This window comes from Dioscorea cayenensis, chromosome 10 (assembly GCF_009730915.1).
Source record: "Dioscorea cayenensis subsp. rotundata cultivar TDr96_F1 chromosome 10, TDr96_F1_v2_PseudoChromosome.rev07_lg8_w22 25.fasta, whole genome shotgun sequence".
Taxonomy (NCBI): domain Eukaryota; kingdom Viridiplantae; phylum Streptophyta; class Magnoliopsida; order Dioscoreales; family Dioscoreaceae; genus Dioscorea; species Dioscorea cayenensis.
This window is the reverse complement of record NC_052480.1, coordinates 4,361,075-4,428,721: the sequence shown is the minus strand read 5'-3', so window position 1 is coordinate 4,428,721 and position 67,647 is coordinate 4,361,075. Positions and strand designations below refer to the sequence as shown.

General features: G+C 35.4%; 2 protein-coding genes across 2 annotated transcripts; one reads left to right on the top strand and one right to left on the bottom strand.

Moving 5' to 3' along the window:
* Positions 1-23,970: 23,970 nt before the first annotated feature.
* On the bottom strand, positions 23,971-30,413 carry LOC120270014 (2-dehydro-3-deoxyphosphooctonate aldolase). Its single transcript, XM_039277022.1, has 14 exons — positions 30,277-30,413; positions 30,086-30,143; positions 29,106-29,203; positions 28,911-29,007; positions 28,760-28,825; positions 28,267-28,326; positions 28,065-28,139; positions 27,602-27,686; positions 27,346-27,404; positions 26,285-26,329; positions 25,218-25,316; positions 24,557-24,604; positions 24,366-24,413; positions 23,971-24,227 (listed from the first exon to the last, which is right to left on the bottom strand). The coding sequence occupies exons 2-14, from the start codon at positions 30,119-30,121 to the stop codon at positions 24,171-24,173; spliced, it is 873 nt and encodes a 290-aa protein (XP_039132956.1). The 5' UTR covers positions 30,122-30,143; positions 30,277-30,413; the 3' UTR covers positions 23,971-24,170.
* A 9,012-nt stretch (positions 30,414-39,425) lies between these two features.
* Positions 39,426-42,584, top strand: LOC120270905 (RAP domain-containing protein, chloroplastic). Its single transcript, XM_039277979.1, has 3 exons — positions 39,426-41,246; positions 41,348-41,430; positions 42,277-42,584. The coding sequence occupies exons 1-3, from the start codon at positions 39,446-39,448 to the stop codon at positions 42,370-42,372; spliced, it is 1,980 nt and encodes a 659-aa protein (XP_039133913.1). The 5' UTR covers positions 39,426-39,445; the 3' UTR covers positions 42,373-42,584.
* The last annotated feature ends 25,063 nt before the right edge of the window (positions 42,585-67,647 follow it).

The window sequence follows — 67,647 nt, the reverse complement described above, 5'->3', positions numbered from 1 at the left end:
GGGTGGGTATTTCCGTGTCGAGGGTGAAGTTTATCACACCCGATGGACATAAAAGCAGTATGTCCTCGTATAAAAGCGAGGTTGACTTCCGGCGCGTGTGTCGCGTGCGCTCCATCTTGAATGTTAGTTGTTGATCTTGTTGTTGGGGGCGGATGATGTGGCATCGTATCCTCGACAGCAGAGTTCTTCTCGTTGTGAAGTTTCTTCGCGTTATGTTTATATAGTTGTGAGAAGTTAATTATTGTTTATTATCCACCTTCACTTTGTTTACATTTATCAAGTTTCCATTAACTTATTAACATTGTAACTTTTTGTTTGTTTTTACGTTTAAGATTTATGTTTTGATCGTTTAAATATTTTTGTGTCTACAGTTTTAAATATTGATCGTGTTGCGTTTAAACTAAAGTGTTGGCGAGGATTGAGTAAATGCCCGCTTGACATCATCGTGTAGACTTTGAGGGTGTGGCATGCCTTCACTTCCTCGTCCGATCAAAAGTGAAGTGTTGTCGTTGGATGTTGAGACTGATGTTTTGAAGCGTTGAACATTTCGAGAGCGGCCTAGGAATTTTCTGATCAAAAGAATTTTGACTTCAAATTCTTGAAGAGCGAAAACAGGGTGTTGTGGAAGGAAGCTTCGACTTCAAAAATGGCGTATAGAAGCTATATTCCCGTACGGACGATGACGAGCCGATGGATGAAAATCGCATGACTGCGTTTTGCGACGCACTTTGTGACGAAAGGCAGCTTTGGGTGTCCTGAGGCGAAAGAGGATCGAGTCGATGGCGTCAAAGGTCCATGAAGTTCGTTGCAACCGTTGCCTGCGTTTGTCGATCGCGGATCGTGGAATACTGAATACATTTGACGACTAGGCATTGTGTATATACTTCTTATTATTGTTTAAATATTGAACTTTTATATTTAAATATAATCTCTTCGTTTTAAATATTTTTATTCTCTGTTTAAGCTGTTATTTTTATCGTTTAAAAATAAATTTTGTATCAAACGCTTAAAATGTCTGCGGGATGGTGCTAGCGGTTCCCCAGCGTTCCGCTCCGTCGCACATAAAACATCGGGAACATTACGATTCACTCTATAAAGTTATTAAGTAATAAGGATATTTTTAAGCAGAGAAAATATTAAGTATATTTTTGTTGTAATTACATTGATATTATTAAATAATAAGGATATTTTTAAGCGAGGAAAATATTGAAATTTAAGCAGAGAAACCTAAACTTAAGCAGAGAGAAAGCGAAAGTTAAAAAGGCGAAAAGTTATCATTATCTGAGTTAAAATGAATGTTGATATTAGCCGATAATGAAAATGAAAATGAAACGAGAACCCTACACGATTAATGTACCTTGCAGTGACTATATCATCCAACAAAACGAGAACACTCAAAAGCAAAGCGAGAATGAATTTAATTGAATTTTAGATACATGTAGCATTCGTTGACAAAATTTGTCAGTGTTCATTACGATGAATTAATTTTAAAAAGCTGGTTTACATTTGAAACTAATTACACCTATACTGATGACTATGGCCAAAGACCCGCTTGACGTAACTCCCCTACGGTTCGTTTTACGGTAAAGCGGGTTTTAGCTAATTACGTTGATATTTCTGCTGATGAACTATATGCTTAAACAAGAAGTGTATGTTAACCAATGAATCGGATTGACTAAAGAAAGAATCGTGTATGCTGAAATATAGAAAGAATGACGTAGGCAGCTGCGATCGACAGCTTCCTTTTTACAATAGGTGGGGCTTCGATGTATCGTGAACAGCGGGTACTGCGTGCGCGACATGCGCCAACTCCGTAGTCGATCTGGATGTCGAATAGGATTCGATGTCGAGATATCTGAAGTTCGTATTAGAATGCGATTATTCTCGGGAACACTATTACACAAACACAGAGTGTGTAAAAGCACTTACCATTTCTGGCAGCGTCATTGTTCTTCGCTTTGGCGTGAAGAATAATGCACTGTATTCTTGTTTTTCATTGTATCGAGGGGCGACGGCGTGGCGCTCACGCTCAGCCGTCTTTTTGCAAGATGTCTGTCTGAATCGTCCATCGCATCAGTCCGTGACCATCTCGTTCCCCTCGAGCGGTCGAATAGATTGGCGAGTGTGGTCTTGTGAGTCGTTCTTCCACGATAGCCGAGTCTGCGTGGTTGAGCGAGAACTGAAAGGCAGTATAGACAATGTTGTGAGTATAAAATTAAACGTTAAAGTATAAACTTTAAATTCTATATTGAATGTTTTAAGCGGTAGCAGTAATATTTAAAAGGGTATCACTTATAAGTTAAATGTTATCACGTAAATTTTAAGCGTTAACGCTCCTACTTAAATGGTAACTAAAAGCAGTTTAAACAATATCATAAAAACTTCAAACTTACTTGTCCATAGAGGCGGTTGAGGAAGATCCTTATCAACTCTGCTCAGTGCTTATTGAGGCGGGATTGGCAGCGTATTTTTTCTTCGAATGAAGACTTTCCGAAGTTCTTCTACTTTTATTGGCTTCCTTTAATGGACGCGACTGGCGGCATCAGCGGGAGGCACTACTTTACATGCTTCTTGTTCTTGTGGGATTGTGTACGCGCCCGATGCGTGCGCGGTCGATGAGATTGAGTTTCCGCAGTGAATTACGCTCGTTGAGGATAGACTCGACGACCTTCTCAACAAAGTGAGTTCCGGCGGCGGCATCGATGGGAGATCGTCGACATAATCAGCGATCCGATTAGGGGCAAAGCCCGGGAAGGTATTTGGGAAGAGGATTGTACCGGTAGGTACCATTGAGTGGTTTGTAAAATTCTCCTCTTACCCTCGTACGACGAGTTCTTTGAAGAGGTGCTCGATGGAGCTCTGTGTCTCTCGTCGTCTTCGATAAATACCTCTCTTGATGACCGTGTTTTCTTCTTACGCAGCTACAGTTGCCTCCCCATGCTAGCAGCGAGCGAAACGATTGCCAGCATCTTGGTCTGAAAGTCGGCGTACTTTCCCCGATCTGAATTTATTGAGTGCGGTTATGCGTATCTACTGCAGCGGAGAGTCGAAGGGCCGCTCTTGGTATCTGACTTCTAACTCGATGCGTCTTTGTAGCGGTGTCCGCCGGATGATCTCCGATGTCGAGGATCGTGTGAACTTTCGATTCGACCCGCGGTCTCGTCTGGGTGTAGTCGAGTAGCATCGCCCGTTAACTAGATTGACCGCCAGTAATCCAGCAAACTGCGGCAATAATAGCACGTTGTTAAGCGGAAATGTAATTTGTTAAGCGGTAAACACTTTTCGGTTCTTAAACATGATATCTATTTTTAAGCGTTGGCGTATCTATTAAAGCGAGATATGCAAATAATTAAGCGGAGGCGAGACTAACCCTAAGCGAGTAAAGCTCATTGTTTAAAGCGGAGACCTCGTTTTTACGCGCAACCATATCAGCGAGCAGATGGCGTAGATTATAAACAGTTACACAAAGCACAACAATCGGAAAACCATTTTCGATCGTATACATGAGCGAAAATGTAAAACAAAGACAAAACCTAGCGAGACATCTCCATGCGGACTAACAAAAACCCCAGCGACCGATTAATCCCCACGAAAGCTTGATGTATTTCGACAAAAACAAAATCACAAACCAAAACCGAAAAATGTCTCTTAATATGGAATAGTTAACAAAAACCATAATGAATACCTTAGATACAGTGACAATCTCACGATACTTACTGGGACTTCTTCTTGAGCGCACGGTGGAAAGGGAAGAGTGCGGTGGGAAGAGAATAGCCCCGAGAGGCCTTGAGGTTGAGGCTTTGGAGTCGCGAGTTGAGAGAGACAAGCATGTTGTAATGCTTAAGAAAAACCCACCTGTACTCTCGCACGCCGAAATGGAGTGCGACCCAGCGACTTCGTACTGAGCGCATTTTAAGTCCATAAGGTCAAATACACTCCGTTTAATGCCGTTCATTAGCTGTGGGGTTTTAAAAATCATGGAGTTGAAAAAGGAAGGGGTTTTTGGTGTCTCGAAACTATGGGGTTTGTTTGGCAATTTAACAGATTGTGAGGGTTTTTGGCGATTTCCACTAAAATAATGATAATAAATTTTTACTATTTTATTTTTAATTGCAGATTAAAAAAATTCTTTTCATAAAACGATTTGGCTCATCCTTTAGAAAAATGTTCTTATGTTAATAAAAAGATTCAAAATATAGTAAGAGCAACAGATAAAATATATATAACGATAAAATATGGGAAAATTATTACATTCACCCTTACGTAATTTTCAAAAACTTTCACAAACCCTCCTACTTTTACACACACACTGACCTTAGTACTTTAACATTTAACTTCCCTTCTACCCCCTATTCGCTTTGAATGGGCCCACTAGTTGCTGAAATCCCATTTTTGGCCCTGAAAAATGGTGGGAAAAGGAAGCGCGAATCACATCGTGTTACTTTTTGAAGGGCTACGCTCTGGTTTCGATAAGACGATGCCAGGAGTTGCGATTACATCTTGTTGTTCTCCTCGTTACTCATACCCGAAATATATCAAATCGGTTTCTCGAGCGATGAAATTAGATTTCCATCGATTGTGGTGAAGTGCACTCATCTTCAAATGAGACATGTAGTCGATTTTATTGTCGAGGGCAGTATGCCATTGTCGTCTCCTCGTTTATGGTTGTAAAGTTGTATTCACGACGAGAAGAGCGATAATTCTGACCGAGTTCGTCGTTATGTAAAGTTTCTCTCGTTTATGGTTATCTATTTGTATATTTTAAATAATGTTTAACTATTTGCTATTATCCGTTTAAATATTTTTACTAATATGTTTTAATAATTGTCATCTCAGTTTTAATACTTCCCCATCTCCGTTTAACATTATCTTTACATGTATAACTATTCATAAACGTGTAAAATTCTCAAAGTCTTCTACAGAAGCATGGTGATCTTTTTCGTTTGATCCCGGGATTGTTGGCGTATGGCGCGTGAGCGGTGTGAGGTTATGGTATCCACGTGCGTAAGTTAATGATGGCGTTAGATTCTTATGCTGCGGTAACATAAATTTCGAACACCGTTAGATTCTCATCGATCGATGCCCTGAAGCCCTTTGTGCGTTTAACTTTTTCTCTGGGATCTGAAGAGTCGACTGCTTGTGGACTTCACGCGTAAATAACCGGGAAGAACCACTCCCCATGGACAACCACTCCTCAAATGGGTCCTCATCATCCTCCATCCTCCTCTTCCCTCCTCCTTCCAGCTGGACAACCACTCTATCACGAAAAGGATGTTTCGTGAGCCTTCTTCCTTATCTTGAGAATCGATTAGCCGTAATCATACGAACTAGTTAAACTATGCTTTTTCACCTGATCGAAATCCTCTCATAATTGCACGAATCGCAGGAGGATCTCCAGTGGATGGATGGGGAAAGCAATTAAGAGGCATTTCGACTTGGGTAAGAAAAGAAAGTTTTCATGCATGTGCGTGATTGCGGAGGATTCTCTAGAGGAGGAGATCATGAAACATCCTTTAAAGCCGGGGTTGACGATTTTACCACTCGAGACTTCGTTAGCGTTTAAGAAAATGGCGTCGATTAGTACAACTGTTACGTTCTGTGTTTAACTATCAGGATCATCGTTTAAGTCCTACCATGACACATTGATTAATAGTCGTTTTCATGAATGTGTGTTGTTTAACCTTTTTAATGTTGTATACGTTTTGCGAGGTTCAAGTTGATACGCTTGTTATGCAACGGCCATTGTGAGCGTTCGAATGTACTGGACAGCTTGTTTTAGATTATCTGAGGGTCGAGTCGTGAGTGTCCAAACAGTCCCAGGCGGACGTTGTAAATGTTGTAAATGTTGTAAATCTTTGTAAATGTTGTAAATGTTGTAAATCTTTTTATAAATAAAACGAAAACAATCAGTATTTGAGTGCTGAACTTACGAAATTTAAAAAGAGGACCTAGTAAAAACAATGTGGGAAAACAGCGTCATTGTAAACAATAGAAAAAGTTAAACAATACTCGAGTTACTCTTTTAAACAATGACAACGGTGTTTAAGAAAATACGTAAATATGTTTAAAGCAGTGACCCGGAGGTACCCATCTAGCATAGCTGATGTCGATGAAAAGCATTCAATTTAAACGATAACATATTATTTACATGATATAGACTTTAGTTAAGCACGGTTAACCCGTTATTTTAAACGCACTATATGTATCTGTTTAAACATAAAAAGCTAGACGTTTCACGAGACTCATGTTGAGTTGAGAACTTTCATTCGAGCGATGTACAATATGTCTTCCTCGCGACAATGACATATATTTCCCTTTTTGCCCCTTGGGATGGAGGAAAAATACCGCCCGATCATCGCGTCTAGTCTAACCTCTATGTACACTGGCTAATCTGCACTTTTTGTTTGCTGCTGATTCTGCTGTTTGTTCTTTCACATCTTCTACTTCTTCTTCGTCGTCTTACGTTTTGTTCTTTATTTCATTTGGTTTATCGATTTGGTTTTCGACCCGATATATTATGGAGAGTTTTGTGGTATCAAGCATTTGACTGGGGAGGGAAGAGTGCTAATGTTCACGGCTCAGACTTCTTGGGAATTGGTGTTAGGTGAGATATGTGAGCGATGGGGTCTCGAAGTTTCTCTTGTCGAGTTAAGTTCAAATCACCCGGATGGATATAAAACGGTTTTGCCAATAGAAAAACGATGTTGACTTCCGGCCGGATGTCGCGATCCACTCCATCTCTGAAATGTCTCTGTAGTTGATCTTGTCGTCGGGAGCAGTATGTGCCATCCCGAATCCTAATGAAAGCGAGGTTTACTCGTTGTAAGTTCCTTTTTCTTTTAATTATTCGGTTATGCAGGGTCGTTATTGTTTAAATATGTCCGTCATCTGGTTAACGTATTGTGCACTAGTCCTTTACGTTATTAGTTAATTGTTTAAGTATTTAATTTAACGTTTAACTATTGTCATTATCGCTAAACATTATATTCTCACAGCTTAACATATCGATCTTTTCATTTGAGCGAAGTGTTGGCGGGAATCGGATTCTCGCAGTGCTCCCCATTCATCCCCATGGTGACCACGGTCGGATGGGGATGTCTTCCTTCCTCGTCGGATCATTCGAGTCATGTCGTTGGATATTGGTCAGCGTTTTGACTGTCGAACATTTTGAGGATGTACTTGAAATCATGCACGATCAAAAGGAATTTTGACTTGATTCACAAGAACGAAAAACATCGGGTGAGCGTGGAATCAGCTTTGCCGAGTGGTTGTCGTTGGCGCCTTCATGCATCGAAAAGAGTATAACAAAAATACTTTGAATCAAGACAGATCAACCCGTCACACACTTGCGGTGGTGGCGTAGGTTGGCGTCACATCCGAAAGCGTCAAAAATGGGTTAGCGCACGAGTGATTCGAAGCTCAGGACCGTCCCATATACGAGGCCATCGACATTCGAGGAAGGACATGTTGCGGGAACATGGTGTCCACATACCACACTGGCGAGCTTGGTTGGGAAAAGAGCAGCGTGCGGGTGGTCCTCGACGGCGGTGACATCTCCGGCTATGATTTGTTTTGCTTTGGTATGTGGATAAAGATGGCGAGACAAATCCGGCGGCGTGCGATCGTGGAGAGAGCGGTGATCATTTTAAAGCGTGCATTCTTTTCTTTCGTAGCGTGTATTGTGCAGGATTCAAGAGGGCTCTGCAGTCGGCCGTCGTTTCTCGATGGTACCCACCTCCTTGGAAAATATCGAAGGTACACTCTGGGTGCCACGGAAAGATAGTAACAATGGTTTTTCACGTCGCCTTCGGTATAGTCGACACGAGACCCGATGCAATTGGACTTGGTTCATATCTAAGTTGGGCGATGCCTTATACGAGGGGTGGAGATTATCATGAGATAATTGACCTTGTAGCGCAATTGCGAGAGTCTTCCCTTCTTCGCCACACATGCATGCGTCTTCGACATTTGGAGGCCAATTTTACGAAAGCCAATGTCCGGACTTGGGAAGGCATCGAGGGAGGAGTCTCGGTCTATATAGCTTCCGCGTTGCGTGGGCATCCACGCTAAGATTTCGATGATACCGTAAATGAGCTGCAGGCCATATCACCCCGAAGCTCATCACGGGTTGATTAATAAATCGGATATGGACATTGGTCGAATTATCTGTTCGGGAGGTGATCGGGTTGGGGTGAGATGTATTCGAGCGTCGGCGGAGTCGCTTGATGCTTGGATCAAGAAAGCTCGTCATTTACCCGGGTGAGCGAAAAATGGTCGACTCCATAAGGTCTGCGAATGTTGATTTACACTTAACATTTTAGTATTACCCTTTAAACATTCTCAATCTTTGTTTAATTACACTTTTTCTGACTTTAAATATTAATCATTTCGTTTATTTAATTACAATAATGTTTAAACATGTTGATGAATTATTTAACCATCAACAGTCTTTGTTTAACCTTATTTGCCGAGGTTCGAGTTGATCGCATGTTATGTAACCCGGCGTGAGCAGCTGACTGAATGGAGACCTACTTATGCCCGGACATACATTGAGTTAGAGATCATTGTTGAGGGCGGCCGAAATCTTCGTGTTGGTCGTTGTGTCGATGATCGTTCTGACGTGTCGACCAATCACGACGACTCTCGTGGATCTCGCCATCGAGAACTTGTTCATGTCAGAAGGTGGCAAGTTTATGGTATCCCTTGCGAAACATGCTTGCGGCAGAATAATGCGAGCAGACACCAGCGATACATCGATTTATTAGCGGGTACTTCACCGTCGACACTACAAGCTGGCATACAAGGAAGCTATATTCCCCATACCCGAGCGATGGCAGGCCTTAGAAGGAAATCGTGAGCTTCGTTTTGCGACCGCCTGTGACTAGAAGGCAGCTCGAGGCGGCCTAGACGAAAGGATCGAGTCGCAGCGTTTGATGTCCGCGAAGTTACATTGCAGCCGTGCCAAGGATCCGGTCATGATCGACGATCTTGCAATGAAAGCGTCGCCGACTAGGCATTGATTAATAGACGATGGCGAAACATTGTGTATTTACAACTAATTGAATGTATTTACACGGAGACGTTGTTATTTTTAAAGCGGATACATCTGTAATTTGAAATATTTCAAGCGATGTTTTAAAGCGATATATGGTATATTTAAACAATGAAGCGGAAATGCTACACAACTACTACGTAAATTAAACAATGAAATGAAGCCCGAATGAAATTTAACACCTTACAATTGAAAAAGCAAACAAAATTTACATTGAGATATACAGAGTCGTGTTCTTCGAAAACAAAAACAATGAATTGAATTGTGTATCGATGGGCAACTTTCCATATTTAGTTAAACAATAAGTGCATTTATTTAAGCAGAGAAAGTGTTATTTTTAAACTGTACACCGTAATTTGAAATATTTAAACCGATGTTTAAAAGCGATATATACTATATTTAAACAACGAAAGTGAAATGTACACAATTACAACGTAAATTAAACAATGAAATAAAAACCGAATGGAATTTAACCCGCTTTACAATTCAAAACAAACAAAAATTTACATTAAGATATACAAGTCATGTTCTTGAACACGAAAACAATGAATTGAATTTGCTCGATTTACATTTGAAAACAAAATTGTGATCGGATATCAAGACTATGTTATTCAAAAAGCATTTTAACCTCGCTGTAGGACGACCCCCCTTTTGTCACTGACGCCTTGTCCCTCCTCCTAAGTATCGCGGGTAACATACCGTGTCCCGAGGTAAGGAGCGCCCATGCTCTGCGCCGTAACATCTCACTCCATAGTAATTGCTCGATAAACCGCGATGGCGTGAGACGGCGCAATCGACGCTTCCTTGTTTTTAGCGTGGGGTTTTACGTAGCGATGCGAGCGGGTACTTTTGCTGTCGCCGACTACGCTAACTCCATATCGACACAAAGGTCGAATGAGATTCCGTTATCGAGATATGCAAGTCGAGATTAGAATACCGATTTAAATACCAAACAGATATTAATCGGGACATAATTAAAGAACTTACCATGTCCAGCGTCCTTATCGTACCGGACATGAAGAATAATGCTGTATTCTTGTTTATCATTGTCGGGGACGACTGACATGGAAGTGGCCATTCATGATTATCGGGAGGATGACAATTTCGAACTTCATGCGAGTTGCATGCGGCATCCCCGATCATAGTCATAATTGTGTCATGTGCGTCGATCTGCTTTGACATAAGCGCAAGTGTGTCGATGATGGGCGCGCTTCTTGTAAGGATATGGCTCTTTGCTCGGCGACTTTTGTATTATGCATACTGAAAGCGTCCATCACATCATCGGTGACCATCTCCTTCCCCTCAGCGGCGTGTATAACTCTTTGTCGCGTGTGGTGCTTGACAGTCATTCTTCCACCGACGATCTTTGAGGTTAAACGATAACGAATATTAGAAGACCATATTGTAAATATTTAAATGATATTATCAATTGTTACATGATATTATATATAATTAAGCGGTGGCGAAAACTTAAATGATAACATAATGGTATTAAACACTATTAGGTAATAGTTAAACCACTATAAGAAACCCTTTAAACAATATCATAAAAAGCGTTACACTTACCCGATCCCAGTAGGCGGTTGAGGAAGATCCTCATCAACTCTCTTTCGTGTTGTTAAAACGACTCGAGCCAACCCATTTCTTCTTCTTGAATAAAAGCTTTTCCGTAGAAATGCGGTCAATTTTCTGATTAGCCTTGATCATCTCTCTCGTTGCTCGATTGAGATTCTTCGTCAGTCATCTTCGCCGATCGCGGGGACGATGGCGGCTGACATCAGCTGAGACACATCCTTCACATTGTTGTTCTTGTTGTGGGATTGTGTACAGCCCGCGATCTTGAGGGCGGCAGCAGGCATCAACCCGCAGAACACTTCGCTTACATGGTTCTTGTTGTGGTGGGATTGTGTCACGCTTGGGCTGCGATGCTCTTTCGTACGGCCCGCGAGCAGCGAGATTGACGATCTTCTCAGCCCGTGGCCATGACAGCGGCATCATTGGGAGACAGCGCCTTAACTTGTTCTCGACCTTGAGGATTGTGTCCAGTCTTTGATCGCATGATCTCGGCGGTAGGTTCCACCCGGTCGGCGATTTCATCGAGAGAGAGTCAGCGACCTTCTCAACCGCGCAGCGCAACACATCATCTACGATGTCCTCCGCGTCGTGGCCATAGTCATCAGCGGCGAGACTCGATATGACATGTCGGTCGCCCTGATGGTGTTGCTATTGTTCATCGTCGGCCTGGCGGTGGAGACGGGGCGATATTGTTCTCCTCTTTTTACGCAAGTCTCTTGAATGTGGCGCCTTGGAATGACCTTCCGATGATGTCGTCAGTCGTCGATTTCAGCGCCTCGTTCGTCCGGGTGCTTGATTCTTTCGAGGATGGTCGCGGCGATTGTGAAACGTCCTTCCAGCGCCTCCACCACGAGCGACAAGTCGAAACTTCGATCGTCAATATCGGCATGCTGCGTAAGAGTTGCGGTGACATCTTCGCCCAATGTCACCGGTGGGTGACATTACTGCGGTCGGGAGTCTGCCGTGGTCGGGGGACCGATCGTTGTCGTGGTAGGGGGTTGTTGCAATGCTGGGGTAGGGGAGGGCTTCTCGGCGTCGAGGAATGCGTGCGCGTGGTGAGGGGTGGAAGTAGGAGAGCGGCGTCCGGTAGCGCGCGATAGAGGCGCCCTCTCATCCGCCTTGAGCAAGTGGTTCGGGAGCGATGGCATCCAGTCCAGTCGGGTTGGGCGCCAACAAATATTTCTTCTTGACATTCGTGGAACCCGATTCGGAAACTAACATATGTAAACGAAACAATTTCAGTGAGATCGTTCATTTTAAACTATAAAAACTATATATTTAAGCGTTATAGAATATAATTAAGCGGAGAACAAAATATTTAAGCGGTTATGAATAATAGTTAAGCGGTAAATACTAAAGTTAAGCAGCTAAATAAAATGTTTAAACATTAAAGACTTATATTAGACATTGTCCATGATTTATTACCTCTTTTCCATCGAGCGATGACAAGCTCGTTTTCTCTGCAGTCACTTGCTTCGGTAAAGTACTTTCACCATGTAGCGACATCCTTGGGATCTTGCGAAAGCGGACTTTTCTTCCCGTTCCCAAGTCATTTCGTAAAACCAGAGCGTTAAGCGGCCAGAGCAACCCCTAATGTACCCATGTTGGTCTTCTTCCCGTAGCATCTATCTTGCGCTCGAGGCGGCACTGTGGAATATCCTCCATGCAAGCCACTTGTGCGTCGCTGCGCCCGATGCGTATCGCCCCATGGGTGGTAGATCATCGGCGTAATCAGCGATCCGATTCGAACCGAGCATGATGTATTTGGGAAGAGGGACTGTCCCCGTGAGGAATGCACCATCGGGGAGTTTGACAAAAATTATCTTCTTCTCCCCTCAGCCGAGACAAGTTGCGCGAGTGCTCTTGATGGAGTCTCTGTGTCTCGTGGGTCTTTGATAGATCACAGCCCTTGAGCCCGACTGGTTTTCTTCTTACGAAGACCAGCTGCGTCGCCATCGCTAGCTGAGACCGAAGCGAGGGCCCACATCTTGAGGTGCGAAACTCGCGAGGCTTTTCCCCGATCCTCGAATTTATTGGTGCGACCATCGTACCTTTGCAAAAGAGAATCAAGAAGGGTCCTCTCTTGGTATATGGCTTCCAGCTCGATGAGCAGCGCAAGCGGTGTCCTTGAATAATCTCCCGATTATCGAGGGGTCATGTTAACTTTCAATTCGATTAAGGTCTCCAGCAGTAGGTGTCGAAATATAGCAGCCCATTAACTAGGTTGACCGCCCAGTAATCACAAAGCTGCGATGATTGACAAAAGTTTAAGCGGAAATATAAGGTTTTAAGCGGTAAACTCTCGGTTATTAAAGCAGAGATATAAAATGTTAAGCAGAGACCCATTTTGTTAAGCAGAGGCGATAATACTTAAGCGAGAGACAACAAATGTTAAAAGCAGTAACATCTCATTTCTTAAGCGTCCAACCTCATTTGTAAAAGCTGCAACCATATCAAAGCGAAGCAGGGAAATGTACATTATAAATATTACACAAATCATAACAATCGAAAAACTATTTCGATAGTGTATACATCTGAAAATGCAAAAACAAAAACAAAACCCTAAGCTAGAAATCTCCTATGAGACTAACAAAAACCCCAGTAGAAATCCCCTGCAGACTTGATATCTTCCAACAAAAAGCAGGGAGCACAAAACAAAAACCGAAAAAAATCTTTCTTTGTAGCAGAGCAATTAACATAAAACCATACTCAATACCTTAGATTGCAAGCGATGAAATGCCAACTAGTTCTTGCAGGGGGACTTCTCCTTGAGATCTGGGTGGAAAGGGAAAAGGCGATGAAATGCCAATTCAGGAGGCTTCGCGGTGAGAGACGACTTTCGAGACGGCTTGAAATGGAAAAGGCGAAGGCGTGAGTTGAGAAAAAAAGCAATTAAAGCAGCTCCGATAAATTCGTCTCTCGGGGTTACCCTCACGGAAAACCCCACTTCCTCTCAAATCGCCGAGATGGGCTGCGACCACGACTCCCCATGCAAGGGCATTTTTCGTCAAAAAAATTTGAAACTCACTCAGTTCACATCCGTTCTGAGGGTTTGGGGGTTTGAAAAAAACATAGACTTTAAAAGGAGGGGGTTTTTGGGGATTGCAAAACTAACGGGGTGTTTTTGGTAATTTTACAAACTTAAAGGGTTTTTTTGGCAATTTCCACTAAAATATAATATCCTTTGCAATAATGTTGTGCAAATTAAAAATAATTACATATTAGTTATATCAACAAAAAAAAATATAAAGTCATAATATGTTCATCGTTTAGTTACTTGGTTTTCTCTTTTAGGCAAATCTAATGCATGTGTTACACTAACTATTTATCTAATTTTATGACCTCTTATTTCTTTTTTTACTTTCATGGTTTCCTCTAATATGTCACTCAACTGTAATGATTTTTTTTTTCATCTCTTAATCTTTTTGTTATTTTTATTCTTTTAGTTTAGAATGTTGGATAATTTTTTTTGGACAATTTGTACAAGCCGCCCCAAATAAAAATAGTAAATATTTTTTATTCTATGTGTGTGGTCTCTTTGCGGTTCCACTGCTAGTGAATTGGTGTTTGTGTCTGTTATCTATGAGGTCTTATGTTTTTTTTGTTCTTTTTATCTTTTTGTACTTGGTTTCTTAAAGTAGAATCTTTCATCAAATATAATCACAAAGTCTTTATTACCATGTCATAAAATTGTCATTGGAGTCCAATTAGCGTTTCTTTTCAAACCATGGAAGTGTGGTTCCCTGTTGCTCATCCCAAAACACAAGTATGCCACTTTAGGCCTTGTTTGGTAGGAGGTATTTGAGGGTTTTGTAAGGTAGGGTTATGAATCAACCCATGTTTAGATCAATGATTAAATGAAGGGTATGGCATGAGAGGGTTAAATGGAGAGTTCTCAACCCTCCATTTAACCCTATCTCTCAACGCTCAATCATTTCACTAATTACAACTTATCCCATTTATAAATATTGGTGAACTCCTCTTAGGCAAACCCTAACAGTCCAGCAATACACCTAACACATTCGTTCTTTTGTCGGAACTTCATCGGAAAAGGGATTTTACAAAAAAAAAATAAAAATTTAGATGTAAAATTAGCATAAAACATAATTTATATCTTGAAAGGTATTTTAGTAATATTAGCATAAAACCTCATCTCTTATTACCTTCAACCCAAACACTAGAAGGTTTGATAATGATGCGGAAGCATCTATTATTGAAGCCATTAAAGTCGCAAGGAAGTAACTGACCATCTAATATATTTAGTTTCTTTGCATGGGATTCTTTTAGTTTTCTTTTAGTACCACGTCGCTTATCTTTTAAGTTCGGAGACTTGATAATATCATGTGTGGACAACTTTGTGATGATATATATCTTTGTGCTTTGCTTATTTCTAGATTCATTTCTAGAGCCTTTTTGAATTGTTGAGCGTCATCAACTCAAACCCCATCCCCAGAAATCCTGTGCCATGTGCCTTCAGGATAATTTAGCTTCCATCTTTCCCAAAACATAGAGTTCAATAGTTTGGGGCTTCCTTGAACTCCATCCTTTTGTTTCCACTTTGTGCTTTCACAACAATATTGATTACCAATCCATATCATATAACCTTTCATTTACCTTATCTTAGCCCCAAATAAGGTATAACTTAAAAACTTCTTTTCCTTTACTATACGTTACCTTTTTTTTTATAAAACTCATTCATCTCATCCGAGCAAAGCTTTAGTCACTATAAATATTTAAAGCAATTTATATATTGCATCCTATGTGTGTGTATCAGTATATATATATACATAATATTAATCTTGATTAATAGTCCCTCAAAGTCTTTCCAGACACCATTTGGACTTTTGGGATTGGTTTTATAAAAAAAATAGGAAATGACTTAATAGTTCCTTAAACCCTCTCTAACGGCATTTGGTCACATGGGTTTATTTTTTTGAATTCTAATTTTCCAAAGGCGGTGGAAGGAGATGGCGCTTTCATGGTGGAAGGAAAGCAGATGTAGTTGAGAGTGAGCATGAAAGCAAGGAAGAGGATTAAAAAACCTTCACACCATCACTTCATCTTCATGGCTGAAGAACATTGAAAGCTCTCTCTCTCTCTCTCTCTCTCTCTCTCTCTCTATATATATATATATATATATATATATGCATTCAAAGCTTGGATTTTTTTTTTTTTGCCAATGACCTTCGGGTCTATTGACACACAGGTCACCGATAGAGCTCTCACTGAGTGGTGAGAGTTCGATTCTCGGCTGAGGGCACATTTCTGGGAGTTGTGAATAGTGGTTGTGTACTGGTGATTCCAGCACCCACGTGAGCACGGCCCCGTCCCCACTTGTTCCACCGAGGCTTGTGCACGTCCCTGGGTCTCTAGTGGGTTCGCCCCGCTCCTCTTCCCAAAGCTTGGATTTTTTTGAAGAAGGAGGAGAAGAAGAGTGTCGCCAGTTAGCCGGAGGGTTTCATTGCTCTGAGATTCTCTCTATGCGGTTATCTCCCTCTCTCTCTTTTCTTTTTGTGCATTAAAAACTTGGATTTTTTCAAAAGAGAAGAACAATGTCGCCAATTGGCCAGAGAGCTTCATTGCTCTAAAATTATTTCTGTGCGGTTCTTTCTTTGGATTTCACAAATGTTAGGGTGTTTAACCTTTTCACAAATGTGGTCGTAAGTGAAATAACACTGGTGTTTCTAGTGTTATTATGGATGTAGAGGAGGAATTAAAAGCTCTTAATGTTGATTTGCAGTCTTGGGTAAATAATCTTTATCAAAATAATTCCACTTTTTTTTTTGTTTTTTTCATTTGGAGTAGAATTTCTGGATGAAATTTTGATGTTTTGATGGAATTTTGTTATTTTAGTTAGTGATATACCTTTGTTAATAATTATTATTTATTTACTTATTTTGGTAAAGTGATGCCAATTGACTTCTTTTTTTTTTTAATCAAAAGCTGTTTTTCTCAGTCGAAGATAAGAGCGTCAGAACAGTTCCTGGAACAGAGATTTTGAGGCACAAAGTAAATATGTTTTAACGGAACAATGTATTGAACTATTAATATGTTTTATATCTAATTAAATCTTCTCCTCAACCGCAACTCATTATTCTATTGTTCCATATAATTGATTGGTGTAATATGAGCTTCGTTGTAAATCCAGTGAAAACAAACAAACAAGATATTTGCTATAAAATAGTTAAAAATAATTTTTTTTGTAAAAAAGGTTGGATGGTGAAATTTTATTATAAAATAATTACGTCATAGCTTTTATTTGCAATGCATTGTGTTACCCAATCTAATTATAATTTTAATGTGTTCATGTATCATCATCATGCATTTAGTTAAAAACTTAAAATATACTATGCATTCTCTCCTGTTTCGCATCGGAGTTTTTAAAATTGTGAAAGATTTTGGGGTAATATCATGTATAAAAAATAGGTCAAAATATCAAAATGGTCCCTCTATTTTGCGTTTTCCGCCCTTTTAGTCTCTCTAATATAAAATCCGCTTTTTTGGTCCTTGTATTTTCACATTTTTGTCTCTTTGGTCCCTCTAATTGATGGATCTGCTATTTTGGTCCTTCTAGTTGATGAGTTAGAGGGACCAAAAGGTATGAAAATGTGCAAATACGAGGACTAAAAGGACGGATTTTACAACTAAAAGACGAAAATATGCAAATACAAGGACCAAAAAAGCAGATTTTATATTAGAGAGACTAAAAGGGCAGAAAACAAAAAATAGAGGGATCATTTTGATATTTATACCTAAAAAATAATATAATTAAACAACTCCTACAATGAAAACTGTTATATATCTTAGATGTCAAAAGTTATGGATATTTAATGCACAAATAAATAAGTGTGATTAAAAATCTTTAATTATTATTATTGATATAAATAAAAATTTAAATGCAATAAAAAAATTTTAAATTTGCTCCTTGAATCACTCTGGGAGTAGATTATACATCTACTTTAATAGTACTACTATTAAAGTATATGGAAATTTAATACACAAATATATCTTAAATGTTATATATCTTAAATTTCAAAAGTCTTATGGATATTTAATAGTATCTACTTTAATGTTATATATCTTAGATTTCAAAAGTCTTATGGATATTTAATGCACAAATAAATAAGTGCAATTAAAACCTTTAATTATTAATATCATAAGTGATATAAATAAAAAATTTAAATGCAATAAGAAAATTTAAATTTGTTTTTTGAATCACTCAGTAGATTATACATCTACTTCTACTTTAATAGAAGTAGATATTTAATGCACAAATAAATAAGTGTAATTAAAAATTTTTAATTATTAATATCATAAGTGATATAAATAAAAATTTAAATGCAATAAAAAAATTTAAATTTGTTTCTTGAATTGGGAGTAGATTATACATCTACTTTAATAGTATCTATAGATACATGTTCTTTTTATTATGACTAAGGTACCATTCACATGCCATCATAAAGTATTTTCATGAAAAGAATAATTATTCTTTAATTTATTGACAATAGTTAATACATTAAAATGACAACATTACAAACATAAAAAAATAATTCTTGAATAAGATTTTCACTAATCCGACAATTAGTAGCAGAGCTGTTTTTTTATATATAAAATTGTATAAAAATAATTATTTTTGAAATAATCAATTTGTTGTGAGTGAGCCTTCTAATTTTTTCATTAATTTACACAAATAGAAAATCAATTTCTTTTTTTTAAATAAAAAATAACAACTGTTTTTTTAGATATTTATTATCAATATTAATTATTGGTACTTTTTAATGGGCATCAGTTAACAATAATAAATTTAGAGATTTTAAAATTTTTGCTATTATTCGTGCAAAAACAAAAAACTCTTTATATTGCCTTATATTTTAGATTAAATATATTTATGTCTTTTATTGTTTATTTCGGTTCATGCAATTTTTAAATTATTGAGTATAATTTATTTTATTTTACCTTATTTTATTTTTATTTTGTTTGATTAATACACCAAATATTTTATTATAAGAAATATTACTTTTAATTATGCAGTGGTGGAGTATGAAATGACATAACAGACCTATTAGTGGTGAATTTTTACTATTTTATTAGAATATGATTCAATGGTACCCAATGCAAATCTATACTTAATATGATAAATCAATCTTAAAAAATAAAAAATTTTGCAAATCCTTTCAATTATAAATTAATTACAAACCACACTACCCTTGTTGTTAAAGCTTTTATTTTTCTTACTCTCTCCATTCTTTTTTACTTATTATATTGACTTAATTCACACTAATTAAAAAAAAATTGGTTGAAATTAATTAGTTACCTATAATTTTATAAAAATTTCTATTATTTTTCAAAACTACCCCTATTTAAAACTCCACTAAATGGAGTAATAATTTAATGATTAGTTGATTATAATTTATTGAAAATTATACAAGTATATTAAATTAAAAAGTAAATTTGAAAAAAAAGTTATTTAATGTTGTACAAAATTTATAATATGACAAGTAAAAAAGAAACAAAAAAAGAACTCCAAAACGTGATAAATAAAAAGGACCAGAGGGAATATTGTTTAATTAAACATAACAACAGTAATTATATCACACACCTCACATAAATTTAATGATCAAATGCATTGATAATGAGAGCACAACAAATGCTTTCCCAATAACAAACTCATCCAAATATGCCATACACATTTCAGCTTCATAAACAACAACTTAATGATATATTACTGAATAATTTAATTTGATTTATTTCCTTAGCCAAGTTCTTCCTCTCACTCATTGTCTAATACTCTAAATTAAAAATTAAAAGAAGAAAAAATCAAGAACAAAAGATTTGAAATATATATAAAAATTCATCATCAAACTAATTTAAAATATTGGAGGAAACCATGAAAAATAAACAATGAGGATGCATAACATAAAAAGAAAATTTTTAAAATAAGAAATTAACTCTACTGTATAATGATCTATTGCCATGTTCTTTAAAAGATTTTCTGATCATAATATTAGTTTTTGGTTTTCAACTTATGTAAATTGAGGTGTGGATTATTTCCGTTAGTCATTTTGGAAGTCTAGTCTAGTGTTTTGGAGATACCATAATGCATGTAATTGATTGGTGCAATGACTTCTATGATAATGGTTCATTCACATGGGCTTATACTCCTTTCATTGTTATAAAAAGATAATTGTTTTTTTTTTATTTATTCAAAATGGTAAATACATTATAATGGCAGCATTAGGCACACAAAAATAAATAAATTAGTTCTTGAAAAAGATTTTAATTCATCTAACAATTAACAAACCATTGTTATAATTAAAAAATAAAAAAGAAAATTTTTTTCTTGCATTGCAATAGGGTATGGGCTATTGTTTTTTGAAAGATAATAATTTTTTTTTAAAAAAAAAAGTTAAATATCTTGATCAAAATTGAAAGACCAATAGGAAAAATATAAATTAAAAAAAATTCAGAATTTATTACAGAAACATCTTGCTTCCTGATAAATTATATATATATATATATATATTTTATTAGGAGAGAAACATTATTTTTTTTTATAAAATTGTTTAAAAATAATTATTTTTTAAATAATTGAACAAATAGAATATCAATTTCTTTTATTTTAAGAAATCAAGAATAACAACTGTTCTTTTTTATCAGCTTATATAGTATTATTATTAATGGTTATTGGTAGTTTTTAATGGACTGTACATCATCCCACACTAATAAATTAAGAGATCAATTGTACTTAAATTTTTTTGCTTTATTTGTGCATACTGATATGAGAATAATATAAGAATTCGAGTTAAGCAGATGTATGAATAGTAGGAGAAGCAAGATCTGTGTGGGGAGATTTGAGCCATAACTCTCCCCTTACACTACTGATGTCATACCATTGGGCTATCCAATGGTTGACTATTGTCTTATATTTTGGATTAAATCTATTTAGGGATTATTGTTTATCTCGGTTCATGCCATTCCAAAATATCGAATATAGTTTATAAATTTGTTTTACCTTATTTATTTTATTTTATTTTGTTTGATTAATACAGAAAATTTTATTAGAATATGATTGGAAGGTACTCTATAAATTTAAACCAAATATGATAAATCAATATTACAAAAATAGAAATATATGCAAATCCTATCAATGAATTAATTACAAACCACAATCTCCTAGTTCTAATTAAAGCGTTTGTAGAAACAAATATTTTCTTTGTTGTTTAATATATTATTTATTAATCATAACAACACTTTTTCTGTTTGTATTTGTCAAAACTCATACAAGACCAGAATAGAATATTTTAGCAGAAGGACTCTTTCGATAAGACAAATTTATAATTTTAGCAAAATTGTTTCTTTATTTAATTTCTTATTTATTTAATTTGAAATACAAATAAAAAATATAAAAATATATAATAATCAAATAGATATTTATGAAATATCTAAAATAAAATATTGAATTTAATTAGTTAACTTTAACTATTTTATTTATTATAATTATTTATTATTTTAATATTTTTTAATTAAATATAATTTCACACACTACACATGAATTTAATAATCAAACGCATTAATGATGATGAACAACATGAGAGCAAAACAAAATGCTTGCTTAATAACAAACTCAATCCAAACATGCCATACAGATCTCACCTTCAAAAACAACAAATCAATGATACATCAAGTGTAAATGATAACATTGAGTAATTTAATTTGATATATAACTTGGCCAAGTTCTTCCTCTCACTCATTATCTAAGACTCTAAATTGAAAATGAAAAAAATAAACAAAAAAACAGGAGATAGGGAAAAAAAAACAAAAAAAAAAGAAGAAAGTCATCATGAAACTAATTTAATATATTAGAGGAAACCATGAAGAAGAAACAATGAGGAAAAAGAACATCAAAGAAAATAAAAAATAACAAGAAATTAAAACTACTTTAATGATTGGATGTTGATCTAGCTATGAGGAGGACATTTTGGTTTGAATTTTCATTGATTGTTACTTTATTTATATGTTTTTAAGTAATTATTTTTTTATATATATATATTTGGTATTTTGGAAGCAGGGGCGGAATCAAAGCGGAGAAATGAGGACCGTGGAGGGTAACCAAGTATTTAAGCAACAATGTCTTTAGGTTTTCTAGACTTAAATTTATATAAAAATAAATTTTAAGATACCAAAAATGTGCAGTGGTTGTAATCCTGCTGCTGGTGGGTGTTTTTTTTTGTTTTATGTTTTTAAATTATTGAGATTTCAATAAAAAATTATAAAAAATAAAAAAATCTTATATAAACCATTTTTGTAATTAAAAAAAGTTTAAATTGATTCCATTTTTACTTTAAAAAATATATGGGATTTCAAAATTTTAATAAAAATTTATAAAAGAATTGGTTTTAAAAAAATTAAGTTGATCATGTGGTTTTATAAAAAAAATATAGTAATTAAAAACATAAATAAATTGATTATGTGGGATACCAAATATATTATAACTAAACTTATATACATGTTATAACATAGCATGTGTGGTAGAGAGAATGAATAACGTACATGTTATAACGTAGTAATTTATCCGGTATTGATATGTGTATTCAATATATCATCACATTATTTTTCATTACAGATAATTATTTTGTTGGATAATGTTTTTATTTTTACACTTTGCCATTAAGTCTCAGTCCCCACCATCAAATCTTAGTTCGGTCACTATTTGGAAGTCTATATTATTTCTATATTCATTTGAGATTTTTTGTGTTTTTTTTTTCATTTTATTGCTAATTTTTTCTAAAACAAAAACATGTTTAGATTGTTGTATTGTATGTTGAATAGCTCAATGGTATGACATCAAAGTGTAAAGGGGGAGGTCATGAGTTCAAATCACTTCCTCGATAGTACTGATTTCTCGTACGGTTCACCCGGGATTCTTATATTATTTTTATACTGTATATATATTATACATCCGGGATATTTATATTGTTCTTATACTGTACATACATTATACATACGGCTCCAGTATTGTTAGATACTGTTTATATTCATAAAAAAGGAGTGTCGCCTATTATTCAAAAAAAACTCAAAACAAGTTTATTAGCTAAAAATATTGTAAAATTTTTATTATTTTTATATTTTTTATAAAGTATTTTTATATTAGTAAACAAAGTGTATATATATATATTATAAAAATATATAAAAATATATATGCATCCAATGACCCACCAATGCCTAGCAATGAGCCACTGAGTGCTAGCCGCTCCTGGCCACCGGTGACCCGCCGCCATTGGCCCATTGGCAACCTGCAGCCACTGCTGACTATCTTATCTCTAGGTGGTGCCCTTTGCCACCGGTAACTGGTCACACTGGTTGTCTGGCAACATGCCGTCATTGGCCACCAGTAGCCCACCACCGCTAGCCTTAAAATTAAAGAAGTATGTTTTGAAAATATTTAAAAAAAAACCGAAAACATAAAAAGTTTTTTTTAAAGATACAAGTGTTTTTTGGAAATAAAAATATTTTGTTAAATGTTTTTTTTTTACGTTTTTAAAATTTGAAATCGGTAACAAAAAAAAAAGAATTAACAAGTGTTTTCTTGTGTTGGTTATTACAAATAAGCAGATGATTTTGAACGTTAGTTTTCATGCATAATAACAAGTAGAATATTTTATGTGTTAATGATCATGGATTGAGGAGAATGTGGGATGAAACAGTGTTGTTGATTTTTGTTTTAAAAATAGTCAACAAAGTAAAAGACAAACAGGATATGGAGGTATACCAATCACAGTGATTTAACTGGCCTCATCAAAATAAATCACTGTGATTGGTATACCTCCATATGATTGATATACCTCCATATCCGTTTATTCGGATGAGGCCAAGAAATAATAAACAAATTAATTATATGTTTTTATATATATATATATATATATATATATATATATTAGAAAAATATTTTATATAAATCTATTGCTTGATCTTCACCCTTGAAATGGATATATATATAAGCGCTTTTATTAACTGTACTAACACTGATTAATGAAACTTATTAATAATTTTTTAACAAAGGAAAGGATGGTTAAAAAAAAAACCATTACAAACTATTTTTAACCAATTATACTTGACTGTCTGAACACAGGTTGTGACCATCCAACATTAAACAAGACCTAATGAAAGAAAAAACTAAAGAAGAAGGTACAGTTCTCAATTTAGACATTTCCATAACAATATATATTCAAAAGTAAATAAATGTTATCATGCCTCTGTAAATTGTAATTCTCCAAAACTTGCAATCAACTGGTAATGAAGCATTGCATATATATATATATATATATATAAAGAAAAATGTGATCACAAACAAACACATGCTCAAATTGCCGAAAATAAAAGAAATGGAGATCCCAAAATGGTACTGAATATCAACTGAAGCGAATAGACTAGCACACAAGAATAACATAACTGACATGCAAAATAAGAACATACAGGCAAGGGCTGAGAAGTGCAAAACTCCGCGTCACCTTAACGATAGGTTGATCAACATCGATATCAAGCATTAATCACGAAATGGAGTCAAATCGATCTTCAATGGTTTCTTTCCCTTGCTTACCCTCTTTGACAAACAATATTAGTTTCATGTTAGCGATCTAAAACTAGATTATGTATTGATGCTTCAAAGGATAGATAGAAACTCAAAATGATTAGTATAGTAATAATTTAATTATGATTACTGAGAAGAAAAGATGCTTACAGCTATTGCTATGAGCTCTTCCAGCAACTCTTCCAAATGGCGCAAAGGCTACAAAAGAACAAATCTCACATTGATTTACTTGATTGGAGATTAATTAATTCTTTGCGACCTTTTGTACCATTTTCTTAGGCAGATTCTCAGAGTTCGCCAAAATCAAGTTATTGATATGACTAATGAGAAAGGAAACTCACCCATTGTGTGGGGCCATCGACTGGGGCGTTTAGAGGATCATCATGTACCTAATGAATCGAAAATAAGTGTTAGCATCTTAATGGAGGCAAGTCTTTCCACTGATATCCACATTTAGGCTAAATTTAGCTTGTTGACTGTGCTTAGAAATGACAGTAGCTTGCTTTGCAAAGCGAGTATAAAGGTGAAAATAAGACAAGGAGAAACTAAAGAAACTAATGCTATAGAAAATTATGAGACAAAAATTGAGGTTTTCAGTGCCATCTAGAACATAACTGAGTCTTGACAATAAACTACTGTTGAGTACATAGCTTGCTCTCAAAGAAGGAAAAAATTCTCTGTCGATTTACTTATTATAGATCTTGAGCATCAACACAATTAAGTTGATAAAAGATGTGGATAAGCATATATCATAAATACCAGCCCAAACCAGAGGCGTGAGTATTGATTGTCAAGGCTTAAAGATTTTTTAGTCTATCAGATGCAGAGACTTGATAATATTTCCCCATAATTGTTTATAACTATCTTTTCTTTTGAAGCATAAAAATACTTAGCAACACAAAGAAAAATATCTATTCCATGCTTCAAACTAAATGAAAATTAATATACATATACATGTAAAGCTTCACCAATGAAGATTTTATTTTTCAGAAATAGCTTTACCTCCATGAATATTCCATCAACTCCTACTGCAACAGATGTTCTCGCAATACATGGAATTAGCTCACGCAAACCTCCACTTGCAACACCTCCACCTTCCAACTAAAACAAATATTGCAAATAGTTTTATGCAACACTTTCAAAACATAACCACTTGGCAATTAAGCCCAAATGACCACAGAATAATGAGAAAAAAAAACTGTCAGTCATTTGTAAGTAAACATAACTAGAGGACATGAAGAAAGAAAATGATGAAAATCTTCAATTTCATCCTATTCTGAAGCCATTATTCATCATCATCACTATCAAGCATCAGGCCATGATCCTATACATAACAAACAATTAACAGGGTGAGAATTGAATATAATTGATCAACAAACTTTTTTCCTTGGACTTAAGAAGGACGAAGGACGAAGAATGAAGAACAAAAACCCTTAACACCGTTGTACTAACTTTAGTGTACATGTTTGCATTAAAAAAACTTGCCTACTTCTGCTTGATGGTAAAACTACAATATTTAAATATCATTTCAGAATGATAAGCAGAAACTGTATGACAAGCTTGAAACATGCACACAGTTGAGCACAACAATTCCAAAAGATGGCCCTCTGAACAAATAATTCAAACACTTATCATTTCTATACATGGATAACGTGATTTCAGTAATTAAGGAAAATCTAATTCATGAACAAATTGAATGAAAAAATGGCAAAAGCCTAAAGAAAGATTCTTCCATGGATTAAAAATTAAGTTCCACATTTTTATTCTTTTTATTGTATCAATCTCACTTGGTTTCAGCCATATGGGTCTCCATTTTTATCTCTCACCAGCTTATAAATATAGGGTTACATAATGAACTCATCCATCAAACACAGACTTGATGTACTCAAATTTAGAACAGAATCATCTAGACAAATAACAAAACACTACTTTCCAAGGGTGATTTTCTTGAGTTAACATAAGAGGCTGCTATATCTATCTATCACATAGGAGCTAATGAACCAGAATAATGTATAAATCTGAGCAATTTTATATTCAATTCAAATAAAGAATGCAGTACAAATTTGCACCTTCTTCCCAGCAGGTTGTTGCAGTGAGTGTGTAACATCTGCAACCTGTGGTGGAAAGTATTAATTACATTCTGAAACACATTAATCAATAAAATAGAAATATCAAGAAAATTTAGTTTTCTTACCTCTATCAAATGCAACTTATATTTTAGCATTAAAGAAAGTATATCAGTCTGTTGTATCATGCATATTATCATACATAGATAACTAAAAAAATCCACATGCCTTATTGTTATTCTTGTATAATTTTATATCATCTCCTTGTAAAGCATCTCATTAATATCAGAGTCTGCTCAAATTGTATCTGCAAGTTAATCCCATCCACTTCTTTAACACTTTAAAAAAAAAAAAAATTTGTTCATAACAGATCAATTACATTAAGCTAAAAAACCAAGTAAAATCAAATATTTATTATCATATACAAATTTATTTTTCAGCATCCACTAGAGTTATAGTAACTACAAAAATTCTAATTGGTTTACGGCATAATGACACAGTTGAGGCATGCTCTTTCAACCACACTTTTTCATCACTGAACAATAGTTGAATTGAAGTGTTTTACCAGGATTGAGCAAGCACAAAGAAGTTTACAGATTTCAATAATAAAAAGAACCTTGTCTGAGATTTGAGAACTGCTAAAATCATAACATGCTAATTGTAAATTTAGGTACTTTACACAAAGGTCAGTAAAAATTTACCTCCTTTAACAGTTTTATGTACAATAAGAGCTTGATTTTTCTTCAAGCCTTCATTGAAATGAGTGAGCTAGAACCAATCATTTTATGTGTCTCTTCAAATGCGACTCTTTTCCATGATTTACCTTGTCTGAATATGACTGGTAGTAAGCAAGATGAATGAACCATACACTAGGTCTGGAATTTTTGTCTTTCATGATTCTTAATCTTGGGAAAATATAATTTTAAAATAAACTCAGCCATGGTTATATTTTTGACAAACACATACAATGCAGAAACCACAAAATGCATTCAAAATATAGCCATTACTCAGGAAATGACATTAAAAAACATTAAACACACACACACACAAATGCAAATACTTACCACAGGACAGTTTGCTTCCCTCATCCATTCAAAGTTGCGTGGATCAACAATTAAATCATCTGGAAATTGAAAAAAAATCTATAGTCAAGCTCATGGGATAATGGCTTCTAAATAACTTGGTTTAACCATCAGAGAATACTTCTTTGCACTGAATTTATATAGTGCTTCATTTTAATAGTACACAAATCAATGTTATGAGATTGACTTTAATTGCTGTTAATTTATATTATAAATTAAACTTATGCAACTTACTTACTATAGCCAAACATGGTCCCTCGCTCACAGACCATAACATTTTGGTTTCCGGCAAGTCTCACCTTTTCAGCAGAATTTACCATAACCTGCCAAATGTAGTCATGAAAACCATTCATTCATTAATATATGGCTATCCATTTTTATGCACAAAAATATTGATAAATATTAAAATGGAAATGTAACTAGTATTGATGGCTAACAGTAGATTGATTTGCAAAAATTGCCTAGGAACAATGGAGAAAGTGAAAAACAAGTGTGAAAAAAGTGAAGGGGCTTTCTCTCTTAGGGATGCTTGCATAAATTGCAGGTAGACAATAAAAGGATTTTTCACAATACATTTAATCTTTAAGACTTTAACTAAATATAATAAAACACAAAGACCATTCAAATAGCAGAGAGCATGGTTCCCTCAAATATTTGAAAGGCTACAATTAATAACATATTACATCTCATTCATAACTTACTGAAGGAGCACAAAACTGTCCTTTCTTAATATTGATAATTTTCCCTGTTTTCGCAGCAGCAACTAGAAGATCAGTCTGCAGTGGTAGAATACCAAATTAGAAATGTAAAAGTTTATGGCAAGCAATTTTCATAACACATCAATAAAGCACCTTGGTTTTCCTTAAATCAATGGAAACATCCAAAATGCAAAACAAAGCTTACCTGGCGGCAAAGGAAAGCTGGAATTTGAATAATATCGGCAACTCTCCCAACAGCTTCACACTAGAAATAAATGACATCATCAAACAGATTTTGTCATTTTATCAGAGCTTAGAAAATGACTTGAACACAACCATGTAAAAGTACAGCAGACAACCCTTTTGATAAAATCAAGGGCAAAGAAGACAAAAAATAAAAAATAACATAGAAAGCCAGTCTTATATTACGAAATAGCCCTTCAAGGGTTTCCCCAAGCAATGAGTCATATATTTATTTAAGTCATACTTAACGTCGAATTTTTACCAACCCCTCAAACTAGTGATCCCCACCCTAGAGTCTAGATAAGCTGTGTGCGACTTCTGTTACACTTGTCTAGATAGCCTTAAATACTACTTTACTCAATATCGACCAACAAAACCAAAACAAAGGAATTGACCATAACCATTAGGCCATTACAGATTTGGACTATGCTGCACAGCCTGAATATGAAAGTTACCTGGTGACTCTCATGAACGTCTGTGACAATGGGAAGGTCATATGTGATTTTAACCTTCTCAAGGATCTGCAGTTTAAATAATCTGTTTAATTTAGAGCAATCAATATGAATAAATAGCGCACTTGAAATATTCAGTAGCATGACAGCATACCTTTAAGCCTTCTTCCAAACCCGGACCACGAAATGATTTTGAGGAAGTACGATTTGCTTTGTCAAAGCTGGATTTGAAAACCAGTGGTATGCCAAGCCTAGCAATAACAACCAAACATCAATATTTAGAAGCAAAACTAAGGCAAACTTCACTCAAATTTTTCAACATTGATAATCAGAGTGCAAAGCTACTTACTTAGATGTAATGCTTTTAATATGCTTCGCCATTTTCAGAACATGCTCCTCAGATTCAATAACATTGGGTCCCGCTAGTAAGAAAAAAGGATCTGAAGCCTGTGCATATGCAACAAGTAAATACATAATGTCAAATGTAAAATAGTTCACAACAACAAGAAGAGATCGTAGGCCATGAGGCAGTTTTTCAATAGCTTCTAGTGGCAACATATGGCTCATCAAATTCCCCTTAGAAAGCATCTTCTGAAAGATTTGACTGAAAATAAGATAGAGAGAGATATTTTCTACTCATAACATGTGAATTGTCATTAAGTATTATAACTTTGCCCAAAGTTACAAATATCTAAATCTCCAACCAACTACAAATATCTAAATCTCCAACCAACTGTTACAATATGCAAAAATTAGAACGCAAGGACAAATTCTTAAAGAGGGATATGAAGCATAAGTTTCAAGTTAACCCCTTAAAGATGAAAATGGCCTCTGATTTCTAACAAGGTGGTGTCAATCAGTTATGGAAACAGGTAACTTTCTCACTCTGTACAATCACTTTGGCCAAGCAGAACGATATATGAAATGACTGCTGTGGCAGTGTCTGAATACATCTAACATTTTAAGTATAACTCAGGCTGGTCATTAGCTTCATTAATAAACGCCCACACATAAATGTGACAAAAAAAAATATAGATAACCATGAACTACTTCTATCAAACTTCCACAAAATTCATACTAAAAGCTCAATTTACACAATAGCTAGTCTCTATTATGTTCACTCTATCAGTATCAAGTGAGGACTCTTCTACTGTCTGAAAATTTGGTTGCAAATTTCAACCATAAAAAGTTGGTGTCTTTACTGCATAATTCTTAATTTATATTCATAAACAGTGCAAACCCGTGCAAAATAGTAACAAGTTATTAAAATAGAACAGGCCGAACTAGGTTTTGAATTTGGAAAAACAGAGAGACGAACTAGAACCAAACCTTGAGGTGATTGAAAAGCGCCACAGGGGAATCCATGCCTCAACACGAAATCAAAAACCTGAAGAAACAAAACCATATCAAGAACAAGATCAGAACCATCGAATCATTTCAATTCAAGAGAAAAAGGCAATCACAGCACAATGTGGATCAGAAATCGAAAGAAAAACCAAGAAATGGAGATGAAACCAAACCCTAGAAGCAGATAGATCGGAGGAAGCAAGCTAGAGTTTGGATCCGAGATCCCGCCAAGGTCGAAGATAACAGCGAGGGTTTTACAAGAGAACAAAACAGCCGAGCCCGCAGGGAAGCATCCTGCGGGGCCATCAAGTCGGATCCGGTTCCGGACAAGTACGATCCGAATCCGATAAGAAGCATAAGATGCTTCCCAACAGTGTTACTATATTACCCTTTGTGGTTTAACAAACCCAAACTAGTTTTTTATTTTTTTTTATTTTTATATTTTATTTTAGGGAAAATTACTGTTCACCCCTCGTGATTTTCAAAACTTCCCAAAAACCCCCTCCAACTTTTGCACACCTTTGACAGATCTCCGTTATATTTTTACATTCCTTTTAACCCCTCACGGTAAGTTGAAGTGGGTCCACGATATGAAATTCCTTTTTGCCCTTGCAAAAGGTGGAAAAAAATGCGCCCTAATCATAACTTTCTTTATGCATAGTTTTTTCAATGCCTCCTGCTTGCTTTTTTTCTCAAACAAAGTTTAGAAGACTCATATCTTGTTCTTCTTGTTCTTGTTCTTGTTCTTCTTCTTCTTCTTTTTCTTCTTCCTCATTTGGTGTATTCAATTTTTAGCTCTTCCGATTAAATTATGGAGAGTTTTTTTGTGCTATTGCTAGATACAACTGGGGAGGGACTGAGTGCTAATGTTCACTGCACTGACTTGGGAATCGATGTTAGCTCGAAATATGTGAGCGATGGGGTCTCGATATTTCCCGATGTCGATGCTAATGTTCACGCTTTAAGATTTATGTTTATCGCTTTAAATATTTTGTGTCTCTGCTTAAATATTGATCGTGTTCGCTTTAAACTAAAAGTGTTGGCGAGTGAATTGAATCCGGCCGCTCTGCTCCACATCACGGGCGAGCCCGAGGGTGGTACGCCTTCCTTCCTCATCCGATCAAGCTGAAGTGTTGCCTTCCTCCAATCTCAGATTTCTTCTTATTATTGTTTAAATATTGAACTTTATATTTAAATATATCTCTTACGTTTTAAATATTTTATTCTCTGTTTAACTGTTATTTTTATCGTTTAAAATAAATTTGTATCCGCTTAAAATGTACAACGGGATGGTGCTAGCGGTTCCCCTAGCGTGACTAATACACGCCCGGTTCCCCAGCGCTTTCCACTCCCCGTCACGACATAAAAAAATCGAACATTACATTACACTCTATAAGAGATTATTAAGTAATAAGGATATTTTAAATAGTAAAATATTAAGTATATTTTTTTGTTGTAATTACATTGATATTATTAAATAATAAGGATATTTTTAAACGTAAAAATATTAAATTTAAAACAGAGAAACCTAAAACTTAAACAGAGAAAACGAAAGTTAAAGGGCAAAAAGTTATCATTATACGATTAAAATGAATGTTGATATTAGCCGATAATGAAAAATGAAAATGAAACGTAACCCTACCCGAGTAATGTACCTCATGGACTACAATATCATCCAACAAGAATGTAACCTCAAAACGAAACAGAATGAATTTAATTGAATTTAGATACATGTACATTTACATCGACAAAATTTGTCATGTTTTTTTCCGAAAAATGAATCAATTTAAAACCCGGGTTTACATTTGAAACTATTACACCTATACAATGACTCATGACCCCGCTATGCGTACACTCCCTCCGGTTCGCTTTTACACAAAGAAAACGGAGTTTAAACAATTACATTGATATTTACACAATGAACTATATACTTAAACACCGAAAGTGTATGTTAAACAATGAATCTGGATTATTAAAGAAAGAATCGTGTATACAAATATAGAAAGAATGACTAAGAACCCGCTGCGAAGACTCCCCTCTGCGTGATGCGTACCGCCTCCCTCCCTAAGTATGCGGAAACATACCTTAATCGCAGATAAGGGACGCCGACCCTGCGATGCCCGTAGCTTCTCACCGGTGAGTAACTCGCCGATAAACCGCATGACATAGACGCCGCAATCGACACTTCCTTTTTTTCTCGCTGGGGCTTCAGTGTCGTGAACAAGCTGTACTGCGGTCGCCGACTCGCCCAACTCCATGTCGATACAGGGATGTCGAATAGGTTCCACTGTTGAGATATACAAGTTCATATTAGAATGCCGATTATTTACCGAATACTATTACACAAACACAAATTATTAAAGCACTTACCATTTCTAGCTGCTTTTTATCGTATTCTTCGCTTTGGCATGAAGAATAACGCCTCAGATTCTTGTTTTTTTCATTGTCAGGACTGACGACATGGAAGTGGCCACTCATAATTATCCGGGAGGATGACGATGTCCACTTCATGCAAGTCGCGCGGCATCTCCAATCATAGCCATCGATGGATTCATAGCGCCGCCGCCTCGCTTTGACATGAACAAGGCCAGATGTCGCGTGGATGGAGGCGCGCCTCTTATAACGAGTACGGGCACTACGCTCATCGCTCTTTTGCAAGATACATACTGAACGCGTCCCATCACATCGCTCGCTGACCATCTCCTTCCCTCGAGCGTGTCGAATAGATTGGCCCGTGCAGTGCTGACAGTAGTCATTCTTCCACACGATGCAGTACTGTGGTCGAACGGAACAAAGACATGTAAACAATGTTGTAAGTATAAAATTAAACGTTAAAGTATAAACTTTAAATTCTATATCGAATGGTTAAACAGTAACGTAATATTTAAAGGGTATCACTTATAAGTTAAATGTTATCTCAGAATTTTAAACGTTAACTCTCCTACTTAAATGGTAACTAAAAGCAGTTTTAAACAATATCATAAAAACTTCAAACTTACTTGTCCATAGGGCGCTGAGGAAGATCCTTATCAACTCCCCGCTCGTATTTTGATTGAGGCTGGATCGACTCAACGTATTTTTTTCTTCTGAACGAAGACTTTCCGAAGTTCTTCTACTTTTTATCGCTTCCTTTAATGGGGGCACGACGCACAGCATCAACCCGGAGACACTTCTTTACATGCTTCTTGTTCTTGTGGGATCGTGTCCTCCGATGCGCGGCACGGTCACCGCTGGTTCCAACGTGAATTCCACTTCGTTGAGGATAGACTCAACGACCTTCTCAACCGTGAGTTCCACTGCGGCAGCGAGATCAACGGGAGACACAACGTTGTCCGGTTGTTCTTCTTCATGGATTGTGTCCATCTTTGATGCCGCGATCGCCACGCCACGGCTCCACCAGATGCATGATGTCAGTCAACAACGTAGTCGACGATCTTTTTCCACCGCGGCAAACTCGACGCCATCTTCAATCTCCTCCACCGTGATGGGCATGTCATCAACGTTAACAACATCACTGCCGATGGTGTCAGCTGCCGATGGTCGCCGCTATTATTTCATCGTCGGTACGCAGGGTGGAGACGGAGGCATTATTGTTTTCCTCTTTTTGCAAGCTTCTTCGAACGAGGCTCGCTTTGAAGGGCCACCCCGATGATGTCCTCGTCGTCCGAACTCCGACGCGCGATCCGTCCCGGGTGCTTCATTTGTTTGAAGGGAAGGCGCAATCGATCGTGATCGCGACCGGCCTTCCAATGCCTCCACCCGAGCGACAAGCCGAGGGAACCTCGGTCATCAAAATCGCAAGCTCGCACGAGAGTTGCAGCTGACATCCTCGCCTAGTGCCCTGCAGGGAGCCGCCACGCTCGGGGTCGACACTGGCCGGGGGAAGCCACGGGCCTGGGGCGGGGAGGGCTTCTCCCGCCTCGACGAATGCGTTTTTGACTGGAAGCAGGAGAACGGCGTCCAGTAGCACAAGGAAGAGGTCGCCTCCTCATCTTGCCTTTGAAAGCAAATCGGCTCGCGAGCAATAGCATCCGATCGACGTCAGTTGGCCCGAACAAATACTTCTTCATCAAGATTCACGGAACCAGCTCAGGAAACTAGCATGTGTAAAGCAAACAATCTTAGCGAAATTATTTAGTTTAAACAATTAAAACTATATTTACATATGTAACTCAGATATTTACTACGCTATAACCTATTGTGTTAAACATAGAACAAACAAATTAAACATTAAACTAAAAGTTTAAAACGGTAGTTGAACAAAGTTAAACGGTAAGTTATAATGTTAAACGATAGATGAATAAAGTTAAACGGTAAATGATATGGTTAAACGTTAACGCTCTGAGCTAAACAAAAATATTTTTGAATTATTACCTCTTTTCCTTCGAGATGACAAACTCGTCTCTATCGCCGCTGCTTCCTGAAAGTATTTTTCACCGTAGTACGAAAGATCCTTGGGATCTCGCAAAACGGACTTTCTTTCCGGCTCCGGTCACTCAGAAACCAGGGATGTTAAGCGCCACTCGGCAACCCTTAACATACCCGGTGTTGGTCTTCTTCCCCGCGATCTAGATCGCGACTCGGGTAGCGGCTTGTGGTATGTCCTCCATAAGCCACTTGTGCGTCAGCCTACGCCCATGCGTAGCGCCCCCATTCCGTAGATCATCGACATAATCAACGATCCAGCTTAGGAACCGAAAGCGTGAGGTATTTGGGAAGAGGATTGTACCCTGGGAGGTACACCATCGATGGTTTGGCAAAAATTCTCCTCTTCTCCCTCTCGTCCCAACGAGTTCTCAAGAGTGCTCTCGATGGAGTCTCTGTCTCTCGTGACGTCTTCGATAAATACCTTCTTCGAAAAGTCGACCGTGTTTTCTTCTTCTCGAAACACGATCGCCTCCCCATCGCAACGCAGTGCCAAGAACGATCGCACATCTTCGTGTCCGAAAGTCGCGATGCTTTCCCGATCCCGAATTTATCAGTGCGGTTATCGTATCTCCGCAATGAGAGTCAAGAAGGGCCACTCTTGGTATCATGACTTCCAACTCAAGAATGTCGCGGAACGGTGTCCTTCTGATGATCTCCCGATGTCGAGGGATCATGTGAACTTTCAATTCACCCACGGTCTCCACTACCGTGCAAGTAGCATCGCCCATTAACTAGATCGACCGCCATAATCACAAGCCTCGCGATAATAATAGCACATTGTTAAGCGGAAATGTAATTTGTTAAACCAGAAACACTCGGCTCTTAAACACCGATATCATTTTTTTAAGCAATGGCGATGATACTATTAAAACGTAGATACAAATAATTAAACGGAGACTTTAACTAACTTAAACGCAGAAAGCTCATTGTTTAAACGGAGACCTCATTTTTACAACTGCAACCATATCAACTGAACGGGTAAACGTAGATTATAAACATTACACAAAGCACAACAATCGGAAAACCATTTCGATCGTATACATAGACGAAAATGTAAAACAAAACAAAAACCCTAGCCGAGACATCTCCCTGCAGACTAACAAAACCCCAGCCGATTAATCCCCCTGAAAGCTTCAATGTCTTCCAACAAAAACAAAATCACAAACCAAAACCGAAAAATGTCTCTTCGTAACAGAATAGTTAACAAAAAACCATAATGAATACCTTAGACTGCAAAGTGACGAAATGCCGAATACTTGCACGGGACTTCTTCTTCGAGACGCCGGTGGAAAGGGAAGAGTGCCGGTGGGAAGAGAAGAGCTGGAGACGCGAGTTGAGCTGGAGTCGCGAGTTGAGAGAAGACAAGCAAATTGTAATGCCTAAGAAAAACCCACCCACTTCCTCTCACACCACCGAAATGGGTGCAAATGCACGACTTCCCGTCATAAGGGCATTTTTCGTTCATAAAAATTTTTAAATACACTCCGCTTAATGTCAAGTATGTACTTTTTGGGGTTTCAAAAATCATGGAGTTGAAAAGTGAAGGGGTTTTTGGGTATTCCGAAACTATGGGGGTTTGTTTGGCAATTTGGCAAAGTTGTAGGGTTTTTTTGGCAATTTCCACAATTTTATTTACAAAAGCGAGAGTCCAATGTGCGTGCACATGCCCGGCCTTGGTGAAGATGGGGCCTTAGCATGATAAATTTTTAAAAAATTATTTTTATTAAATAATAAATATAAATTATTATTAATGATTATAATAAAAATTTTGAGATGTTTTTTTAATCTTTTGTTTAATTACTTATAATGTATAAAAAAAACTCAATGATAAGGTAATATTATGCATATAAATATATATATAATAGTAAGTTAAAAATTTTAATATAATTTAAAAAACATGAATTATGAGATTCTAAAAAATGGTGAGGCTTATTATAAGTCCAAATTTATTGTTTATTGATATTATCATAAATTAAATATTATAGTTTAAATAATATTTAAAATTTTCAAGATTATCATTGTGTATAGGATATGTCACATCCCGACCCTAGCCAGACACGTGGCAATCGTTATGACAACAAGGAGTGGATCCTATAGCTTCTCACCTCTTAGTCATCGTAAGGCTCAAAATAACTCTGCGAACACAACTTATTAAAGAAAGATACAAAGTCCACAACAGGACCAGCCAGGGTTTCAAATACAACCAAAAGTATAAATACAGAAACATTACACAAAACTCAAGTCTAGTGGATCTATAAAGTTTGCATGCACACTGCACACTAACTTAAACAAGGAGATAAGGTAGGTTAGTCTATTGCTTACCCAGCACAACCCAGTCCAACATCGCAGTTTGAGATAAAAGAAAAAGAGTGGTGAGTAACAGATGTTACCCAGTGAGTGGTGATAGCATAGATATAACAAAGTAATAAAGCATTTCAAATAATAATTACCATAATAATAATAATATAAAAGGTAGCTCTGAGTATTCAACAGATTAACAAATAACACAAAGATTAGAAATAGTACAAGTAAGTCATATTTTCCAACACATTGAGCACCGCTCAAAATACAAGCTGACCTCAAACAATTCACAAGCTAATCGTAGCCGCGAGTAGCTACGGAACCACCAAGGTGTTCTAAGACTTTAAAATTCACAATGCTGCCTTCCTTGGTGTTGGCCACTGAGATTCCCGTGTGGTGACCCCGAGTTTCTCACATAAAAGACCCCCCCTATCAATGACTCAGTGCACCTCTTGATCAGGGAAAACTCAGGATTGATCACACCGCCTCCATTAGGTTGGCCCGTGGAACCCCACACTGCAGTTTCAGACTAAAGTCTGTTGTCACCATCAAAATCCAAATGCCACAATGCAATTCTTTCCGATTCTAACTCAAGGAATCCAACATCCAAATGTCCAAATAAATATATATACATCAAATAATTTTACATGTATACCGTACTGCTACAGTAAACTGCCCTTAAACAATGGTTTCTTACCGATTTGCAATACCAAATCACGAAATTTCTTTACAAACATTCACACAAATGAATAACAACAACACTGGCTTCAATTTGAGCCCAAAAACAACTCAAACCAAGGTTTATTTCTAAGGTTTCAAAGATTTCAAACGCGATGAAATACGAGGAAAATACGAAGGAAAAACCTTGGATTGAAGCCTTACCAAGCTCAGGAGAATGAGAGGAAGAGAAAAGGAGTGTTGATTCACCGAAAAAGCTCGTTGATGAATTTTTTTAAGAAAAAGAGAAATTACCAAAATGCCCTCATACTCGAAAATATAATGAAAAAGGGTCCAAAAGACGGAATTGCCCCCGGTTTTCGGCTTATTTTCACACACAACCTACTGTGCAATCATGCAAGGATGCCACTAGTGCTAAATGACTATTTTATGTCTAATGCATGCATGAGAATTGAAAAAGACATGAGGTCAAAAATCAAGATAAAGTACCACAGGATAAGTAATTAAAATTTTTAAATATAAGTATTTTATTTTTTTTTATTATAAAAAATCAATTGTGTGGCCCTAGAAAATTATCGGGCTTTTTTATAACATTAAATTTATTGTATAGTGATATTATTATAAATTAATTTTTATAGTTTAGTAAACACTTAAAATTTTCAAAATTATAATTATGTGATAGGAGAATAGTAAATAAAAATTGTAAATATAATTAAAAAAATGAATGTGGTGCTTTCGAACCAAATTTATTGGATACTGATATATCATAAATTAAGTTTTATAGTTTAAAAAAATTAACAATTTTAAAATCATAATTATGCTGATAAAATAATAAATATAATTGTTAAATATAGTTTTTAAAAAATAAAAATATGGGGCCCTGAAAAATTATGGGACTCTGGTCGCCTATGCTTAGGACCAGGTACCGTACGAGTTGAAAATTAATCATCTAACTTATGCACATTCAGGCCCAAGATGTTTTCGATCTGACCGGACCGGGTTGACTCGGACCCGACCTTGAAAATCAGTCCCGGTTTAATATATAAAAACGGATTTTTGATAAAACTGAGTTGAACCCAAGCAACCGAGCGATCGGGTCAGTGACTCCAGTGGTCATCAACCCGGGTTTGCACCAATTTTTTTAATTATTATTTAATTTTATAATATATTAATGTTTGGGGGTTATAATGTAAAATTATAAAACTAAGGAGAGACTAAGGGAATATTTTTATTTTAATTTTTTTATGAAATTCTTAGTTGTGTATTTCCTTGTGAATATTTTTATATTACTTTATTCTTATGTTATTTGGTGTATTTCACATTTTTAATATGGTGTACTTCAATATTTATTTATATAAAATACTGGCTTAAATTTTTAAAAATCATGTTTTTAATTTTTAAAATTTTTATTCTTCAATATTTATTTTTTTTAATTATATATAACTAAAAATTATACTATTTTTAATTAAAATTATTGACCCCGCTTCAACCTCGGTTCAACCCGGTTGAACCTCTCGACCCATGACCCCTACCCTTCTCCGGGTCGATGCCCGATCCGGGTCTGAAAACCTTACATTTAGCTGAGGATGAGAAATTTAAATTGTGAGTCCGCACTCACAATTAACAACCTGTCAGGCTTCCAACTAGTCTCGAATTCTAGATTTTTTATTATGGTATCTTGGTAACTAGTTTAGTTTTCTAATTGATTACATGATCCTGCCTAATCAAGAATTAATGGTAAATTAAAATTATTAAATTTTAAAAATCAATAATTCAACAAAATTTTAAAATTTTTGAAAAAATAAACTGTGCATATTATTCGTTTATTTTCTTTTTTTATTAATTAACTTAGAAATTAGCACATAGATCACGTGTTTAGCACACCCCTTATCCTTATGCTAGAACCCACCTCCGCTGCCACGGTCTCTGACCAAAATGGAACCGTATCTCAGCGCGCTCCTTCCTGGCAAATGCTTGCCTCTCTTCGGCATTTCATCGAACACCTTGCCTGCAATCAAGACCACCACTCGATCCCGTTCTCTGAATCCTCAAAAATCCCTCCTTTGTAGATGCAAAGATGCTTCCGTGGATCTCAAAGAGGTTGAGGATAAAGATGAAGCTGATCTCCAATGGCAGTCGGAGTTCCTGGGCTTGGTCACCGCGCCCAAGGTACCCAAGAAGAAGCCCCGTGATAGGTCCAGGTTGCTCAAGGACACGGAGAGCATGGATTGGTGCGTCAAAGCTAGGAAAGTTGCTTTGCGAGCAATTGAATCCAAGGGTTTGAGTGAGTCTATGGAGAAGATAGTTGTTTCCAAGAAGAAGAAGAAGAAGAATAGCAAGAAGAAGAGTGATATTAAGCTCAAGAAGAGCATTAAAGATGGGATTTTGGGAGATTCGGATGAGGAGTTTGAGAACATTGAGGATTTGGTGGCGTTGGACATGGAGGATGATGGTGATGACCTGAAACAAAGGGTGAGTTCTTTTGCAGATGGGATGTTTGTTGAAAATAAAGAAAGGAGCAGAGCATTGTTTATTGAGAGATTGTCCAAGTTTTCAGGGCCGTCAGACAGGAAGAAGGAGGTTGGGTTGAATAGAGCTATAGTCGATGCACAGACGGCAGAGGATGTACTGGAATTGGTTACCGAGACAATGTCTGCGGTGGCGAAAGGTTTGAACCCCTCGCCACTCACGCCGTTGAATGTTGCCACTGCACTTCACAGGATAGCGAAGAACATGGAGAAGGTATCTATGATTAGGACTCAGAGGTTGGGGCTTGCGAGACAGAGGGAGATGTCAATGCTGGTTGGCATTGCAATGACAGCATTGCCAGAATGTTCGGCTCAGGGTGTGTCGAACATTGCATGGGCATTGTCAAAGATTGGTGGCGAGTTGCTTTATATGTCAGAAATGGATAGAGTGGCAGAAGTGGCAATAACCAAGGTTGCGGAGTTTAACTCGCAGAATGTTGCCAATGTTGCTGGTGCATTTGCTTCGATGCAGCATTCCGCTCCGGAATTGTTCTCGAGATTGTGTGGAAGAGCTTCTGATATTGTTTCCACTTTCCGGGAGCAAGAGCTTGCTCAGTTGTTGTGGGCATTTGCTTCTCTGAACGAATGCGCAGATGCTCTGCTTGACTCTCTAGATGACGTTTTTAAGGATGCTGATTGCATAGAATGCTACAGAGAAAAGGAAAGTTCTGGTTCACAAGATAGCTTAGATGTAGAAGTTGAGGTTGATTTGAATGTGCAAAGTAGTCAAGGCATTGATATGGGAGAATCTACAGATGTTCCTATGCTCAATTTTAATAGAGATCAGCTAGGAAACATTGCTTGGTCATATGCTGTTCTTGGACGAATGGATCGGCCTTTCTTTGCTCATACATGGAATGCATTAAGCCTTTTTGAGGAGCAAAGGATTTCAGAGCACTATAGGGAAGATATTATGTTCGCTTCACAAGTTTATCTAGCAAACCAGTGCTTAAAGCTCGAGTATCCTCATCTTGGTTTATCATTGAAAAGTGAACTTGAAGCAAAAATAGCAAAAGCGGGAAAGACCAAACGGTTCAACCAGAAGATGACTTCTTCATTCCAAAAGGAGGTTGCAAGACTCCTTGTTAGCACTGGTCTTGAATGGATCAGAGAATATAAAGTAGATGGATACTCTTTGGACTCAGTGATTGTCGATAGAAAACTTGCTTTCGAGATTGATGGGCCAACACATTTCTCAAGGAACTTAGGCAAGCATGATTAACTCATATACGTATCTTCTTGTGATTTTAGTGATTCAAGTTTAGAAAATTGATTCATCGATACTGAATTTTGTATGGCATTTGTGTAGGAACTCCTTTGGGTCACACAGTGTTAAAACGTCGCTACATTGCTGCTGCTGGCTGGAAGCTAGTTTCCCTGTCTCATCAGGAGGTGAGCCATCTACTAATCTTAGATACTATTTATATTTCCGATTTCTTTTCATGAAAGAACAAAATTAAAATCTTCAATTGTCCAAGCCATGTTCTACAGTTTTGCACTCTGGTTGGTAAATTGTATGCAAACACTGAAAATTTACTTATAGAGTCAGTTATATAAACAAAGAATAATAATGTGATTTGAGCTTAACAGAAGGGAAAATAATTGGTGGAATAAATTTTAATCATGAAAATTATTGATGAGAAAGTCAAGCATTAAAAATATGGCTGCATAAAACTGACGAAGTATGTTTAGCTGAATGATTGTCGAACATTTAAGCAAAATAATTGTTCGAATTGCACATCAGATTATATGTCCAAGTTTCTGTAGTTTATACATTTTTATGGGAGTGCAAAGCTAGATAGTAACTTTTCATTAATGTAGACCTTTGTGTAAACTCATTATCATGGACTGTTCATTAATCCTTGACCCATCACCATCAGTCATGGGAATCATAAATTTGTATTTGGTATTTTTCAGTTCAGACCAAGCTTTCATATGTTAAGTGAGCGTTCCATTTGAGCAACTAGATAGGGATGTCTTCTCAAGATAGATGTTATACTAATGACCCCCCAAAGATCTCACACATAAGCGCAAGTCATGAACAATTTGATAAATTTATGAGCAAATTGTGTCATAAAATGAAGCAAACATCGGCATCTTTGTCCCTGATTGGAATAAAATGTCTTGAAACATTTTAAGGCAAATTCTCATATGCTGATATGTGTTGAGTATATTTTGTAGGACTTATTATGGAAAATGCTTGCAATCTAATATCAAATTGGCTTAATATCCTTGCAGTGGGAGGAGCTTCAAGGAGGGTTCGAGCAGCTAGAATATCTTAGAAAAATCCTTGGAATTAATGCAAGCGATGACGATCAATTAGAGTCAAAATGAATGCACAAAATCAAGGTGGAAAGCTGTCAGATATACCAGTGGTTTTCAGGGAAATGTATGTACGTGTTAGTATCAGTCTTTATATAGCTTCATAAACATTTCTCATGAGAGAATGTTCATTATAGTCACTTGACATTTCAAAATAATCTAACCTTCTCTTGTGCTTATAATGCTGCTGTTCATGAAAATGGAGATTTTTCATTTATCTCCTTCAGAACTTCAGAATTTTTTTTACCCTTTCATTTCTGAATATTTAGCCTTACAGAGATATTTAAAAAGTTTTATGGTATATATATAATTATATAATAATATATACACAAATTTTGCTTCCAAACATAAGGAAGGTAAAGCATTGTTTGGATTAATTTCTGAGAAGCCCAGAAGCAGTTTTTTATAAATTAAATGCTTCTCAGCTAAAAAAAAAATCGTTAAACACAGTTTTTTTTTATAAGCGGGTCATGTGAAGCTTTTCAAAAAAGCATTTTTTTTTTAAATTCTATACACACAAAGGCCTAATTGTTGCATCTGACGTTACATGGACACAACTTCCTCTGAATGGAATCTCTCCATTCCTATTCTGCATCAAATGGCAGATATGCATCCCTTGCAAATTATTTTTCACATGGAAAACCAGTAACTGGCAATTGATCATATCATACACCAACCTGTTAATTAATATATGTCAAATATAAAAACCACATGTTGAAAAGAAGCATAACATTAAAAACTTATCAGTCCTGGTTTTCCACATTGTTATATATATTTGTTTTACTTGCTACACAGCATAGACAGCGTCCCTGAGTTTTTTAGACCAGTATAACAAAACACAGGTTTGAAAAGAGTTATTTCCTGGCTCCTCACGCCAATCAGCATGAAGATCGCTTTAAGTTAGTTATCTTCCCCGACGACTGGCACTTTGCTGGAATGGGCATTACTCATCGCACGTTGAAGTTCGGAAATAAAATCCATCTGTCAAACAAAGATGTATATGGGGCAAAACAGTAAGGACATGAAGCTGGCACTGTAAGTGAAAGAATGACAGCAATTCGACCAACTTTCTTACCTGATGAGGAAGTTTGAAGTGCCCCCAGGATGACCCACTTGCTCCAGTATACATAAATGGTTTCTCTGTTAACATAATTATAAAAAAAAAATGTGAGTTTTAAATTTTATGACAGCAGGTAATAGCTACAACTTTGAGCAAGTTTGCAGATGTTTGAAGGTACTCTATGTTTTGAGCCAAATGATACTATTAATAGGTCATTCCACAAAAAACTTTTCAGCACTTTGACAGTTAATAATATGATTTTTTTAAGGAGAAAGTGTACTTTTGGCCGAAAAAGTATACCTCTATATTCACTTGGATTGTTGGACTAAGAAGGGTCCATCAACAGTCCTTAACTATGAAAATGTTAAGCAGTTTTGCTCAGAAAACATTCCTAATCCATCAACAGTCCTTAACTATGAAAATGTTAAGCAGTTTTGCTCAGAAAACATTCCTAATCCTTGGAACAATACTAACAAATTTAATTGCCCGGGACCAAAATGTTTCCGGGTATACTTCAGGACCAAAAGTGCACTAATGCCTTATTTTAACTGAATGTGTCTTTCTGTGACCAGCACATAGTGAAAAATGTTTCACCTGTGATCAAATATGATGTTTGATCACATTTGCACCAAAGCTCTTAGATACAGAAGGAAAAGGTGACCCAAACATATATTATATGTTGACAAAATGCTAAATAAAAGACATAAATTACAACAGGATATGAAATAAAAAAGGAATTAGCATCCAAACCAATATGCAAAACAACACACAAAATAACCATCATCTTAGAAGAATAAAAAGTAAAACGAACCAACAGCAGAAATATGTCTATATACCCATAAAAGAATAGTATGTAAACTACATACACTTATCTGGCTGAAATGCATAAAGAAACCATTGCATAAAGCCCCTATTAGACAATTATCTTCAACAAATATTTGTAAAGGAACAAGCATATTACGCCAAAAATTGAACCAAGTCAAATGCAACACTATAAGTAGCTAGATCACATGCATAATATCATAAACCTGGTCTTAGTGTTATTTTTCCAAAGAAATAAATAAATAAATATTTCTCTCCAAATGAGAGTTCTGAGTGAGAATCCCTGAGGGATGCATGCACAACACATACAGGGCCCAAAAAAGTTGGTATATTTGCTGAACTCTAGCTCAAATATATATCAAGGTGAGTTTATGATTAAATCATTTCGACTTTTCGAACTTGAAATGCACCCATTCTCCATCAACCAGTGAAAAATGAACATGAGAGTCGAGGGATTCACACTTAACAGATATTAAGACACCGATAACTCACCAGATAAATTCTGAAGGGTCATTATATGAGTTCATTGCAGCTAGCCAACCTACAAGAATGAGAAAATTATATAAGTACATTGAACCCAATCAGTCTTTGAGAGCACTGAACCAACCAAACCAATATCATAAAGTCAAATACTAGTATAACATTCTGCTTTCTGGCATCTAAACTAAAAAGCTTCCCTTAGCATGAGTATCAAACAGTGTTCATAATACATTGCAATGCTATACCAAGTGCTTTCTTCTCATAAATGGAACAGACAACAGAACCAATACCAACAATGGCAAAATAAAGGGATGCTACCTGAATGCTTGTTCAATCATATTAATATAAAAGCCTTATATCAGGGAGAAATATGGAGTTCATTTATCATCAAGCACACAAAATTATTTACATGAAATAAGAACATCAATATGCTCCATCAACTCCTTGTAATAGGAGAGGATTTATTAAAGGAAAACAGGCAAGATATATTTTATTATGAGAAAACATGCGTAATGGCATTCTAAACAACAAAGTAATAACGCACGTACGCTATCAGGAAGGTGGAGCGCCTCACTGTTACTGCACCCATCTAGAGGTATGAGTCTTGAATTCATGCTGTCATTTTGGTAATAGCTATTTCCAAGATCCCCCTGATCTATCACTGGAGGATTTCTTGAATATGATGCTTGAATCTTTTCAGGATCAGTCCCATAGGAGTAGTTCATTTTATCAACTTTCTCTGGAAAAGTATCATTCGATCAATAATAAGGAAAAAGGTGTGGCGGAAAGGAACTCAAAGTAATTGTAGATGCATATCATGAGTTATCCTATTTCATTATCTCTTTAACTCCAAAATTATCTTTTTAAATCATGCTACTTGTCGTTTTCGCATCTATAAATCTTATTTTACTTTAATTTAAATTTAAATTTTAATATATTTTAAAGGCATTGTCCGTAGTTCCACATGTCCAATTTTTACCGGTCTTTCACTGAATCAAGGGCGAACGAACTTCTAACGTGCAAAACCAACTAACGAACAACCTCGTTTGGACAAACAAACTTGATCGTCAAATCAAAGCCAGAGAACGAGACAAATGAACAGCTCCACTATGCAATCTCATAAATGGTTTTGAGGCTTAACAAGTAAACAGAAATCCAGAATCAGTTGCCCACTTAGTTCTCAATGAACACTTTGACTCTTCAATTGCATTCCCTAAAAATACTTTCTTTGGTTTCAAAAGATGGCACCTTGCAAGGTCTCTCACCCATCCTCTACTTAGATTTGGTTCTTTGAAATAGTTTAAACATAAAAACAATCAAGGATTCACATTCCAAATCATCAATAACTTGAAGGAAATCCCAGCCATCAGCAAACTAGTAGTAAAAGCATAGACCCAAACAATCTAACCTAGGTTAGTAATATTTTAGATCATTGTATGGAAAAATACTAATTTGATTTTGAAATGGAACCCAAGTGCACCGTTAACTCTACAGCATCGCCAAAATCTTAAATATAGATCTGAAAAATTCAACTGTGTAAGGGGATTAAAACAACACTTCCAGATTTAAGTGTTGCCGAGCACGTTGATTCCTGTAAAACACGAATCGAAAAACGCAACCAATCAAAAGCAAAAGAGAGTAGGTGCGGGGATTGAAAAGAAGGCAAGCCTCTGAGGTGGAGGAGCGTAGCGCTTGACATTGTCGGCGTGGTGGATCTCCATCTCGAGAAGCAAGCAATGGCGAGAGAGAAGGAGACGACTGAGGCTTCTTTCTCCTCCTTCTTCTGGGCTTTGAGGTGCGAGCCAATGGCGGGCATGTCACCGCCTCGTGCATCCGCAGCGGAGGAGAGATAGAAATCAACAGAAGAAGGGATCAGGTCCTCCGCTCTCTGTTTATGCTTTCGTTGCTCCGCTTCTAACCCTGGTTATTGGTGGACATCAAGACAGCTGAACCATGGTTTGTAAGCATTCTAACTCTGCTTTTAAAACAAAAAAAAAAAAAAAAAAACTTAATTTTAAATTATTTTTAATTTGAGAGTTTGGTTCATTTTTAGTTGAAAGTGTATGATATATAATTTTATTAATGATAAAATATTTAAAAGGAAAACTCTGTAAATTCACCCTATTTTTAAAAATTTTGATTATTATTATTTTTTTACAAAATGAGTGCATTAAAATAGAGTAGTAATTCTCGTTCTGACTAAAAGCGTGTTTGATTTTAGAAGTAGTCTATTAAAATAGTGGAATTCTGGAAATGCCACTTCGATTAAAATATAAACTTCAGTTAAAAATATAAAGTTTCGTGTATTAAATTGCAAAGAAAAGTGTCAAACTATTTTTATTATTCCGCTGGTTAGGAAATCTAAAATTTAGGAAAAAATGGCATTCAAATTGTTTTGAAAGTATTTGATTTTTTAATACATAAAAAGTGAAATAAGTAACTCACTGTTGTAGATTGGTGGGGGCACATTGCCTGCTTAACAGAGAGGGGTGTATTATAATGTTTTAACATTTAATTTTTAATAATTAACGTAATTAGACTTATTATGCGAAAGTATTTCACCTCAAAAAAAAATTTATTTTTTGTTTTTTTTATAATTGAAATTATAATTATTGATTAATTAATTGTGAAATTTACTCAAAGCTAACCAAGCTAACAAGTACCCCTAATTAATTTTTATTTGAGATTTTTGTATTATTGAAAAATTATGAATTTTGTGGATAATTAATTTGAATTTATTCAAAGTTAAAAATGATTTTTATTATTTTATTGTTGTTATAATTTTAAGGGAATGAGAGGTTGATTCAGGTAAAATGTTGCCAGTATCTCACCATGTGTTATGGGTCAATGAGAAAAAATAATAAATTTTTTTTTTTAAATTGAAATATAAGAAATTTTAGACAGCTAAATTAAAAGGATATATATATATATATATATATATTAAAAACAAAGGAGATCGCGTAGCCTAGGGAATTTTAGATCCAAATCATACTGATGACTTAACGTTGAAGTTTTTAGCGCATGATGATAAAAAAAATATTTAAAAAAGTAAAGTAGTTGGAATATCAACAACAATAGCATAAGTTAAATTAATATCAGTGTATAATATGTTAACCTTTTTGTTTATACATCAAAGAGGAACAAAAGATGGGAATTAATTAGGCTAAGAAAGACATGGAGTTAGATAAATAAGAAGGCATCAATGCCGTGTATTACTCGTGGAATTAATTTAAACATGAGTTCAATTAATATCATGATCAAGTCATTAGTCAAAATAATAATCATCTAAAATATTAATATAATATTATGTCTTTGTCTTTTTTATAGTATCATTTAGCTACAATATTATATAAATATTGCACTTTCAAGCTTCATCAAAACGTGTAATGATATTTATATTTTTTTAAATAAATATGTTATACTTGTGGGATTTGAGAATCCCCGTGCAATATTCATATTACTTATATATATATATATATATATGTATATATATATATATATATGCTAGGATATTACCAAATCAGATTTCATTTAGGAAATTTGAAGCGACATCTGTAGTAGACCAATCACGACATTACTGACACGTTAAATTACAACGCTTACTTTTATTTTAGTTACTGAATATGTGCAATATTAATTACAATGTTAAGTTTGACTAACAGTCATAATTATCTCTATCTCTCTTCTATGATCTCTTATTTATTATTTAGTTAGTTGATATTTTACATATATATAGATATATATAATCACATAATAATTCAATAATAAGGAAGAATTTTAAGGCAAATAAAATTTAATGTTAAAATAAATTGTTTAAACTACTTATCTTATGTTTACTTCCACTCTTCCAATTTTTTTTTTTTATAAGTTTTCATGTATATAACTAGGTTGAAATTCTTATAAACTTTGTTAATATTATAAACAAAAAATGAAATACCTTTCACACCACTTACACATGCAATTCGTGTTTTCATGATAGGTTTTAAATCTTTTACAAAATAAATTGGTTAATAAATAATAATAACCTTATATTTATAAATATAATTATTCTTGTGTGATTATTATATTTATACTCTTAATAAAGATATGTGAGCAAATGAAAAAAATTTAAAGTCTAAAAATATGATTTATTTAAGAATCCTAACTTATGTAATTTCGCTTTATTTTATGAATAAATAGATAGCAATCATTTTCTAATTAATCTTCTCCACTTTAAAAACCACAAGTATTAAAAAAAACATTTTTACTAATAATTATCTAGTAATTACAAGGTTTATTTCAAACAAAAAAAAAGTAATTACAAGGTTAACATCAACAAGTATTTATGGAAAACCAATTTAGAATTGTGCACTGTAAGGTTTCTGCTACCTGAATTGGATTTCAAGTGATAAGAAGAGTATTGACTTCACGTTGGCTCTTTCCTTAACAACCCCCATGTAACCACTGTGTCACCATTAGTATTTTAATCTATGAGGATGGATGGCTAATGTTTCTGTAATGGGATTAACTTATAAATGGCACTTCCTTTTATTAAACCAAATGCCTGAAGTTTAGCCAGAAAGAGGCCACCAACCTCGCATTATTAAAGGAGCCAAGGATAGAATAATCAATCCTTCGACTACGTATATTTACTACTTATATAATGACTGTTTGTAAAAACTTAATTTTGAATTTTTAAGGAAAAAATAAATAAAAATGGAATCAAGTGTTTTTTTTTTTAAAAGAGTAGAATATTAGATCGAATATTATTATTATTCTCTCTTATATTTTTTACATTTCAGTGAGTGTATAGGTATATATTTTTAATGATTGTTAAGTCATAAATATTATAATATTTAAAATTTATATTTTGTATATATATAATTGATTGAATTCATGATATAAGTAGAGATGAGATCCCATGGCAAATTGCACTGGTATTGCAACACATCATCACATCATATCCTCATTCATTTCTACATTAATTTAAGAGGATGAATCTGATCAGGGCACTGTTGAATCTGTCATCGTCATTTGGACCTTTTCTCCTCTGAAACCAAAAATAAATATAATATGCAAATGAATGTGATGACCTATTTTTGGTTGATATGAGTCATAGTCAGAAGAGTCCACCTCATTGTACCAAATAATATAAAAATATAAATCATTTTCTATATTTGATATGTATAGAGATATATCATTTTCCAAAACCACATTTTAGATAAAATGATGTACAAACACATATGTGGTACTGTTTCTAATTGCAATGTCTCACATAACAGCAAGAACATGAAGTTGAGATGGTCTGTGATTATAGAAGCAAAGTGGTAAATGAAATGAAAAGAATCTGAATTTCCAGTGAAAGAATATATATGCTGACATAAACTTTAGATCTCATTTATCATATATATATACTAATGGTAGTATTAATAATGTTCCAAAATAAAATAAAATTTTGGGTTATAGATTTGGCTGTTTATTCTTGCAAAGTGGACATAGATGTTTGTGTTTCTTCATTTGTAGGGCTCTTTTAAAAATAATTTTGTAGAGGAGTTATTGAAAATTATATGGAAAAATTATGTTATATATGCACATAACTTTTATATAGATATATAACTATGGTCCATAAAATTTATATATATATTTATTTCCTAATTTTACTATTTAATTACGAAACTGGTCCAAGTGATAAATGCTTTGTAAGTATACCCTGATCAAATGGTTTCAAATTTAAATCTCCTATATATATATATAGATATATATATATTGCCGGTGGCTTTTAGAGAACATGTGGTATTATTTGATCATTGTAAAATAAAATTGAGTAATTATGCACAATTTTATCTGGATACTTTTAAGTTACCAACACAAGTGGTAAACTTTTACCATTACCATTATTATTATTATTATTATTATTATTATTTATTTTATTTATTATTAAAAAAGAAAAAGAAAAATTGGTAAAAGTGAGAGTTATGGAAAGGGGTTAGGAATTGGAAAGAGACAAAAGTGAGGAAGGAAGAAGGATGGCCAGGGGAGAAGAACCTTAAAAAAAACACATGATAAACATCAACTTGTCCTCTTTTCTTCTCAAAGAATGGAGATGAAGAACTCCATTCCCCCACCACCACTTGCATGCTAATTTCCTCCATGCTTAGCCCCCTTGCAATGCACTGTATCTGTATCTGTATTTCCATCCATCCATCCCCTCAATATCACCACAACAACTCCTCCTCCTCCTCCAATTTTCTCATCTAGCACTTGATTGATGTTATAAAGGTACTGTTCCTTTTTCCACTTCTTTCTTGGTTGTTTGATTCATCTTTTCTTCATGTTTTAAATGTTTTCAATGTTTTCCCTTCTTTTCCTTTGTTTCATTCTGTTCATGAAAGTTGGTAGTTTCATAGAAACTTGTTGGTCTTCTCTTCTTCTCAACATTTATTCCTTCTTTTTGTCCTTTTTCTTCTTCTAATGGTTGTTTTGGTCAATCTTTTTTTTTTTCTTCTTCTTCTTCTTCTATGAATATATATATATATATATATATATATATATAAAGAGGTTGAGAGAATTAGTTGTTTGTTCAAATTGTTTTTGTGTGTGTTTTCTTTCTGTCTTTTTGCAACTTGCATTTTTGAAGTAAATGTGTTCTGGAGCTTTGAATCTAAAGCTGAAATTATCTGAAATTTGATTAGTGTATTGATGATGGAAGAGAGAAGAAGAACAAGAACTAGTGCTACTTCAGCCATGGAAGTCAAGAGAGCACAAACAACCATGAATGAAATTAGAGCATTCCCTTGGAACTACTTCAGCAGTGAATCATGCCTGCTTTTTGTTTGTCTCACTGCTTCATTGTTGATTCTGCCTCTGATATTGCCGCCGTTGCCGCCGCCGCCAATCATGCTTCTTCTGCTTCCTATTGGAATTTTGCTTGTGCTATTGCTCTTGGGTTTCATGCCTTCTGATGTAAGGGATATTGCCTCATCTTACCTGTAAAGATTTCTGCAAATTTTGGTGTTATTTGTTCATTCTTGAATGAATATAAATATACCTCGATCATTTTCGATATATATGTATGTGTGTGTGTCCACCATTGTCATCTAGATTTTGTTCATCATGTTGATGTCTTCATATCAATGCTAATCTTTTACTTTACTGTTTGATTCATGGTTCAAATTGTAATTCCAGTATTAATGTGCTTATGAAATTGTAGGATTAGGATCCTTGATTGTTCATTGAATCTTCTTGTTATATGGATGCTATAAAAGTTACTACTGATACTTTAATTCGAAATGAGTAGCATTTGAGCAGTGCCATGGCTTCTTTTTAGACATTTCTATTGGAACATAGATGAAAAAATCATTGTATTTTCTTCTTTAAATGGATACCGTAAAAGTCACCGATACTTTACTTTGAAACAAAGGAATCTGCATTTAAACATTGTAATGACTGCTTCTTTTTTCGACATTTCAATTTGAAGTATGATCAGAATCCAAGCATAAAAGTTACCGATACTTTACTCCGAAGCCAAATATTTGTTTGTCGATCATCATTAGTCGTAAAAATTCATCTGTTCCGTCTATATTCTTTGATCATTCAGCACAACCATCTTCTTGAAATTCCCAAATTGTGCTTTGATGATGACTGTCATTCAGCAAATCTGATTTGAGACTCTTGTGATCATGACTATCAAGCTAAAACTTTTTTTTTTCCTGTCATCGATATCGAATTAAACGGTGAAAGGGATCGAAAATTTCTTATTTGCTGACTTCTTTTTCTGTTCAGAAAATGTTAAAGGCAACACACATTGAAGTGCTGGTTGGAAGGAAGAAGAAAAGATGGACAGTTTTATTACAAGAAAACATGGACAGTTTTATTACAAGAAAACATGTATGAATGATGATATTAGAAATTGAGATTCTTCATGCAAGATTAGACGAAAACTAGACGTAGAATTGATTGTGATGTTGAGCATTATTCAAATTCTAGTTTTTCAATGTAGAAATTTCACAAGCACTTTTCAAGAATATGATATAATGTTGTGGGACACAATGTTTGGCAGTTGATAGTGATTTGGTGGTAACAGATGCATGAACTTTCAGTGTCTTTGTCATGCTCTGTTTTCTTTTCCTTTTATGACAATTCCATCACTGAATTAAGATTAATATTTTCATCAATATGAAAATTAAATTGAGTTTTTTTTTTAAAAAAAAAGATAAATTATAAATTTATTAAGAAAAAAGTACATGTACAAATACAAGATGGGTTTAGTGTCCATTAGGCGTGGAAAGAAACAACCAGAAATCGAGTTGATTTTTTATATAACCATTCTTTCTATTCTTTCTGACGTGGATTGATGTGAATTATTATTATTGTTTTGCTTGGTTTAGAGAAGATGGTCATACGCGTTGAATGATTTAAGAGGAAAAGAGGGAACTTGTTGTGAAGAACAATTGCGATATTATCACATGACAAATATACCCATATTGAATTTTTTTTTGAGATGTACGTCAATGTAAGACAGATACTCTTCGGACTATTTGATTGTTTGTAAGTAAAATTACAGTATAAAAACCTATTTAGATAGACCAAAATTATGACATAATTCGTACGATATGCCATAATATAATATTTTTTTAGAATTATGTCATGTTGGATGTTTGGGTACTTATTTTAGAATATAAAATTATAGCATAATATAGATATTATGGCATAAAAAAAAGATTCCACAAAGAGTAGAATATTTTCTCATTGTAAAAAGTCTCTCTTTATTTTTCAATCCAGCCACCAGTAATCGATCCATCGGTGGTCCGACTGGCCTCCAGTGACTCGTTGGCGGTCTACTGGTAGTCCGATAGGCTGGCCTTCGGTGACATGCCAGCGGGCCTCCGGTGGTTCGTCTGGCCTCTAGCGACCTGTCATCGCCACCGGGCTGGGCCGTGTCTGCCACCGGCCCGACGGCCTCCACGGACTCATCGGCTATCCACCGGTGGTTCGATCACCCACCCGCCGGTCTCGTAATTATTTTTATTTTGTTAATGAAACACTCATTCTGTAAGAATAAAGTTTATCACAATTTTTGTAATAATCACTTGCAATTCCTACATAATAAAATTATGTCATATTTTTTTTATTTTACAACCAAATATACCATAAGTGAAAATATTATATTTCAATTTAAATCATTGTTGCTTGGTTTGTTGTAATTGAAAATGCTATATTTACTTTTTATCTATTTGGTTTGATGTAAGTTTAAGCCTATAGCTACCATATTAGTGCGATGGCAAGATTACCCAAATTATATGGGATGAATATGATAGTGATTGGATACCACTTACATTACTGCATTTTAACTTACAACAAATTTTACTGTTAGTTGAAATGTTGCAAAAGTATCATAAACTATAAAACATTTTATATGTAAAACTTTACAGCAAACCAAACAATATTTTATATATAAAATAAGTTACATTACAGCTACTTACAGGTACCCAAATAATTAATTACAGCTATTTTTTGTATTTATAGGTACAAGTACATAGACATGATTATTACTTTAACACATATAAACCCTCAGTTTATATGAGTTAAAGTTTAAACTTGCCTCCTTCACATATCACATATAGCTTATACAGTAACCATCTGCTCCTGGATTATGTCATTGACTTATCTAATCTTTTAATCTTCTAATCTTCTTTAGTGAATAGTAGTTTATCTTTTTTTAATATAAAAAAGCATCACAATTGCAAAATTTGCACATATACCTCTGCAAAGTATAATTTTTGTGTATGCGTCATAAGAATTTTTTCTTCAAATAGCAACCCATGAAACATCAATATTAGTAAGATGCCAAATTTTAAAATATTTTTGAAAATACTGTTTTACTGTCACATTTAAGCTCAGTGATATTTATTATTTAAAGTGACGGCACAATAGCATTTTTTAATAATAATTTAGTTGATTGTTGGTTACAGAGGCATAAATATATTTAATTAAACAAAACTATAGAGTTTTTTGGGTGTAGATAATATATTCTTTGCGGACACAATATGAGAGTGAATAGGAAAGAGAGAGATCGAGACAAAAGTGAAGAGTAAGAATGTTACAAAGTATTTTCTTCGTTCATTTTTATCTGTCATAAATCCATGTTTTTTTTATCTGTTGTTTTTTAATATCAATAAATATTTTTTTATTTTTTTTTTCCAAAATTACTCTTAACATTATGTTCTTGGAATTAAATATAAGAAAAAAAATGTGAAGATATAAATTAGTTTAGAAAAAATAACTAATTTTTTTTATAAAATTTTGTAAAATAACTAAATTTTTTGGTACGCGAGATTTTATTAACCACGACAGATAAAAAAAACGGAGAGAGTAACGCTTACAATGGCAAACGACGACTGTGATTGTATAGATAGTGCGGTGATGGTGAAGACTGACTATAGATAGTGCGATGATGGTGAAGGGCGGCTGTAAATATTACAGTAATGGTGAAGGTTGACTGTAGATAATGTGGTGATGGTGAAGGGTGGCTGTAGATAATACGGTGATGGTGACCAAATGGTTGTGATATAAAAATTGTGCGTTAAAGTTTTTTTTTATTGTGTGTCACACTCAATATTGTTCATTGATGACCATGTTTGCTCCATTATTCATTTAATTAGGTTAAATGCATCTACTGGGTCCAAGACCGATTTTATTGTGTTGGGTCCAAGACCGATTTTATTGGGCACGAGACAAAGATTTTGAAAAAGAACACGCAAATGGTCAATGCAGCATTTTTTAATTAAAAGGTTAGTTAGAAACAATTATTTTTTAAAGTTGAAGGTTAACTTGAGAAAATTTTAAATATTTTTGCTGTTTTCATATTAATAAGAGATCTCCAAACAGTTGATAAATGTAGGAATCTTAGTTCTTTTTTAATTTCAATTATGGTCATATTCTTTTGTACTTGAAGTACCTTAAATAGAAGTATCATAAATTATAAATAGATACAAAATTTATTTATTATATTTAAGTAAGAACGATTGAGAGAGAATTTGGGTTTATTTTTTGGTATTAATTTTTTAAAATAATTGAAAATTTGAATGTAATTTAATATAAATATGGTAGCTAAATGACGCTTAGGCCAAAGTATATTCGTCTCTTTTGTTAAAAATGTGACTTTAACTCCCCACTCTCACAAAATGTGAAGGTATAATGTGTGGGTTTTGTGGTTTTTTTCTTTAAATTTTAAAATATTTTATAATCTTTGATTTTCTAATATAATGAATATATCACAAGTTTATTAAATAAAACAAATAATTGTATTAGAAGGCCACTTGGTGTGTTTGTTTTATTTTTATTTATATATAAAGACTTGGCGATGTCCAAAAGAAATGTAAAATAAAAATAAAGAAAAATTAATTAATTAATTAATTAATTAATGTATCTAATATAGTTTGGTGACTTAGTGGTCCGATTTTTTATTATTTATTATTATTATTTTTTACGAATCAGTGACAAATGACTTTTATTTAAGGGATTGTCAAAATGACATATAAGTACGGAGAGGCACTAGTTATTATGCCTTATAGACCTCTTTGAAAAAAATTCCTCTACCCTGTAATTTTGGAGGGTTGAAACTACTGTTTTTTTACAAGAGATCTATACCCGAATTTGTGAACAGTATTAGCCGAATGTATAGTGTATGAACATTACATTAACAATATTATTGGTGAAATAATTTGAATATTTGTCCTCTCCTTAGTACTTTTGTGTCATACTATTAGACTATCCAATGATTGATTTAATTGACCGAACTCACACAAATAGATATGACATTTTACAGTTATCTAATAAATAAATAAAAATTAATTTCAACATAGAAAAAAGCTTCCATGTGATATCATTAGAAGCCCCCCTCCCCCTCCCCTTATCAATTATGCCGAAGTTACTCTAACCAAGTGAACTCACCTCAACTCTAGCTACCTTGTGCAAATATGCCCCTTCACGTGCAACCTCAGTCAAAAAATAAAAAATATAAATATAAATAAAATAAAAATAAATAAATAATTAATTTAATTTCTAAAACTAAAATAGTTATTGATATGTTTGTCTAAAAAAAAATTTGGCAAAGGATCAATAGCGTATAAGAATTGCCCCACTGTGAAAGACTAGTGTGAGTCATTCAAACATCTTGAGTTTGAGTCTCACTGGACGTAGTAATGATAATCAGTCCCCTGCATCGTTGTATAAAGATGTGCAAGCTAGACATTCAATCTCTGGTTTGTGCCTATGACTTTTGACTAACAACACTGCTAGCGTTTGTCAAAAAAATAAAAAATAAAAAAGAATATGCAGTATTTAGAGAGCTCCCTAAGTGCTTTTAAATTTATCAAGAACATATTGATCCTTTTTCCTTGTAATAATCATAGTTGCTCAGATCTATTAATATGATGCTTAAACTCACATTTTTTTTTTTATTTATCAACTTATTAATTAATTAAAAAAATAAGAGTAAACCAAAATACAAGCTGAACATGAGCAGAACATGAACATGATGGATTCAATTTCGGTCGTCCATCCTTTAGTTGGTGTTAGATGCACTTTTCTGTTTTTTCTTTTAAGAGTTATGTTTGCTTCATTTGTTTTATCCTTGTGATTCATTTTCGGTGATCTGGGTCCTCTTCTTTCTTGTTTGCCTGTCTTTTTCATTTTTCATTTTTTTGTTCTAGTTTTGCAATGAATCATTGGTTTATAAACATTTTTTTTTAAAAAAATGATGGATTCAACTTATTTTACCATTATAGTGACATATAGTTTATTTTTATATATTTAATTGATTTTTTTATAAGAATATATGAGAAAAATAATTTACAGGATGATTGATACCTAACCAAAGAAAATCTCTTATGATCTGGTTGATTTCATTGATGACCCAACTTTGTAATCTAAAAATGAGCATCTTATAAGTAGGGAGTGCAGATGTTGCGTGTGAGGAAGCGCGGAACTAGTGTGACAATTCGTCGAACACTTGGTGTGCAATATCACAATACCTAGCAATCATACAATGAAAGGGCAATGCAAGGATAACATACAACCAATCTCACATGAATAAAGTAAGAGACACCAATTTAACATGGTTCGGCTAAGAACAAGCCTACATCCACGGGAGAACAATGCTTCACTATATCATGGGGGAATAACAAGAGTACAAGAGTTCAAGAAATAGGCATAAAACCACAAGAGAATTACCAAGCTCTAAAAACTAACCTTACCTCAAAAACAAAGGTCTTACTTTGCTTTAATGAGATCAAGTAAGAACAAGAGCTCTCCTCTACACCACTCTTTCCACTTTCCAAATACAAGAGAATTCTCCCTCTCTATCTCTCTCTCTTTTCTCTATTTTTTCCAACACCCAACAAACATAACCCTATATAAACAATAGAGCAATCTAGACTGTTGGATTAAAAGAGATCAAGATTTGGCTTCCTCTACACCACTCTTTCTGCTCTCCAAATACAAGAGAATTCTTCCTCTCTATCTCTCTCTCTTTTCTCTCTTTTTCCAACACCCAACAAACATAGCTCTATATAAACAATAGAGCAATCTAGACTGTTGGATTAAAAGAGATCAAGATTTGGCTTCATCACAAGGATATCAAGCCAATATTTAACAATCCCCCACTTAAAGACAAGTCTTCAATAGGGGTGTAAACGAGCCGAGCCGAGCCGAGTATTAACATGCTCAAGCTCGTCTCGAGCTCGTTCGAGCCTTAGTTTGCTTTGCTCAAGCTCGGCTTGTGTATTACTCGAGCTGCTCGAGCTCGGTTCGTGAAGCTCGACATCCTATTAGCTCTACTAGGCTCGAATAAAAGCTCGTAAATATAAGCTCGACTCGAGCTCGTTTAAGCTCATATATAAGATATATATAATGTACTTATATATAAAATTATGATATAAAAATTATAATATTATATATATATATATATATTTATTTAATTTATATTGAAAGCTCGATTACGCTCGCGAGCTTATCGAGTTGGGTATTTTGAGGCTCAAGCTCGACTCGTAAAACTATTCGAGTAGCTCGAGCTCGAGCTCGGCTCGCGGAATTTCGAATCGAATTCGAATATTATCCGAGCCGATCTCGAATAGCTCACGAGTAGCTCTGCTCGCTTACACCCCTAGTCTTCAATCAAGCATCAATGAAGCATTAAGCATTGCCCTCCAAACATCCGAGTTACGTCTCCACTAACTCGGAAAGCCTCCTACAATGAGAAGTCGTCTCTATAGGCACAACCTTTGTCAACAAATCCGCAAGGTTGTCATTTGTGTGTATTTTCTCAACATATAAATATCCACGCTCCAAAGCAAGCCGAATAAAGTGCTACCGCACATTAATGTGCTTTGTTCTAGAATGAAAAGCCGTATTCTTAGCAAGATGTATCGCACTTTGACTATCACAATACAACACATATTTTTCTTGTACCACTTCAAATTGATTAAGCACATGCTTCAACCAAATCATTTCCTTTACTCCTCGATCAAAGCAATATATTCCGCTTCCGTAGTAGACAAGGCAACAATGTCTTGAAGTTTAGACATCCAACTCACCGCGCCACCACCAAATGTGAAAACATAACCCGTAGTGGACTTCCTTGTCTCTCTACAACTGGCATAATCGGAATCAACATAACCATTAACCATCAATGAAGAACCTCCAAAGCATAAGCATAAATTTTGTATACCCTTCAAGTAACAAAGAACCTACTTGACGGCTAGCCAATGCTCCCAACCGGCAAAAGACATATACCTTGAAACGACCCCCACTGCATAAGCAATATCCGGCCTTATGTATATCATAACATACATCAAGATACCAACCGCGGAGGTATAAGGAACATTTTCAAATTTATCATCCTTTGGAGAACTCTTCTTGGATAGATTAAAATGTGCCGCTAGAGGTGTAGAAACCAGTTTGTAATCAACCATTTCAAACCTTTCAAGAATTTTGCCAATGTATTCGGATTAACTTAACCACAATTTCCCATGCTCTCTATCTTGGTGAATGCGTATGCCTAGAATCTTCTTTGCAATGCCAAGATCTTTAGTACCAAACTTCCTTGACATATGGAGCTTCAAGGACTTAATCTCCTTCCAATCATTGCTAGCTATCAACATATCATCCACGTAAAGTAACAAGCAATTAAACATGTCACATGTGGAACCCTTGAAGTAGACATAATGATCAAAATCACATATAGAATAGACCTCATCTTGCATAAAAATGTCAAAGTTCTTGTACCATTGTCGAGAAGCTTGTTTGAAACTGTACAACCCCTTCTTCAACTTGCACACCAAGTTAGGATTAGATTTGTTAGGAAAGCCTTCTGGTTGAGACATATAAATTTCTTTTTCAAGGTCATCATGCAAGAAAGACGTCTTGATGTCAAGTTGTTCAAGCTCCAAATCAAGATTAGCCACCAAAGATAGAATAACTCTTATGGAGCTATGCTTCACCACCGGAGCAAATATTTCATCGAAATCAATACCATGCTTTTGACCATAACCCTTCACCACTAGTCTTGCCTTGTATCTTTTTTATCCATCGGCTTCATGCTTTATCACATACACGCATCTATTCTTTAATGCTTTCTTTCTACTTGGAAGCTTCACCAAGTCCCAAGTTTGGTTCTGATGCAAAGAGTTCATCCATAGCCTTTTGCCACCTAGCTTTCTCAAGACAATTTTGTGCTTCATGAAAAGACTCGGGCTCACCCGCATCAATAAATAAAGCATAATACAAGGATGGAGAATACCTTTGGATGGGTTTAGGAGTCCTTGTAGATCTCCTCAAAATTTGTGGAGAATCAAATTCTTGTTCTTCCTCATTAACATAAGCATCTTCTTGCTCAATCACCTCCATGCTATCATCATGGCCACCAACATCACCATGGCCATCTCCATCATCATGATCTTGAGAATAAATTTCTTCTACTTGCCGAGGAGGAACACATGAGTCAACTTGCATGCGAACAAGTTTCTCATCCTTTTGCTCTTCATGATGGCTTTCTTTAAACATCACATTCTCATGAAATATGACATCACGACTTCTAATTGTCTTCCTTTCAATTGGATCCCACAACCTATAGCCTCTATCATCACCACCATAACCAAGGAAAACACATCTCCTTGACTTAAAATCAAACTTCTCTTTTCGGAAGGCACATGCATATAAGCTTCACATGTCACGTCCCGACCCGCGGGCCCGCCATGTGACAACCGCCGCGACGATCCCGAGGAGGGACACACACCACTCAACCCTCGAGTCATCGCAAGGCTCACAAACTCCTGCTAAACAACACCACAATAATAAAGGTACCAAAAGCAAAACTTTCACTCGAAAAATCAACAGTAAAGTGAAAGATATACAAATCACGATTCAGGGAGTTAAGAACACTAGTGGATCCACTGCAATCATACAATGCAACCTGATTAACAATAAATAAACAACCTGACTTGGAATGCAAACTGCTAACACTTCGCCTCGCATGTGCGACCCAAACCACTAAAAACCCGGAAGGGAGGAGGGGTGAGTAACCATAATCACTCAGTGAATGGGCTAGCACAAATCTAAAAGGATATCAAAACAAATCAATGAAATACAATAAACACATTTTACAATAACATAAGTAAACCTGAAACGCTTCACAATTGCCACACAATGAAAGTGTAATATAAGAAGCCTTGGTATTTTAAAAACCAAAACATAGGTTCTCACGAGCATCGACAAAACCTTAACATGTATAAAAACAAATACTTGGATATAAGTTCCCCAAAATGAGTAGAAATACCAACTTAAACAAATAAAATTCTCGATCAAATAAGCAATGGCCTAAAACACTCTCTCCAACATTAGCCGCCGTCAGCGACTAAGTTGAGAACCGTCCAAGGTCTTCGCACCTTCGAGCGTTGGCCCACCGGGTCCCGTGTGGTGACCCCGGGATCCCGATGTATCATCGATCGGGGCCTCTACGCTCCCACCGATCCGACAGATCAACACTCGGTCCACAACGCCACCTCTAAAAGGTCTGGTCCCGCTGGGACCCACTCATCGCAGATAGTCGGGGCCTTAGCCCGTCACCATCCAAACCAACATATAGTCATGTAGATAATACAATCCCGAATCACTCATGTCACAGGGTCCTTATCCAGGACAAGCATTCACATATCGGGAATAAACATTATTTTCACAAATCCAAAGCCAAAGCATAGCAATGCATATAAACTTTCAAAAAGTATTTCAATCCCGATGTGCCAATACATTCAAAAACATTTCTGTCCAAATGCCAAGAATAACACAATAATATGCGAAGCTCTGAAGCATTGCTTTAGACAATAAAACCATCCAATATTAAACGCATTATAATATCCACAATCTAGAAGAACATGCCATTCAGAAATAAAAACCCTTTTGTTTCATAATCATAAATATCAAAAGCATGCTTATACAAGTGAAAGGCTTTACAAACCATTTCTAAAAATAAATACCAATAAGGTAGAAAGGAAACATTAAGTTTGAAATACAATAAAAAAATCGTCAGAACAAACATGGCTTTTGGTCTAGTTAAACCTCAAGTTACTTAGGATCATTCCGACTTTTCTCTTCTTGACTCACTAATTTCTCCTCAAAGTACAAGATTAATCCCCAAAGTCTAGTCAACCCCAACATCTAAGTCCTTTAAAAGTCATGAAAATGTGTTCATCTCATCACCTATAATCTCACGTGCCAATATATATTGATTAAATCCTTCTTTACGCATCATCAGTATTTACTTTAACAAGTCTTTACTATTCAACCATTTCTTATACTCAATCATATCTTAGATTCTTATCATAGTGTCATTACCTCAACATTAATATTTACTTCATCTATAATAATCCCATTGTCAAAATACTCACAAGTTAACTATCTCCTCTTAGGAGTATTAAATCAAACTATTATTAGAAATTCACAAGAATATTCAGTTTTTGCAATTCAACACTTGTCATATATATATCTCAAGCTATTCATCATCAACATTCTAAAGAAATTCCATTTAAAATAGTAATCATAATCATTGACATCCACCCGATATATATATACCACAATATGATCAACTACAATTAAGCACCCTACAGTATACTTATAAGAACAAATTTCATCAATTTCAACATAAGTGTAATTATATACCTTAGCATTCAAGGTTTCATCAGGTTTCATGTACCATATTTATCACATTATGCCTCAAAACTTTAGAAATTATACATCACTAGGGAGATTAAATCATCCATTGAATATACATAATTAATTTCACTTATAACACATAAGCTTGATGAACTCGTTGTAATAATCAACAATTTCCATTCATCCACCGAACATGTATGTCCTTAGTAAGCGTTCTCATGATTTTTCAGAGAGTAAACCACAAGTCATTCCAAATAAAACATAGTTTCTAGCGGTCATCTATACTTTCTTCTCATCCATGAAATAGTGATTTAAAACATGATAAAGCCATGGAAATCATTTCAGAAAACAATTAAAATATTTTCAATATTCAATTAGAATTGTGCATTCAACATAACCCACTCACAAGACATGTTGCCTCGCATGGAGACGCGCACACTGATTGGCGGTTTCCTTCCCCTTGGAAGTGCTTCGCCACCTAGATACAAGGAGGGAATCCAAATACTAATGAACATAAGAATGATAGCTAAAAGGAAATGCATCCAAATACATTTATACATGTCTAATACGAAACCTTAGGGTTTTAGGGCAAAACATTGTCATTTTGGACCCAAACGACCTCAGAATGGAGTAAACCTAGTTCCAATAAGTTCAATGAATGAAAAGCTTCAATTTGGATCAAAGAAATACAATAAAAGGCCAAAGTTTTTCGGTGCTACAGTAACATCGGGAATGCTACAGTAAAACCCGAACCTTACAAATGGTTTTCTATCATTTTACAACATCAAATGATGAAATTTTGCCACAATTCTCATGAATAACAATTGACAACATCAAGGGCTTCATTTTAAGCCCAAAAACTCCCACAAATCTTGGAAAATCTAAGGTTTTGGTCTAGGTTTCTAAACAATGAATACAATGAAAATACGGAAGAAATACATGGTAAAAACTCGGATAAAGGCTCTTACCTTACTCAAGAGGATGTGGGGAATAAATTTTTGGTGTTGGTTCGCCGGAATTGGTCGCCGGAAATAGTTATAGATTTTTAAGGGTTCAGCCGGCATGGAGAAACAAAGAAGGAGAAGGAAAGAAGAAGGAAGAGAAAAGATTTTGATTTTAACTCTCGGTTGCTACAGTGTTGATCTGCTACGGTCTTGGACGGAATCAGCGGTCTCTGGGTACGCAAAAAACTACTGAGGAACAGTCGGTTTAACTATAGTAATGGGTCGCTACAATGTTTTTATTTTTCTAAATTACTCTATCGCCCTCTAACACAAGAATGGAAACAAAAATTCAAATGACCCGAGTGCCTCTGCTTTTTGGCGGAATTTTCGCACATAACCAACTCGTGCAATCCAGGTAGAAAAATCTATTAATGCAAAATGACCATTTTACCCTAATGCATTCACAGAAAATGAGAGAAAATCCTAGGTCCAAATTTAGACTGGGTACAACATCACAACCAAAAACTCTTAAATGATTATAAGAGATTTTCTTACCACTCCAAAGAATTTCCAGAACATCACCATCCAATGGAGCACTTGGTGATCTATTGATGAGGTATACCGCCGTATTTGCCGCTTTCGCCCAAAAGAACTTAGGAAGACCGGAGTGAGACAACATACTTCTTACCCTTTCCACAATGGTCCTATTCATTCTTTCAATGACACCATTTTGTTGTACGGTGTAAGGGACCGTCTTCACTCTCTTGATGCCACTCTTCGCACAAAAAACCATCAAAAGCACTAGAGCAAAACTCTCCACAATTGTCGGTTTGCAAGCATTTTATAAACCTTTCACTTTCTTTCTCAACACGGGCCTTGAACTTCTTGAAAGTTTCAAAAACTTGATCTTTGGATGCTAATGGATAAAATAAACACTTTCTAGAATAGCCATCCATGAAAGTGACAAAATAAGAAGCACCACCAAGAGACTTGACATTCATAGGGCCACAAACATCGGAATAAACCAACTCCAATGCCTTCAATTTTCCATGAGATTCATGCCTCTTAAAATTTACTCTATGTTGCTTGCCCATGATGCAATGCACATATAATTTAAGAGATGAATTCTCAAATAAAAGAATAAGCTTTTTATCTTGCAATACCTTCATTCCATGCTCACTAAGATGTCCAAGCCGACTATGCCAAACATGCACATCATCATGTCTACTTGCCGACATACATCTCTGAGGTTAACCAAGAAAAGTATATAAGCTTCCATCCTTTTGCCCCTTCAATACCGTCATACAACCCTTAGAGATTTTCCACGATCCATTGCCAAAAGTAACCACATAACCGGCCTCATCAAGTTGCCCCGCCGAAATGAGATTCTTTGTTATCCCGGGAACATGTCTCACATTAGTCAATGTATGCTCCTTCCCATTTGCTGGCTTAATAACCACATCACCAATGCCTAAAATTTTACAAGTACGATCATTGCCGAGGTAGACATGACCACAATCAACCTCTTTATAAGTGGAGAAAAATGATCGATCCAGACATATGTGAAATGAAGCACCGGAGTCCAACACCCGAGTATCTATGGAAGAAGATACCATACAAGCAATGCTTAATGTGACTCCATTATCACTTTGAGATGCTATACTTGCTTCACCATCAACTTGCTTCCTCTTTCGATTGTTCTTCAAAAGATTACAATCATTCCTCACATGACCTTGTTTCTTGCAATACCAACAAGTAACAACTCGGCCCAGTGACTTTGATCTTCCCTTTACTTGTGACTTGCCCTTACTAACCAAAACATCATCCCTTTGTTGAGACATTCCTCTTTCACCGGCCGCTAGTGCTTGACTTGAGTCACTAGACATTTGTGAAGAAGCCCTTCTAGTCTCCTCACTACTCAATGAAAAAACAACATTATTCAACTTGAACTTGTTCCCCATTGTATTTGCCACGGTAGTAACAAGAGTATCCCAACTTGGAGGTAAAGAGCTCAAAAGTAGCAAGCATAAAACCTCTTCATTAAGATTTACCTTTAGAGCCTTTAATTGTGCCACAATAGAGTTAAACTCATTTACATGCTTTCGCACCGTGACACCATCCTTCATTTTCAAGAGAAATAACCTTTTCATGGCATGCATCTTATTGATACTCGATGGTTGCTCAAAAAATTGCTCCAAAGTACTCCAAAGTTCATAAGTGGTCTTACATTGATAAACATTAAACAAAATGGATGGTGAAATACATGGCCTTATCACCGACAAGCATTTTCGATCAAGAACTTTCCATTGTTCATCACTCATAGATGAGGGTTTAACATCATTCCCCAATAGTGGTAGATCCAACTCCTTATATACAAGGTGATCCTCCATCATTATCTTCCATATTGGCCAATTGTCCTCCTTGAGCTTTTCAAACTCCATTACTTTATCCATTGCTATGAAATCGAATCACCACCAATACAAGCCCCAATTCTTTCAATTGCAAGCTTAGACAACCCCCACAACCCTAAAACAAAGCTCTGATACCAATTGTTGTGTGTGAGGAAGCGCGGAACTAGTGTGGCAATTCGTCGAACACTTGGTGTGCAATATCACAATACCTAGCAATCACACAATGAATGGCCAATGCAAGGATAACATACAACCAATTTCACATGAATAAAGTAAGAGACAACAATTTAACATAGTTTGGCTAAGAACAAGCCTACATCCACGGGAGAACAATGCTTCACTATATTATGGGGGAATAAGAAGAGTATAAGAGTTTAAGAAATAGGCATAAAGCCACAAGAGAATTACCAAGCTCTAAGAACTAACCTCACCTCAAAAAAAAGGTCTTACATTGCTTTAATGAGATCAAGTAAGAACAAAAGCTCTGCTCTACACCACTCTTTCTACTCTCTAAATACAAGAGAATTCTCCATCCTTATCTCTCTCTCTTTTATCTCTTTTTTCCAATACCCAACAAACATAACCCTATATAAACAATAAAGCAATCTAGACTGTTGGATTAAAAGAGATCAAGATTTAGCTTCATCACAAGGATATCAAGCCAATATTTAACAACAGATAGAACCGAGTTCACAAGGGTTAGGTGACCTCCTACAGATAGGCGCTGCACTTTATAAGATGAGAGTCTCCTTCTTACTTTTAAAATTAAGCTCTCCTAATCTTGCCGTCGGGGCCTTCTGCCAGAAACCGAGACCCCCAGATAGGTGACTGGAAGTAAGCCAACTCCACAGTTTAAAGTTTTTGCAGCCCTAGTCTCCGATAGTGCATCTATATTACTCGAATAAAGGCAAGTTTTTTCAAAATTAGTTTTCAGGCCGGACGTACCTAGAGGGTCGTAAGCGAGCCGAGCCAGTAGTATCACCGAGGTTTGAGCTCGGCTCGGTAGTATTCGAGGCTCGAGCTCGGCTCGAGCTGGTTCGAGCTATGTACTCGAGCTCAGGCTCATTTGAAAAGCTCAAGTAGCTCGAGGCTCGGCTCGTTTAAGCTCGATTATCTTGTATACATAAGTATTTTTTTGTAATTTTATATAGTTTATATAATTATGTATTTTTTGTAATTTATATATAAATAATTTAATATTTTATATATAAAAAGCTCGTTTAGGACTCATGAAGGCTCACAGTGAGTGTTTTGAGAGCTCGGCTCGTGCTCGTCGACATAAGCGGCGGCTCGAGCTCGGCTCGGCTCGTGAAAAATCCAAATCGGTCGAGCGTTGGTAGGCGGGTCTCGGGTAGCTCACGAGTAGCTTGGCTCATTTACACCC

Excerpts from the sequence above, each read along its gene's own strand:
- LOC120270014 (XM_039277022.1), bottom strand. The coding sequence starts at position 30,121 with ATGGATTCCCCTGTGGCGCTTTTCAATCACCTCAAG. Across the intron at positions 28,327-28,759 it reads ACGTTCATGAGAGTCACCAG|TGTGAAGCTGTTGGGAGAGT; the intron begins GTAACTTTCATA and ends ATTTATTTCTAG. Across the intron at positions 27,687-28,064 it reads GACAGTTTTGTGCTCCTTCA|GTTATGGTAAATTCTGCTGA; the intron begins GTAAGTTATGAA and ends TACATTTGGCAG.
- LOC120270905 (XM_039277979.1), top strand. The coding sequence starts at position 39,446 with ATGGAACCGTATCTCAGCGCGCTCCTTCCTGGCAAATGCTTGCCTCTC. Across the intron at positions 41,247-41,347 it reads ACATTTCTCAAGGAACTTAG|GAACTCCTTTGGGTCACACA; the intron begins GCAAGCATGATT and ends GCATTTGTGTAG. Across the intron at positions 41,431-42,276 it reads TTTCCCTGTCTCATCAGGAG|TGGGAGGAGCTTCAAGGAGG; the intron begins GTGAGCCATCTA and ends ATATCCTTGCAG.